A 72,089-nucleotide genomic window follows, 5' to 3' on the forward strand; every position below is an offset into this window, starting at 1 on the left:
CTGAATTTCTTAGTCTCTATTTGGATATCCATAAATGGCTTCTTCTCTATTGTTTCCTTTTCACTTTCTATCATTTTTTGCTTCTTTGCAACAGCCAGAGCTGCAACCTCATCCTCCTCTTGTTGCCGTTTTACCTCTTCCTGCACATCATGTACAATTTTTATCATGCAAAATGTTAGTATTAGAGAAATGAGGGGTCGTATTTCCTGTAAAAAAATGTCTGCCCATTATGAGAACTGAACTGAATGTAAGTACTGTGTTGTTATTTAAAACATCTTTCACTTGTCATTCAATCAAGTGGTCCCTCCACATTTTTTGTGCTTTAAGAGCAGTTTGAATTTTGTTGCATAATCTTGTACCGAAATGGTACAGATAAAATAATAAACGTGTGTTTTATCTGGGCCAAATAGTGTTTCATATCAGATAATTAAAGCATAATAGCATGCTGGTCTCCAATTTGCAAACTAGAGTAAGTTATGTATGCTTGTTGTTTGACTAACAAAACTTGACTGGTTTGATGCAGAGATATTAACAGGCACGAAAAAATCACCATCTACAATTTGACTCTATCAATACAACATGCGATTAGATTTTCAAGCCATGGTTTATTGTAGCTTGCAAACCCTTTAAACTTTATGTTAGCCTTAATTATAAACCACTATTTTTGCATTGTTTTTCATAAGATCGACAGCTTGTTTAAAACCAATAAGACAAGTGTTCATGTTGTAAAAATTCTAGACACACTCCTGGACAAAGTTGCAAAAATCACTACTCATAGAGTACTCGGTCGGGACTTTTTAGTTAATATTTAGCAACTCGGGGAATACTAGGGGGAGTACTCGGATGTTGACCAAGTTTGACTTTGAACGATTTTCTGAATAATCACGATATTTGGCTGAGTTTGACAGAGCTGGACCAAGTACTCGCCGAGTAGCAAAAACCGAGTATTCGCCGAGTAATTCCGAGTTCTGCAACACTAATCATGGGCTCATGGCAATTGTAAAAAAAAAGAAGAGGGCACCAACCTGAAGATCAGAAATGAGACCGTCTAGGGACTTGATCTTTCTATGTGGCCAACGGGGAATGCCAAATTCTCGGCACTTTTTCTTGAGAACTGTGAGTCCAACCTTTAAGTTTTTTGAGGCTTCGGCGATAGGTACGTCGAAGTACTTGGCAAGATCTTCTAAGGCGAGGCTAGCTATGTCTTTAGTTGCTGCCCTTCTTCTTTTCTTCCCTGAAACATCTGCAGCAGTTGTACGCTGTGTTAGATTATTTATAAACAGAGTGAACTGTGGTTAGTGAGGTAACCTAAACATATACAGTTTAGATCGCAAAAGCCATGTGATTGGTTTAAAATTGGTTTATATTTGCTATTCAAATCAAAGATTCAGACCAGAGAAGAACTGAAGAAGAGAGCAGAAATTGGAGCAAGAAAGGCAACATTCTAAAGGTGATCACATCTTGTCGCATCATAAGACAATGTTCATAACCACGACAGCCCTGCGACGAAGTCTGACATGTCGCCACATGTGTGCTGACATGTCACAGCCTACGACATGTATGTTGCACCTGGTGACATACACCAATCCTGGACGCTATAAAACTCGGAAAAAATGAGGTTTTAAGTATCTTTTGCAATTCAACTTAAATCTGGAGCCAAGGGGAACTATAAGACAATATCATAGTAGCTTATGAGTTGTTGGTTGTAGAAAATACTTTGTATGACGTGACTCAACTATTAAGTTTTAGTATTAATCATAAGTGAAATACACGTCGAGAGAGAAACTAAATGGATATTTGGATAAACGATATGCACGTAAAAACGAGGTGGTTAGAGAAAGTAGACGATGCTTTCCCCTTAATGATCTGTTATGTACAACTTTTAACTCGGTAAGTAAAATTATTGTTTATTTGTCACTTAATCTGAAAATTGGTTTGATTCTAGGAGACATAGAATTAGACACCCCTCCCCAAACAGAGGCAAACAAAAACATGACTTGATACGGAAAAAAAGTAAACAACATGCAATGACGAAGTGACAAACTGAATAATTTCAAAGAAATCATTGGACCCTTCTCTGTTACTCACTCAACTACTCTTCTGCCATTCAAAATAAATTCAGTTAAATGAATACTCTTAGCCCATCTTACAAACTATATTCCCAAAAACATATATCGAGAAGAATTGTAGAATAATGAACACAAATTATATCCTAAGGTACATGCATAAAAATAAGTTGGTCGGTGAAAAATCATACCTGTCAAACTTTGATCACTTTCTTCATTTTCTGAATACTCAAAATGAAGAGAATTAAGATCCACAGCACACATGTGATGATTCTTATACCGATTGTCTTTGTCTTCTCTCCCTTTACTTGCTTCCTCAGATTCACTGCTACAATGTTCAGACTTAACAAGTTGACAACTCAACTGAGTAATAGTTTGAAGGTCCTTGGCCAATGTCGGGATTGTCTCCAGCTTGTGATTCCTAATAATCACAAATAAACACATAATGTGATCTAAACTTGACAATAATATTAAAGGAAATATTAAATACATAAATAAGTTTGATAAAAAAAAGTAACCCTCAAAGTCATCACAAAGAATAAATTAACTGAAAAGCTAGTATTATGTTTCAATCATGACTTCTCTCAACAGGCTATAAAATATAGGCAAGAAATAAGAGTAATGCGCCGCTTGATAAAAAAATTAAATAAAAATTATAAACTATTGTTATTGCACTTTGATAAGTTTGCAACTGATGGGCAATTTCCATAGCTTCACAGTAACGAAGCGTGTCATTAGAATACAAGTTTTCAACATAACCATGTTTGAAGTTGTTAAACCTATAACATAAGGAAGATAAACACTGGCATATAACATTCATAAGTCATTTGAATGGAAGATCTTGAGAGTAAGATTGTATATATATATAAGCTTTTATATCTCATATCTCCATAAAAATTACATTCAAACGATCTGGAATATACATTCAAAATTGTGTCTGGGCACAAAGACATTTGCCTATAACACCTTAATATAACATGCTCACAAGATCATCTATGATCTACAGGAAAATCACGTATAACTGTTTGTAATAATGTTGTTACACACTTAAAGTCCCAAGCTTTTTGGTGACTAACAGTCTAACACCACTTACAACAGTACTTCTATCTATATTACTCCATACTAACACATTAACATTTTGAAATCTAAGATTCAACATATCTTTTTCTCCAGTGATATCAAACCTATTCGAAATTCACAAATGTAAATACACATACACACGTGGTCCAGCATAGATTGAAAATCTCCTCTGAAACGGTGAAAGTGTTCTTTTAAGTTTTAAGTAGAAAAAGAACAGAACCAAACGAAAGAAACCAGAAAGATTCTCAACCTGCTGACTAAATTCACTACATGTATTCATTGTAATTCAGTAATTGCTACTCCCTTTTAACATAACCAATATCAATCTATTTAATGTAAAAAGTTGAACTTTTTACGTTTTGGTAAATTATAAGAAGCAAAAAATACCAAAACCCATCTAAGTATACATTTTTTACTAACATATACTATGTGATACTTCAAGTCTTACCTTAAAAAGTACCAAACTTACAAAATTTACCATTTTGAAGTATTTAACCTTTTTCAGAATTAACAATTTTATATAACCAACTTACAACATGTTTTACTATCTAAAGTAACCAAATTACATTAAGAAGTCATTTAGCAAGTACGATACATACAACATGGAGTAGTTCGCCATAATATGAGCAACGATTATACAACGGACCAATTGATAATAATACACCAATATATAAATAACGGTACAGAATGATATAATTTTAAATAAATACCTAGACAAAGTTAGAAGAGTAGGAAGTCTATTGATATGAGGAGGAGACCAAGAAGCAGCATGATAAACAAAAATGCAAAGCCATACACCATCAACAACCAGCCCTTCAAACTGTGCATTAATTTGAAATTTGTTCAATGTAAACAATTTACTACAACCATTAATTTCCTCATAATCAGTTTCCTTATCTTTATGAAACACATATTCTCTTTCCACTTCCTGCAATTCCAATTCCGTACCGTACACACACACCGTCCTAATTAACACTGTAATTAACAAAATTAAAACACAAATTACACAACTAATTGAAACCTAAATTGAAACTGCAGATAGCATCGGTTGACGATACTGTCATCTAAGTAATGTAATTACGAACATATACAAGAAATGTGAAATGTGATTGAACAGGGAGAATGTGGTTGATTTCCTGGACAGGTGAGATTGCGGAAGGCAACGAGAGATTTGAGTGAGGCATGTGAGGTGGATGCCATTGAAGAGATGAGCAGAAGAAGAAGGCATAATAAGAGAAGATGGTGGGAGGTTAAATGAGGGTTTTATTATGAATAAAAATTGGGGTTTTGGTTTTGCATGAGGACGGTTTTGTGTCACTTCCAAGACAAAATACAGAAGAGAAAGAGAGAGATTCACACTGTTTCAAGTGAGTGATTTAATTGTTGTTGTATAAATCTAGATACTAGTAACATTTATTTTAGACAAAATTTCATTCATCGTCCCTAAATTTTACATAAACTTTGACTCCCTGTCCTTTTTCTTTTTTTTGTGTGCATCCCTCGTCCCTAATGTATCGGAAATCTACATCCCTCGTCCTCCCGTCTATTCCGTTACCCTCCTATCACGTGCAGAGCATGTGGGGTAAAAAGGTCATTAAATTACAGGGACGAGTAGCGTAATTATGTCTTGTTCTTCGATATTCAATTTAATACAAAAATCATAAATCATAAACCCTAATAAAATCAAATTCATTCTTCTTCTTCTTCCATAAATTAAGCAAGTATCAAAATGAATATGTACACTAAACATAATGGATTCAATTGCACAACAAAAAATTCAAAGATTAGAAGAAAAATAAATTAAATAAATAATAGTACGGAGTAATAATAAGATAATAAGTACTGATATTATCCAGCATCCATTGCCATCCCATATTCAGATCAGAGGGTTATTGATTGATAAAAGTTAGGGACTAAAGAACAAAATGGGGAAAATGATTTCAGTAGCATGAAATTAAAGCATCCATTGCCATCAACTGTTTTTGCAATGAAGAACACCAAAAGTAAAAGTTCGATTCAGTTGATTTCAGGATGTGATTCCTTCACGAAATATGTCGCAAATCCTTCCAATAACACTCATGAATCATCAACTGCAGCTGAAACAACATCTACATCATCAATTCGAAGAGCTTTGACTTTTATGAAAAGTCAACCGATTGAAATTCTTGATTAAATGTTGAAATTGATTCAAATTGAATGCTTACGAAGCTTGTATAGGTATTTAGAAACTTGTATCAATGATTAATTTGTCATGAAAACAGTTAAATCGATCCAGAGAGCTCAAAACTTGATGTTTTAGGTCGAACGATGAACATGAAGATAAAATGATATCGATCTGAGATGAATTTGTGATGTTGTTAATGTTATGAGATGATGAAGGTTATACTCGATGATAATGAACAGATGATGATAAGAGATGTTGAAGATGAAGATTGAGAATCGATGAAGATGAAGATCAAATTGTACAATACAAGTTTAGGAGAGAGAAAAGATGGATTCGGTAATGTAGAAGTCAGAAGTCAGATGGATAAAGAAATGAATTATTTGTTTTTAACAAAGACAAAAATACCCTCACATGATCTGCACCTGATATGTGTTAACGGAAAAATAGACAGAAAATAGACGGGAGGACGAGGGATGTAGATTTTTGATACATTAGGGACGATGAATGCACAAGAAAAAGAAAAAGGACAGGGAGTCAAAATTGATGTAAAGTTCAGAGACGAAGAATGAAATTTTGTCTTTATTTTACTTTTAAGGAATTAAGCTTCCTCTACTTTCTATAAATCCATGTTGTTACACTTATTTAGTTTAAAATTTAACTTCCCTCTACTTCTTCTATAAATACATGTTCAATATATTCACGTTGTGTGTAAGTCTAGGGAATTTCTTCTTTTCGACGAAATTCTCCCTCTTTATCTAACTTAATTCTTATTTTTCGAAAGAAAAAAATAATATAGTTTGTTACACTTATCTATTCTATGTTATAAAAAGGAGTTTATGCTAAGGTCATCTCCTACTTCCACAATTTGTAACATGTGCTTTTAAAGTTGTAACATTCCATGTATAATAACTTGAATGATGTCATATTAATTGTATCAATATTAATTTAATATTAATATTAATATTAATAAATTAATTAGTTAAATTACATAGAGCTGCATCCAATTTTTTCTTTTTTGGTAAAAAACTGGAATTAAAATATATGAAACAAAATTTCACAAATAAGTGAAAGATTGTGAATTGCAAAGAGGGGAGCAAACTGGACTATAAAGAACTTTGTCTAAATGCTTAAGCCCAAAACATACCATACATATTGTACATAGGAGAAAAATACTCAAAACAAGCATTAGCAAAAACTATTGATCATCTTGACTTTACAGGAGCAAAAAAGGATTTGAACTCCCTATGTGGAATTGGAAATTCTTGCAAATCTATGAAGAAACAAGCCATTGTGAAACTTTAAATTTGACGCGTGAAATCACACCAACCTAAGACGAATATACCCCATTAAATAAATCCTCGCTCCTAGTCGTCCAAATCTCCCAAATGATAGCCGGACCAATTAAGCTTCAAAACTTCAACGCTTTAATGCCCAAACCGTTGCATCAAACAAAAGAGAATTCCAAAAACGACGAAGGCATGACCCAAGGAAAATTCCACCCATTAAACAAAGCCGCCCAAATCTTATAGGACCACGAACAAAGTAAAAGAATATGATTTATTGGATCCACATGATCCGACCACCATCGCCATTGAACATCCGCCCCATCCCTCAAACAAAATCTATACCATAAAACCTCTTTAGCCTTCACCCTCCATGAATTGTTAATCAATGGAACATAGAAGTAACATGTTTATTCAACACCACTTTGACTGAGGAATTATCAGTATCCACTTGTGCTATAAAGTTTTCAAAAAGATGGCTTCATCACCCATATTAGAAAAGTCCTTCATTATTGTTTCTAGTTCATCTAAAACAAAATATAACATATAGCCACCCAATCATTGAAGTACCTGTATAGCAACTTGGAATCCCTTTTAGAAGCCACAAGTATAGCAGTAGCACAAACCTATATTCCTAAGAAAATCTACTACACTCCTATAAAACATAATGATCCAACGATGGAACAATACCACATAGTTTCTTGCATATCGATGAATTGAATTTAAAATTTGTTAATAAAATTACCGACACTTCTTCCTTTATCCTTATTCCTTAGTCCCCTAGAGCTGCATCCAAATAAAAGAGCTTACACGAGAAGCTTTATGTGATATTGTATGTCTTTACTTCTCTCTTTTTAACCAAGAATTCAAAATTTAAATTATTTATGATACATATACATAAGAATAATAACTAGCATTTGATTACATTTTCGTTCATCCAGAAATTCCCCTCCGTAACATCATATCTTCTTCACTCATCACCATCAAGCTTATATTATTCTATTCTTAGTGGTACAACTCCTACCCCTCTGGTCCACATCCTTGAAATAATAGACGAGGGTTTGAATCCTGAGATGGTGTTTTCTCAAGGATTCTGTTGGGGTGATACGGCGCATGTGATGACCCGGAAATTTCTGACCAAATTTAAACTTTATCTTTAAATGATTTAATGTTTTCGACACGATAAGCAAAGTCTGTAATGTTGAGTCTCAAAGTTTTGGAACTATATTCATGGAATCAATTATTCTTTGACTGTTCTCGAAAATTCACGAACAATATATATATATATATATATATATATATATATATATATATATATATATATATATATATATATATATATATATATATATATATGATTTCAAGTTATTTAGTAAACGATATTAACATTTGATTATTGATTCGATTAATATTTAGATAAGTTAACTAAAACGTTTAAGATGAACCAGTAAAACACTAATTTGCTACAGTATTTTCGAATTGCTACAGTACCCGAAAAGCTACAGTGTTTTCAAAAATCACTATTTGCTACAGTAATTAAAAACTTTGCTACAATAACTTTGCTACAGTAAAACACTATTTCAAAATGAAAATGTATATATTATTTATATATATATATATATATATATATATATATATATATATATATATATATATATATATATATATTAACAAATAGCGAGACGATGATTTATAGAAGTAAATGACCAAAATACTCGAAAGTTTAAGATATACTTTGAGTGGTATAGTTTATGGATAACTTAAGGCTATATTTTGACAAAGGTACGTGACACGAAACGTAAAATGCAAGTTTTCTAAATGTACGAAAGAACGTTCGAAAAACCGGAACCGGGACATAAGTCGAGTGATGACGTACGACTTATCGGAACGAAAATTACATGACACCTATACACGAGAATATAATATAATATATAATTAATTAATTTAAATTATATATATTATATTAATAATTAAATACGTCGACAAGCAAAACAACAAACAAGATGTGAGCTGGAAAATGATGCCATGCGATCGCATGGCAAAATGCCCATAAGCCCATGCGATCGCATGGGCAGGTGGGACAGGTCTGGTCCTATAAATATCGAACGTTTCTGTTTTTCTGTATCCATCTATCTCGCATCTATCTCTCAATATATATTATATTTATATTTATTATTATTATTATTATTATTATTATTATTATTATTATTATTATTATTATTATTATTATTATTAAGATTAATATTATTATTAATCTTAATATTATTAGTAGTATTATTATTAATTAGTATTATACATAAAATACTACGACGAGGTCATGAGCGTGTCACTTTCAAAATATGTTTTCGAGCGGGATAGAGCTAAGGAAATTATGGGTTATTGCTACGGAGGTTATGGGTAATGTTCGGGGGTATATTTGTGAATCAAATCTAGTGTTTATCATCTCCGTTACGTCTACGTACTTTCCTACAATATTGAATCTCAATATTTATACGTAAGCACTCATATTTTATCTTTTATATATTAATTGTGTATCCATGTCTAGTGCTCGAGTATATATATATTTATATATGCTTGTATGCTAAATTTCGTCGTTAAACAGTTATAATGAATCACAAATTAAATACATATATTACTGGTAAAAGGTATATGATATACATGTGATAATGCTAAAAACGAACATATATTTCATAGCATTATTCCTCAAGAAAGACAAGCTTTTAGTTGCAATTGTTCTATTTAAAAGTAATATTCGTTTAAATAATAAAAGGTGAAGACAAAAGACAGATTCGACGAATTGAAGACGCAAACGACCAAAAAGCTCAAAAGTAAAAAATACAATCAAAGAGGTTCCAATTATTGATAAGAAACGTCTCGAAATTACAAGAGTACAAGATTCAAAACGCAAAGTACAAGATATTAAATTGTACGCAAGGACGTTCGAAAATCCGGAACCGGGACCAGAGTCAACTCTCAACGCTCGACGCAACGGACTAAAAATTACAAGTCAACTATGCACATAAATATAATATAATATTTAAATAATTCTTATAATTATTTATATATTATAATAAATAATAAAAATCCGTCGGCAAGAAAGACTCCAAAGTGTGTGAGCTGTAATTTCAAACTCCGCGACTCGCGAAGTTTGAAGGCAAAAAATGCCGCGAGTCGCGGAGCCCCAATTTCTGAAACTCCCTATAAAAGCAAACGAATTCTGATCGCAAAATTATCAATATATATCCATCTCTCTATCTATATCGTAATATTTATATTTATAATTTATATTTTAATTTTAATTTTAATTTTAAATCCTAATAATAAGGGTATGTTAGCAAATGTTGTAAGGGTGTAAGTCGAAATTCTGTCCGTGTAACGCTACGCTATTTTTAATCATTGTAAGTTATGTTCAACCTTTTTAATTTAATGTCTCGTAGCTAAGTTATTATTATGCTTATTTAAAACGAAGTAATCATGATGTTGGGCTAATTACTAAAATTGGGTAATTGGGCTTTGTACCATAATTGGAGTTTGGACAAAAGAACGACACTTGTGGAAATTAGACTATGGGCTATTAATGGGCTTTATATTTGTTTAACTAAATGATAGTTTGTTAATGTTAATATAAAGATTTACAATTGGGCGTCCCTATAAATTACCATATACACTCGATCGGACACGATGGGCGGGGTATTTATATGTACGAATAATCGTTCATTTAACCGGACACGGGAATGGATTAATAGCCACTAGAATAATTAAAACAGGGGTGAAATTATGTACAAGGACACTTGGTATAATTGATAACAAAATATTAAAACCTTGGGTTACACTCAGTCGACATCCTGGTGTAATTATTAAACAAAGTATTAAAATCTTGTTACAGTTTAAGTCCCCAATTAGTTGGAATATTTAACTTCGGGTATAAGGATAATTTGACGAGGACACTCGCACTTTATATTTATGACTGATGGACTGTTATGGACAAAAACCAGACGGACATATTAAATAATCCAGGACAAAGGACAATTAACCCATGGGCATAAAACTAAAATCAACACGTCAAACATCATGATTACGAAAGTTTAAATAAGCATAATTCTTTTATTTCATATTTAATTTCCTTTATTTTATATTTAATTGCACTTCTAATTATCGCATTTTTATTGTTATTATATTTAATTGCACTTTTAATTATCGTACTTTTTAATTATCGCAAGTTTATTTTATCGCACTTTTATTATTCACAATTTCATTATCGTTATTTACTTTACACTTTAAATTAAGTCTTGTATTTATTTATTATTTTACATTTGGTTTTAACTGCGACTAAAGTTTTAAAATCGACAAACCGGTCATTAAACGGTAAAAACCCCCCTTTATAATAATAATATTACTTATATATATATTTGTATTTTTATAAAAGTAAACTAATATAGCGTTAAGCTTTGTTTAAAGATTTCTCTGTGGAACGAACCGGACTTACTAAAAACTACACTACTGTACGATTAGGTACACTGCCTATAAGTGTTGTAGCAAGGTTTAAGTATATCCATTCTCTAAATAAATAAATATCTTGTGTAAAATTGTATCGTATTTAATAGTATTTTTCTGCTAAAATTAATAGCTATTTTATATACACCTCGCATAACTATCAAGTATTTTTGGCGCCGCTGCCGGGGACAATCTAGCTTAAAAGCCGGAAGCGCAACGCTAATATAAAAAAAAAGATTTTTAGTTTACTTTTATTAAAATTCGTTTTTATAAAAATACATTTTAAATATTCGAAAATATAAAAAGAAAAACAAAAATATAAGTATTTTTAAGATTTTGTTAAATATTTAAGTTTTAAAAAAAAAGTTTCTTTATTTTTACATAAGTTTTATTTAAGTATTTTGTTTTTATTTAAAACATATAAAAAAAACCGAAAAAAAAATTTAATATATATAAATCTATTTTTAAGATATTTTTAAATTTATAAAGTGGTTCTATTTTTATTTAAGTTTTTAAATATAAGTTTTTATTATATAAATATTTTGATAAAAACAGAAAAAAAAAACGCGTCAATTAAAAAACTGTACCAAAGTTGAATTTTGGAACCCCGCGACTCGCGGGGTTTGCTGCTTGGAATACCGCAACTCGCGGAGCTGCTCTGACGCGCTGACAGAACCCTAATTCAGCATTAATTACGGATAATTATTAATTATTATTATTATTAACCCTAATTATTATTATTATTATAATTAGTTTTATTTTAAGTTACTTTTTATTTAATTTATATTTTAGTTAAATTAGTTTAATTAAATTGTAAAATTAATAGTTTTAATAAATAAAATAAAAATAATATTTTTATAAAAATTGTACTTTTTACAACTTTTTGTATATTTTTATATTTTGTCCCTTTTTAATTGTTTTAGCGTAATATTTGTATTTTTAGCTCATATTTAGTTTTAAACTTAGTTTTTGCCATAGTTATTTTTACTTCTAGATTTTTAGGCTTTGCCGTAGAATTCCTTAAGTGCTTTTTCTTTAGACTAAGATTTAGGTACTTTAGAATTTTGCGACGCCTTTTTAAGTTTTAGTTTCTTTTTAAGTTATTTCCATTTGGGATATAGTTTTTCCTGTAAGCTTTAATATTTTTAGACGACTTTTACCTATGTATCAATTATCATTCCAATTAGTAATCTCAATTTGCGATTATAATTTTAAGTTAGTTGTAGTAATAAGGTTAGGTTAGTCAAGTGTTTTTAAGTTTTATAAGTTTTTTTTTATTTTTCCGTCACCTTTTATTTTTCAACCATTTTTCTTTTTCGACCTTTTTCGACGAACTATTTTTCTTTCTTATTTCTCGATATTCTAGTTTTAGGACATAGATTTTTATTCTACTTCTTATCTAAATTTCTTAAAATTACGAAAATTTATTTTAAGTGGTTAAATTGATAGACATCAAAATTTTCTGGTTCGTAGTAATAGTTGGATTTGTACGTGGACCGGGTTATTGGAGCCAAACAGTCCTCAATTATATTGAGACCAAACGAATCCTGCCCCTCTGCTGCATCTTTTGGCTATTCGAAACGTGGGCAAAATCAGAAAAGTCTATTGATTGGATAACTTATTATAATTTTTCTTTCCTTTTAAAAACTAATAGGATATTCAGTGAATGCACCGAGCAAGACGTTCACCACCTTTTGTACGTTCACCACCTGTAACTAGATCAAGACATTTAGCAAATATTACTGCCGTTTATTTTTCTTTAGAATCGTCATCCAGTCGACCAAGTACTTCAGTTCAAATTTCCGATAATCCATTTTTTGAACCCGACCTCACAATTGAGAATCCGGAGAATATTCAGGAACGATTCGTAGATCCTGAACCACTAAACTTTCCTCCGGAACCACCAATCATTCAAACAGAGATTGTTGAGGAACGAACCATTAAATCAGAATCCTCTAGTGATTCCGATTCAACAAATTCAATTATGGAGAATCTGGAACCTTTAAGTATGGAAGACCGAATGAGAGCTAAACGTACTGGCCAAGGTCACGCAATTACTCATCCAGACATTAATGCGCCAGATTATGAAATCAAAGGACAAATTCTACACATGGTGACTAATCAATGCCAATTTAGTGGTGCGCCGAAGGAAGATCCAAATGAACATCTACGTACCTTTAATAGGATCTGCACACTATTTAAAATCCGAGAAGTGGAGGATGAACAGATACATCTCATGTTATTTCCCTGGACTTTAAAGGGAGAAGCCAAAGATTGGTTGGAATCGTTACCTGAAGGGGCGATCGATACATGGGACGTTTTAGTTGAAAAATTTCTTAAACAATTCTTTCCTGCATCTAAAGCCGTAAGACTTCAAGGAGAAATTGTTACGTTCACACAGAAACCAAATGAAACTCTATATGAGGCGTGGACTAGATTTGAAAAGTTATTAAGAGGATGTCCGAAACATGGTTTAGACACCTGTCAAATAGTACAAATATTCTACCAAGGATGCGACATCACTACAAGGAAAGACATAGATATAGCAGCTGGTGGTTCTATTATGAAGAAAACTGAAACTGATGCTTACAAAATTATTGATAACACTGCTTCCCACTCACACGAGTGGCACCAAGAAAAAGATATCGTTAGATCATCTAAAGCAGCTAGAGCCGATTCTAGCCATGACTTAGATTCTATTTCCGCAAAGATAGATGCTGTCGAGAGACGAATGGAAAAGATGACTAAAGATATTCACTCAATACGAATTAGTTGTGAGCAGTGTGGAGGACCACATTTGACAAAAGATTGTCTCAGTATTGAATTAACAATGGAACAAAGAGAGAATATTTCATACATAAACCAAAGGCCTGGAAATAATTATCAGAATAATTATCAACCGCCAAGACCGATTTACAATCAAAACCAGAATTATAACCGAAATATTCCATACAACAACCAACAAGGTCCTAGCAATCAACAAGTATCCAATAATACTTACAATCAGCAAAGACCTAATTTTCAAAACAAACCACCACAACAAATCGATGATAAAAAGCCGAATTTAGAAGATATGATGACGAAGCTAGTTGAAACTCAAACGCAGTTTTTCACATCTCAGAAACAAACTAATGAACAAAATGCTCAAGCATTTAGAAATCAACAAGCTTCTATTCAAAATCTGGAACAAGAAGTAAGTAACCTAGCAAGGTTAATAGGTGAAAGAAAACCGGGAAGTCTACCTAGTGATACAAATGCTAACCTCCGGAATGAAACAGCTAAAGCCATTACCACAAGAAGTGGTACAACACTTAAACCACCTGAAATACCTGTAACTTCTGATGAAGCTATTCCTACTCCACAAGAACCACAACCTAATCAAGATAAGGAAAAAGAACCGGTAGTTGAAAAGGTTAATGAAGATAACACAGTTAAGGCTAAAACTTATGTTAAACCATACCAACCACCACTTCCTTACCCGAGTAAAATGAAGAAAGAGAAACTTGAAGCCGAGCAATCCAAATTCTTGGATATGTTTAAACAGATAAATGTAAATCTTCCTTTCATTGATGTGATTTCAGGAATGCCTAGATATGCTAAATTCTTGAAAGATCTAATCTCAAATAGAAAAAAAATGGAAGAACTCTCGGCTGTTACCATGAATGCTAATTGTTCAGCAGTGCTGTTGAATAAGATACCAGAAAAATTATCTGATCCAGGAAGTTTCACAATTCCATATTTTCTGGGTAGTCTTAGTTCAATAGAAGCATTGGCAGACTTAGGTGCTAGTATAAATCTAATGCCATATTCACTATACGCTAAACTAGACCTTGGAGAATTGAAACCAACAAGAATAAGCATACAACTAGCCGATAGATCAATAAAATATCCTAGAGGGATAATGGAGAACATGCTAGTTAAAGTTGGTACTTTAGTATTTCCAGTAGATTTTGTTGTTTTGGACATGGAAGAAGATTCTCAAGTTCCTCTCGTATTAGGAAGACCATTCTTAAACACGGCTAAAGCAATGATAGACGTGTTCGGTAAGAAATTGACCCTAAGTATAGAGGATGAGAGTGTTAACTTTTCAGTTGATAGAGCAATGCAACAACCACAATCTGCAGATGATACATGTTATTATATTCAAACTATAGATGCACATGCAGAATTATTAGAAGAATTTCCAGAATTACAAGGAACAGGAGAATGTTCTTTAGGAGAAGGTAATGAACCTATTGATGAAGCTGAAATGTTAGCTACACTTATAGCTAATGGATATGAACCAACAACAGAAGAAATTCAAATGCTAAAAGAAGAAGATAGATATCGATATAAATCATCGATAGAAGAACCTCCGAAATTAGAATTAAAGCCACTTCCAAACCATTTGGAATACGCTTATTTACATGGTAAATCTGAATTACCTGTAATAATATCGTCTTCTCTTACTGAAAATGAGAAATCACAACTCATTTCTGTGTTGAAAGCTCATAAACCAGCCATTGCATGGAAGATTCATGATATTAAAGGAATAAGTCCTTCGTATTGCACACATAAAATCCTTATGGAAGAAGGTCATAAAACGTATGTGCAACGCCAACGAAGACTAAATCCTAATATGCAAGATGTAGTTAAGAAAGAGATTATTAAACTGCTAGATGCAGGTTTAATTTATCCAATTTCTGATAGTCCATGGGTAAGCCCAGTTCAATGCGTGCCTAAGAAGGGTGGCATGACTGTCATTACAAATGAGAAAAATGAGCTTATTCCTACTAAGACCGTAATAGGATGGCGTGTATGTATTGATTATAGAAAATTAAATGACGCCACCAGAAAAGATCACTTTCCCTTACCTTTCATAGATCAAATGTTGGAAAGATTAGCCGGAAATAGTTACTATTGTTTTCTAGATGGATTTTCCGGATATTTTCAAATTCCAATAGCACCCGAGGACCAAGAGAAAACCACGTTCACGTGCCCTTATGGTACTTTTGCTTACAAACGCATGCCATTTGGACTTTGCAACGCCCCTGCAACCTTTCAAAGGTGTATGATGGCGATTTTTCATGACATGATAGAAGAATGCATGGAAGTTTTCATGGATGACTTTTCAGTCTTCGGTGATACATTTGAATCATGTCTAGCTAATCTGGAACGAATGCTTATTAGATGCGAACAATCAAATCTAGTACTTAATTGGGAGAAATGCCATTTTATGGTTAAAGAAGGCATCGTTCTTGGTCATAAAATTTCAAAAGATGGAATTGAAGTGGATAGAGCTAAAGTAGATGTAATTGCTAAACTTCCACATCCCACAAATGTTAGAGGAGTTAGGAGTTTTCTAGGGCATGCCGGTTTTTACCGACGTTTCATAAAAGATTTTTCTAAAATTGCCACTCCTATGAATAAACTCCTAGAAAAGGATGCTCCATTCATCTTTTCCGATGAGTGTATCAAATCTTTTAATATTCTTAAAGAGAAACTCACTAATGCGCCGATCATGATAACACCAAATTGGAATCTACCATTTGAACTAATGTGCGATGCAAGTGATTTTGCAATGGGAGCCGTTTTAGGACAAAGGATTGAAAAACGATTTCAACCTATATATTATGCTAGTAAGACGTTACAAGGAGCACAAACGAACTATACAACTACTGAAAAAGAACTCCTTGCTATTGTCTTTGCTTTTGACAAATTTCGATCATATCTCGTTCTAGCAAAAACGGTGGTCTATACCGACCATTCTGCTCTTAGATACCTATTTTCAAAACAAGATGCTAAACCAAGATTAATCCGTTGGATCTTACTCTTACAAGAGTTTGATATTGAAATCCGAGATAAAAGAGGAGCAGAAAATCTCGCCGATGATCATCTTTCTCGTCTTGAAAATCCCGAATTAGAAGTTCTAAATGAATCAGCCATACAAGACAACTTTCCTGATGAATATCTATTGAAGATAGATTATAAAGAAATTCCATGGTTTGCAGACTATGCAAACTATTTAGTATGTGGATTCCTTGAAAAAGGATTATCGTACCAAAGAAGAAAGAAATTCTTCAGTGATATAAAACACTATTTTTGGGAAGATCCACATTTGTTTAAAAGTTGTCCCGATGGAATAATACGCCGATGTGTATTCGGAGATGAAGCCAGTAAAATATTAAACCATTGTCACACAGGACCAACAGGAGGGCATTATGGGCCTCAACTAACAGCAAGAAAAGTTTATGATGCTGGATTCTATTGGCCTACAATTTACAAAGACGCACACCTTCTTTGCAAATCCTGTGATGCATGTCAAAGGGCCGGAAAAATAAGTCAACGTGATGAAATGCCACAAAATGTCATCCAAGTATGTGAAGTATTTGACATTTGGGGTATTGACTTTATGGGTCCATTTCCAAAATCTCATAACAATCTCTATATTCTCGTAGCCATTGATTATGTATCTAAATGGGCGGAAGCACAAGCTCTCCCAACTAACGATGCACGAGTTGTAGTCAACTTTTTAAAACGTCTTTTTGCAAGGTTTGGAACACCGAAAGCTTTAATAAGTGATCGGGGTACTCATTTCTGTAATAATCAACTTGAGAAAGTTCTTAAAAGATATGGAGTAGCTCATAAAATCTCCACCGCATATCATCCACAAACAAGTGGACAAGTTGAAAATACCAACCGAGCTTTAAAACGTATTCTAGAGAAAACTGTAGGATCAAATCCGAAGGAATGGTCCATTAAATTGGAGGATGCACTCTGGGCTTTTAGAACAGCCTACAAAACTCTAATTGGAACCACACCTTTTAGACTTGTTTATGGAAAAGTATGTCATCTTCCAGTAGAAATTAAACACAAAGCATTTTGGGCTTTGAAGACATGTAATCTTGATTTACATGAAGCCGGACGTCTACGATTAAGTCAACTAAACGAATTAGAAGAATTAAGACATGAAGCATACGAAAATTCGTTAATCTATAAAGAAAGAATGAAGAAATGGCATGATAAAAGAATCAGAAGTTCAAAAGAATTTAAAGAAGGAGACAGAGTTCTTCTTTTCAATTCACGATTCAAGCTATTTCCTGGAAAATTGAAATCAAGATGGCCTGGACCATTCATAGTCAAAAGAGTTTTCCCATACGGAACGATAGAATTAATAAATTCAAATGAGATTGAATTTAAAGTTAATGGTCACAGAGTTAAACATTACATACATGGTCCGATGGAAGTCGACAACGAAGTTAATCACAATTTCGACACCACAGCTAACTAAGTGTGGGGAGAATCAAGTCTTTAAAGGATAATATGCATTTTTGTTAGTGTTAGATTGTCTGTTTTCGTGTAGTTCTTGAAAATGGAACCCGAATGGTCTTTTCCTAGCAGACCCTAAAGAACTAGTCTTCTCCCCCCATTCTGAATTTTTATTTTTTTTAGGAAATGAAGACTGCCTGTGAACTAAACCATGGTCTAATGCTACACGCTTTGATCACTAAACGTAATAATGACACACTACCGAGTGAAATAGTATCAGTAATCAGAGAAAGAATGGACGGAGTTAGAAAAGAATCCAGATGCGAAGATAATAAGTTACAATTTGGTAAAGGAAAATCAAAATCCGCAGCGAAAAGAAGAGCACGACACCTAGAAAGATGTCACAAATGCGGAAAATGGTCACATGGAGGTAAATGTTCAAATAATCAAACCTATTCAAACACCGAATTTGTTACTTTATGCAGAGACGGACCGTTCATATGTTTAGAAGAAAAGACACTGAATGCTCGAGGTTACGCCTATGTAGCCATGGAAAACCAATTAAACCTACTATCTTATGAATGGGATAGATCATATAACTAAGAAATTTATTTCACAGGTATGTTTGTACAGTTTTTATTTTTATTTTATTTTATTTTTTTTAACCTTTTGATAATAAACGCTAATTTGTTCGCTATAAAGTATTAAATTGGTATTGAATAAAATTAGGTTTGGCGACCGAAATTATTGATATCATTCAAAAATTTATTACATCACTGCGAAATTTAACGTTTATTCTTAAGGTATAAATATCTTTAATCAATCAACCCAAAATATTTCAAAAATTCGTCATGAGTTAAATTAGGTCTTGAACCGAAATTACTTTACCGAAAAGAGGGGCGAATATTTTTGATAATATTTGATTGATTAAAGTGGGATAAAAAGCCAAAAAGATTTTTAATTTTATTTTTACCATATTTTTAAAATTAATTTATAAATCTTAAATTAATATTGTAAACTTTGTAAAAACAATATTTTTAAAATTGTAAATATTTGAAAAATTTTTAAATTAAGTTTGGTGTGAATTTATAATATGAATTTTTAAATTAAGTTTGGTGTGAATTTTTAATTTTTAAAATATGAATTTTTAATTTTATGCATTTCAAATTTTAAGTTTGGTGTGAATTTTTAATATTAATTTTGAATTTTATATTTAAATTGTGTCAATTTAAAAACAAAAATTTACTTTATCTCATTAAGTTAAAAATATGATTTTTAAAATTCGTCGTAAGTTGAAGACTAGGTCTTTGAACCGAAATTGCTTTACCCGAGGGAGGGACGAGAACTTTTATTATCATTATTTTTAATCTTATTGAATTAAAGTATGCCAAAAACATTAAAAAACCCAAAAATCTTAGCTTTTAAAACAATCGCTACAAAAAGACAAATTTTAAAATTTTGTCGAAGGACGGACTAGGACAACGATCCGAAACGACCTCGTCCTAAATAACAAGGGAAACAAAATTTTAAAATTAATTACTTAATTGTTTTAATTAGTATAAGTTATAAAAAAAAATAAAAAAAAATACCAAACTCCGCGACTCGCGGAGTTTGAAGAGTAAAAACCCCGCGACTCGCGGAGGGACCAAAAATCAGAAAAAAAAAATAAAACGCAGAACTGATCAGTTGAAAAATGCACACACCAAATACTGCGAAGAACACAACAAAAATACTCCGAAAATACACGAAAAAACCCCCAAAATCACAATTTTTAACCGTTAATCATCAAATCTTTTACTAAAATCATGTTGAGAAGGATGCTATCAAGGAATTACTCAAGAAAAACGGTAAATTTCTACACATAAACACCATTTAATCCGAAAATTAGTGTTCTTGAGCAATTTTTTCCCCAATTTGATTTTGATGCTTTTTAGTGTAATTATTCTTAAATTGTTTATGTATTATGCTTGTATAACCTAGATTGATGCTATTTAACATGATTAGAAGCCTTAAACTTCAAATTTAGAGTAATCTAGGGTTTGTGTTCTTGAGCAAATTTGGGGCTTTTTGATATAAACAGGTTATGGCCGATTTTTGTCATGAATTGTTGTTAAATTAAGTAGTGTAACATGTTTAGGTAGTTAAATGATCCAAACTTTGAGCCTAAACATGATTTTGAGAATTAAAGTGGACTTTTTCAAGTCTAAAATTCATGAACTTGATTTTTGAGAGATAATGCCATTTGAAACTTGTTTAATTGCTAGTAATGATTATTTTGACATGTTATTTGAGTTGAATGCTTATGAACTTGGCGAACATTTTCGTATATGCTTATTTGAAAAAGTGTAGATTTGATAAAAATGTGAAAATGAGCTTAAGTTTGATATAAATTGATCATGTCATTGTAATTATTTTGATTGATGATTTTGCTGACACTAATGCATATTTAGATGCACAAAAATTGTGTTTGATGTGTTTTGCAGACTGAAAGGGGTGAATCTTCATCCCAAGCTAGCAATGCTCCTGCTGAGAATGCGGAACAACAGGAGGTGGATAACTACTACAAGCAAGATATACCTCATCCAGTCATGACATTTTCTGATATGCACTTGGAAGAGTTGCACCCGAACCTGAGATTTGACAGACTTTGGATAGATTATCCAAAATACCAAAGGGGTTTGCATACTCTTCATTCTAAAGTTGTTGAGGTACCTAGGGTCATAGAATGGGGACCATTAGAAGCTGTAGAATTGGCCGGGCCAATTAGGGAATTACTTGCACAGAGGTATGGTAATTCTACTTTTAACGACTGGGTACGTTTATTCACCATGCGTAGACCTGTATATAAAGTATGGTGTGAAGAATTGTTGTGTAGTATAGAATTAAATGATCGGGTAGCTAGTTTAACCGATCGATCTTTTATTAGATTTTTGTTAGGAGGTTCGATGCGCCACATGTCTTTACTAGACATGGCTCAGGCTTTACGTATATATACGCCTGAGGAGTTAGCATCTGCCGATTATAGAGGGTTGATACTAAATGGTAGAAAGATAGATAAAAATTTTGATACACATGGTGTATGGAGTCAGATGACAAGCCATCACCGATTCAAAGGGGGAAATTACTCTTATTTGGATATAGATAGAGCTGAATTAAGAGTAATTCATAGGTTTTTAGCTAATTCGATTACACAAAGAGGTAAGAACAAGGAAAAGGTAAATGAACAGGATTTGTTTTACCATATGTGTATTCGAGACCCACAAAGCGCTGTAAGTATACCTTATTGTGTGGGTTATTATTTATCAGCTATGGTTAGGGGGATGAGACCGCATAGCATAATAGGAGGTGATATTTTTATTACTTTGATTGCTGAATATCTCGGTGTGGATATAAGTCGGGGGGGGATTATTAGTCGAAGAACCAGAACCCCGCGATACTATAGGTTTAAATGTATACCATGGTGCGAAAGTTTTGAAGAGGCGAAATAACGCCGCAGTACAATACCATGGTAGACATCCACAGGTTGAGAGAAACCAACAGCAAGGTAATGTAGGAGGGGGAAATGAAATGCAAGAAATGCAAAGGTTTATAGCTTCACAGGAGTACGAAAATGCTAGACAGAGAGCATTTGAAGATTGGCAAGTTCATCAAAACCAAATCATAGCTCATTGCCAACATATAGGTAGAAACTATATTCCTACTCCGAAACCCATATTCCCTCCCTGGTCTATAGAGATGCAACCACCGTATCCTACGTATAACCCTGCCGAAGCATTTTATAGCACCTATGGTTATGCTTGGAACCCCTATTGGTATCAGTATCATCCCTAGTCTACTTAGTTTTATTTATTTTGTAATTTGTAATGTTGATACGTTTAATACTTATGTTAATATTGTAATAGTTTTTATAATTTTATAACTTTTATTCTTAGATTTTAATAATTTTTGAATGTGGGGTAATATACCAAACTTCAAAAATATGTATATATGTTTGCAGTTTATCTTATGTACACAACAGGGTAAAACAACGCATTTTCAAAGACTGGCATTAAGTTCAGCAAAAGCAACTAATTTTGACGACAAGATGCAAAATATATGTGAAATAACAACAAGACGGAATGAACAAATGATGTGCACCATTTATCATTCAGCAAACAAACGCCAATATATTTGGAAACTTTGATAAAAATTTAATCATTTTCACACAAATCACCCTCAAAAATATTAAATTGTTACTGATTTCTTGCAAATGAGGGCATTGCAAGATCTTAAGTGTGGGAAGGGGTTAAATTCTTTCGGATTTTAAAATTTTTACTTTATACACTTGGTTACCATTAGAAATACTAGTAAAGTAGTAGTTGTATTAGAATCTAGTGCTCTCTGATAATAAAGAACAGCCCTAGTCTTATATACTGACTACCCAATTCTAGTAAAATTTTTCAAAATTTTCAATTAAATGAAATCAAAATCATGTTTATACATATTTATGAACGATAAAACTAGGTTTTAACACCGAAATTATTGTTACCTCAGAAAGGACATAAATTGAGAAACAAACCAAAATGTTAAAATTCGTTTAAATGGAATAGAGGACAATAAAAAGGAAAATAAAAGCCAAGTGTGGGAAAATTACCAAGTTATTCAAAACATATGTCACATATTTTTATACAAATAACTGAAAATACTTTTGCTTTGGACTAAACTAAACTGTTTTACCTGATTTACTGTAAGAAAGATGGATCTACACGATGAATCAATTCCATCATTAAAAGAAAGTAAAGTCTTCCGAAAAAGAAACGCGCTTCTTAATTTAGGTCAAGAAGTTGTCATCCAGACCAGCTGTAGGTTGACGAAAAATCTAGAAAAGTCATCACTAAAATCAGCAGGAAATCCACGGACCTCAGCATCAAACAGGGTCGCCAAGTGGTCAGATTTATCCTAACCATGAGAAGGATTTATCTCGTACAATGGGGGGCACCGTGCAAATTAGCTGGATAAGACTAATGAATCAGATCCCCAGAAAGGATAATCTCCTAAAAGATTAAAAATCAGCTTTTAAGCCTGATATTACTCAATCCTTGAGATTGACCTTAAAGATTGAGAATTACAAACTCATGGAATTCAATGATATCTAAACTCGAGCTTAAACGAGAAAATATTTTGATCAAAATTACAAACCGATTTGTTTTCTGAAAACCCTATTTTCAATGCGTTCATTACCATTGAACGTAAAATCCTAGGAATTCACCTGGAATTCATTAGGTCACCTGAACTAAATCGGGTGTCAACCGTAAGAACGGTGGTTGCATAGCATGGTCAAAGACAGGACCTTGTGCCAGACCGAAAAATCATAAGGGTGAGCTTTACTATTGCTCCTACCAAGGATAGTAATTGCGCCCGACACGTTATAGACCATAATTAAAAGCATGTCAGGGGACATTGCCTTAACAGTTGCTTGTTCAACGCTTTCCTTTACAACCGGACGGTAGTTTACCGAAAGGTAATATACGGGACAAGTAAACTGGACGTGTTGCTTTCCAAATACAAGGTTAGCAAGTGGGTGACACAAAACTGCAAGTTTTGAGCTAAAATTTTCAAATCTGAAACCCACCAAACCCACAAAAATATTTTGCAAACACCGGTAAAGGGTTATTCCGGAAAACTTATCTAGGGTAAAAACTAGATTTAATTTTCAAAAGATCAAATGTTTTCATAAAGATCCAATTTCCTTAATGGATCTAAATTTTTATAGTCATGTGGGACTGTAAACCATATCGTTACTACCATTGTTTATACCGCCGTATAGAAATCACTGATGTACAAAGTGTGAAGAATAAAGAAGTGATTCTAGTATTTCAAGACGATATTGCTTGAGGACAAGCAACACTTAAGTGTGGGAATATTTGATAATGCTAAAAACGAACATATATTTCATAGCATTATTCCTCAAGAAAGACAAGCTTTTAGTTGCAATTGTTCTATTTAAAAGTAATATTCGTTTAAATAATAAAAGGTGAAGACAAAAGACAGATTCGACGAATTGAAGACGCAAACGACCAAAAAGCTCAAAAGTAAAAAATACAATCAAAGAGGTTCCAATTATTGATAAGAAACGTCTCGAAATTACAAGAGTACAAGATTCAAAACGCAAAGTACAAGATATTAAATTGTACGCAAGGACGTTCGAAAATCCGGAACCGGGACCAGAGTCAACTCTCAACGCTCAACGCAACGGACTAAAAATTACAAGTCAACTATGCACATAAATATAATATAATATTTAAATAATTCTTATAATTATTTATATATTATAATAAATAATAAAAATCCGTCGGCAAGAAAGACTCCAAAGTGTGTGAGCTGTACTTTCAAACTCCGCGACTCGCGAAGTTTGAAGGCAAAAAATGCCGCGAGTCACGGAGCCCCAATTTCTGAAACTCCCTATAAAAGCAAACGAATTCTGATCGCAAAATTATCAATATATATCCATCTCTCTATCTATATCGTAATATTTATTTTTATAATTTATATTTTAATTTTAATTTTAATTTTAAATCCTAATAATAAGGGTATGTTAGCAAATGTTGTAAGGGTGTAAGTCGAAATTCTGTCCGTGTAACGCTACGCTATTTTTAATCATTGTAAGTTATGTTCAACCTTTTTAATTTAATGTCTCGTAGCTAAGTTATTATTATGCTTATTTAAAACGAAGTAATCATGATGTTGGGCTAATTACTAAAATTGGGTAATTGGGCTTTGTACCATAATTGGAGTTTGGACAAAAGAACGACACTTGTGGAAATTAGACTATGGGCTATTAATGGGCTTTATATTTGTTTAACTAAATGATAGTTTGTTAATGTTAATATAAAGATTTACAATTGGGCATCCCTATAAATTACCATATACACTCGATCGGACACGATGGGCGGGGTATTTATATGTACGAATAATCGTTCATTTAACCGGACATGGGAATGGATTAATAGCCACAAGAATAATTAAAACAGGGGTGAAATTATGTACAAGGACACTTGGTATAATTGATAACAAAATATTAAAACCTTGGGTTACACTCAGTCGACATCCTGGTGTAATTATTAAACAAAGTATTAAAATCTTGTTACAGTTTAAGTCCCCAATTAGTTGGAATATTTAACTTCGGGTATAAGGATAATTTGACGAGGACACTCGCACTTTATATTTATGACTGATGGACTGTTATGGACAAAAACCAGACGGACATATTAAATAATCCAGGACAAAGGACAATTAACCCATGGGCATAAAACTAAAATCAACACGTCAAACATCATGATTACGGAAGTTTAAATAAGCATAATTCTTTTATTTCATATTTAATTTCCTTTATTTTATATTTAATTGCACTTCTAATTATCGCATTTTTATTGTTATTATATTTAATTGCACTTTTAATTATCGTACTTTTTAATTATCACAAGTTTATTTTATCGCACTTTTATTATTCACAATTTCATTATCGTTATTTACTTTACACTTTAAATTAAGTCTTGTATTTATTTATTATTTTACATTTGGTTTTAACTGTAACTAAAGTTTTAAAATCGACAAACCGGTCATTAAACGGTAAAAACCCCCCTTTATAATAATAATATTACTTATATATATATTTGTATTTTTATAAAAGTAAACTAATATAGCGTTAAGCTTTGTTTAAAGATTTCCCTGTGGAACGAACCAGACTTACTAAAAACTACACTACCGTACGATTAGGTACACTGCCTATAAGTGTTGTAGCAAGGTTTAAGTATATCCATTCTCTAAATAAATAAATATCTTGTGTAAAATTGTATCATATTTAATAGTATTTTTATGCTTAAATTAATAGCTATTTTATATACACCTCGCATAACTATCAACATGTTTTTAGAAAGCTGACGAAAAATCAATAACTTTTCATTTAGATATCGAATAATTTCGATAAACGGATTAAAAGATATGATCAACTGAATTATGATTAACGTTAATTGAAATTGTTTTTGAATATGCAATTAAGATTTAAACAACTTGTTTACGAGATTGATAAATTGGATTTTTGAATATTACCAACCGAGTAAATGAATCCTTATATAAGGTACGTCTCGTTTTGTTAAGCTATTGTCAAAATTGACTTTTTGAAACGACTTTGGATAACTTTTGTATGTCGATCTCGAGCATTAGGATTATGATACACTATGACTTGACCTAGCTTGATAGACAATTATTGACCAACATATGTTCTCTAGGTTGAGATCTACGATTATTTGATATTCCGAGTTTCGGTCACGTTTTGGTGAACGACTCTATGTGCTGCGAATGTGAGTTTCATTTGCCCCCTTTTACTCTTTACATTTTTGGGTTGAGAATACATGCAAATGCTTTATTAACTGTTTTACAATATTTATATGCGTGAGTTTCATTTGCTCCCTTTTTAATTGCTTTTGCAATATATATTTTTGGGCTGAGAATACATGCAATTTATTTTAAACGCAATGGATACAAGTACATACTAAATTCTACACCGAGTTTGAACCGAAAATCCCTTAACTTTGGTAACTAGTAACTGCCGGTTATAAGAACTGGTGGGCGCGAGTAGTTATATATGGATCCATAGGGCTTGACATCCCCATCTGTTTCAGGTATAGAAACCCTAGCCTGAACTATAAAACAGACATATACTATTTGAGTTTAGTACACGTTGGATTGCGTGTATTGTACATGTTGGTTGCATGTATGTTAAAACATGGGTACTTATTATAACGTTAAAGTTTAGTTACCAGGGTGCTCAATCTTGTAGAATATTTTGATAAACGTTTCGAGATGAAACAACTGAAATCTTGTGATCCACCTTTTTGTACAGATTATGCAAAACATTAAAACTATGAACTCACCAACCTTTGTGTTGACACTTGTTAGCATGTTTATTCTCAGGTTCCCTAGAAGTCTTCCGGTGTTTGCTTATATGTTAGACAAGCTATGTGCATGGAGTCTTCATGGCATATTTTTCAAGGAAACGTTGCATTCACCAAATCATCACCATGTATCTTATTTTGACTGCATTGTCAATGGAAGTACTATTGTAAACTATTATTTACGGTGATTGTCTATATGTAAAAATCATCAGCTGTCGAAAACCTTTGATTTAAATATTCATTTATGGTGTGCCTTTTCAAAAGAATGCAATGTTTACAAAACGTATCATATAGAGGTCAAATACCTCGCAATGAAATCGATGAATGACATGTTCATCCATATGGATTTGGAGCGATCGTCACAGTTGGTATCAGAGCGTTGGTCTTAGTGAACCAGGTCTTGCATTAGTGTGTCTAACTGATAGTTGTTAGGATACATTCGTAAGTCTGGACTTCGACTGTGTCTGCATGTCAAAAGTTTTGCTTATCATTTCTTGTCAGAAATTACATGCTTATCATTCTTAAGTCTAGAAACGTTTTACTGCATTGATTGCATGAATAGTGTATAGACAAAATTCATATCTTAGCGTATCTGTTACTGTAAACTTTTCCTGACATCTTCCGAAAATTCCTCTGTGATTTATGGAATTTTGGTATTATATATACATATGTAAATTATGTATTGAAGAGTACCAATCTAAATTCTATAATCTATTTTATATCAAAAATCATCTCTCTAATTATACAAGATGGATCCCGTATCTAGTTCAAATTCCTTAAACTCTGACAGCTATTCCGATATGGATATTCACCTGAATTCCGAAGACAGTGTAACCGGAATGGATCAACCAATTAGCCATCATCTATTCTGGACGAATTGGGGATGGGTTCGTAGCCTACTTAATTATTGGAGACAAGAAGAAGGCGATCCCTTCCATCCATCACATTGCCCTCTTGGCGAAGAACCTGAAGCACTTACCGGCGAACCTGTTCGAGACACCATTTTTTCTCTCATTTCCAGAGTATCTCGTCACGATAATATACTATCTCAAATTCTGGATCTTATTCATCCGCTCGTCCGAACCGCCAATCATCCCGGTGTAGTAGAAGAAGTCAACGAGCTTCGCGCTCGGGTAGTGGCTTTGGAGAATATGGTGCAAAGGTTACAAGCACCAGCATCATCACCGGCATCAACAGTACCACCGACAACAACACCAATAGTACCATTACCACCACCAACAATATTCGCATCGCAAACCTCAACTTCACAATCTGTTCCACGAGCATCAACGTCATACGCACCGTAGTTACCAAGAAATACCAGCAACAATAACCGATGAAGTATTAACTCATTTCCCCTGGAAAATTTTTATGTATATTTAATATATATGAATTTTGAAATCAAAATAAATCTTTTCGTACTAAGCTATTACATGTGAGTCTTAACTGGTAGGTACTACTCGGTTAGTTCATATTACTAATATGCAATGATGTACATCCTTCCTTAACAACTTAACCATTGTTAACTACAATCTCTGTTTCAACCCAATGAATTCTATTTCATAATAAACCAAGTGTATTAATCAATTACATAATTGATTTTACATTTTCAATTTCGATATACTCGAAACTTTTCAGAAAACATCATCTGTACCTTGTAAGGTTCACAAAAATTCCACGAGCACCAACATCCTTCACCGAGGAATATCAATAAGAATAAATAATGAAGTATTGATTTCATTAGTGAAAAACTCCGCAAAGATTATGTAATCTTTAATGTTTTAGAGATTAATCATTTCTAATCCAGCCTAAAAAATTAAATGAGCTTAATATGATATTAACTCATTAAATCTGTGTTACATCTGAAGAAAATATACATACATATATTTTCATAAAGACGGTAATAAAAATTCTTTTGTACAAAATATTACTTGTGAAATCTTTAACGGGTAGGTAATTCCCGGAAAATATATAAGTTCACAATTAATATGTTATACTGTACATTCTTCAACTTTGATTCAAAAAAAATAAAAATTATTAACTATGTTCACAGCGATATACAATCGTTTCCATACAAATTCAATTACATATTATGATATTGACGGATCAGAATCCAAGTTAAGATTTAACGGGTGACATCATTTTTAGATCTCTACATCTTTCAAAGCTATACTTTGACTTCAAAAATGTGAAAGATCCTTTAGCATTGTTATTACTGAAAATAATATTGCAATTCAGTATCCAGTATTATCAACCGTTCAACCAGTCAACGACGACCTTTCAGACTTGTAACTTTGGTATATACATTTTTGTTACTGGAGAACCTTTCATGTTCCACCACATTAGCAGTAAATTTACCAACAACTTTATTAATCCTTGACCTTTCAAAAAATCCTTATACTCATTGAAACCCTATCATGTACTCATCCACATCTTGTAACAATAATTTCCATACCAACCATCGGGAATTAGAAATCAGTATTTTGAATCTCGCAGCATTTTCTACGACAACAGTTATATATAGATAACATCCAACTTCTAGACTTACATACTTCGAATGTGAATTTTCTGAAAAACATCCCAAACTATGAACTAGTTCTCTGAAATTGGAAAAATGCTGATGAAGCAGCAAAAACTGTAAATGACCTTAACAGTCAAAAGTTTGATGATAAAGAATAGTATGGTGGTAAAGCCGAGAAAAAGAGAAGGTTTGGAACTGAAAAACGAATTGAGTAAAGTATGAAAGAGGCTGTGGATAAATCACAAAGACTGAACCTGCCTTCAAAGAATCCAAATGATTCAGTGACTGCTGAAACCATTAGTAAGAACCTTACTTCTTATTCTAAACCTTCACAGACAGATTTTCCGCATCATCCTCTGATATTAGAAATTCTAAGATATCATCGTATCTTTCATTATAAATATCCTCAATATTTCTGGAGATATCTTCATACCTATTCTTATCGGAAATCATTCATCTCTTCGCACTACCTGTGTTACATCATAAGAGAAACTATTTTAGTTTCTAAAATCTGAAAAATTCAAAAAAATGGATGTTTTAAAGTAATGTTGGGAACTGAAGTATGAGTTAGTATAATATAATGACACTTGATCAACGTGATTATATTACAGTAAGTCATGCTGAGTTTCTTATGGAACGTGATAAAGGTTCACAGATCATACCCTCAACATGAACCATGTTACATAACTCTTTCATTCTATTTAACCTCTAAACATATCAAGAAAATATTTTTCTTGATGATTCGGTCTTTTTCGAGGTATTCTGGTAATTTGACAAGTCAGATTGTGCCATTACCGTTTCTTTCTTAGAACATTAATTATGTTCATTCTGAAATTAATACCTACGAATTCTGAACCATTATTCGCTTGACTTAAAGTCGGGAAGAGAAAACGAAAGCATGAAGCTCCGAAATATAATGGAAAATATAAAGCCCGAAAACAACCCCGAAATTACAAACCGTGTATATCAATGTGTATAGCAATATAAAGACACGGGAGAATGAAAAACAATATAACCCCAAGGTAATAATAGAAGAAAATAACCTCTTCTGGTGGTAGATGAAAAAGAAGAATGAATGCTATGATAGCCAAGAAAATATCAAGAATCAGAACTGGATGAAGCATTTTCACAAATCTTTTGTAAGTATAAAATAAGGAAGAAGATTATAGGAGTGGTGAAAATAAATGAAACGGAAGAGGTCAATTTATAGCAAAATATCAGACATAGCAATCGAGGCAGATTACGCATTTAATCAAAGGAAATCCTAATTTCCTTAAATTTCGAAGAATCAAATCTTATTTAGATTATGAAGATTTTCTATTCCTTAAAATCCGGAAATCAATCATTACTACGTCAAAAGTTAAGACGAATCTCTATTCTTTCATTTCACTCTTTTACGATAACTTCTCTCATACGTTTCGAGAAATCGGATTGTTTTATCCATATTATTCAACGGTGATAAAATTCTATTTATCAACTCATATTCATCATGAAAACATTTTTATTGTTAGCCATGACGACCTCACTTAAATTTCGGGACGAAATTTCTTTAACGGGTAGGTACTGTGATGACCCGGAAATTTCTGACCAAATTTAAACTTTATCTTTAAATGATTTAATGTTTTCGACACGATAAGCAAAGTCTGTAATGTTGAGTCTCAAAGTTTTGGAACTATATTCATGGAATCAATTATTCTTTGACTGTTCTCGAAGATTCACGAACAATATATATATATATATATATATATATATATATATATATATATATATATATATATATATATATGATTTCAAGTTATTTAGTAAATGATATTAACATTTGATTATTGATTCGATTAATATTTAAATAAGTTAACTAAAACGTTTAAGATGAACCAGTAAAACACTAATTTGCTACAATATTTTCGAATTGCTACAGTACCCGAAAAGCTACAGTGTTTTCGAAAATCACTATTTGCTACAGTAATTAAAAAACTTTGCTACAGCACCTTTGCTACAGTAAAACACTATTTCAAAATGAAAATGTATATTATATATATATATATCAACAAATAGCGAGACGATGATTTATAGAAGTAAATGACCAAAACACTCGAAAGTTTAAGATATACTTTGAGTGGTATAGTTTATGGATAACTTAAGGCTATATTTTGACAAAGGTACGTGACACGAAACGTAAAATGCAAGTTTTCTAAATGTACGAAAGAACGTTCGAAAAACCGGAACCGGGACATAAGTCGAATGATGACGTACGACTTATCGGAACGAAAATTACATGACACCTATACACGAGAATATAATATAATATATAATTAATTAATTTAAATTAGATATATTATATTAATAATTAAATACGTCGACAAGCAAAACAACAAACAAGATGTGAGCTGGAAAATGATGCCATGCGATCGCATGGCAAAATGCCCATAAGCCCATGCGATCGCATGGGCAGGTGGGACAGGTCTGGTCCTATAAATATCGAACGTTTCTGTTTTTCTGTATCCATCTATCTCGCATCTATCTCTCAATATATATTATATTTATATTTATTATTATTATTATTATTATTATTATTATTATTATTATTATTATTATTATTATTATTATTATTATTATTAATCTTAATATTATTAGTAGTATTATTATTAATTAGTATTATACATAAAATACTACGACGAGGTCATGAGCGTGTCACTTTCAAAATATGTTTTCGAGCGGGATAGAGCTAAGGAAATTATGGGTTATTGCTAAGGAGGTTATGAGTAATGTTCGGGGGTATATTTGTGAATCAAATCTAGTGTTTATCATCTCCGTTACGTCTACGTACTTTCCTACAATATTGAATCTCAATATTTATACGTAAGCACTCATATTTTATCTTTTATATATTAATTATGTATCCATGTCTAGTGCTCGAGTATATATATATTTATATATGCTTGTATGCTAAATTTCGTCGTTAAACAGTTATAATGAATCACGAATTAAATACATATATTACTGGTAAAACGTATATGATATACATGTTTTTGGAAAGCTGACGAAAAATCAATAACTTTTCATTTAGATATCGAATAATTTCGATGAACGGATTAAAAGATATGATCAACTGAATTATAATTAACGTTAATTGAATTGCTTTTAAATCTGCAATTAAGATTTAAACAACTTGTTTACGAGATTGATAAATTGGATTTTTGAATATTACCAACCGAGTAAATGAATCCTTATATAAGGTACGTCTCGTTTTGTTAAGCTATTGTCAAAATTGACTTTTTGAAACGACTTTGGATAACTTTTGTATGTCGATCTCGAGCATTAGGATTATGATACACTATGACTTGACCTAGCTTGATAGACAATTATTGACCAACATATGTTCTCTAGATTGAGATCTACGATTGTTTGATATTCCGAGTTTCGGTCACCTTTTCGTGAACGACTCTATGTGCTGCTAAGGTGAGTTTCATTTGCCCCCTTTTACTCTTTACGTTTTTGAGCTAAGAATACATGCAAATGCTTTATTAACTGTTTTACAATATTTATATGCGTGAGTTTCATTTGCTCCCTTTTTAATTGCTTTTGCAATATATATTTTTGGGCTGAGAATACATGCAATTTATTTTAAACGCAATGGATACAAGTACATACTAAATTCTACACCGAGTTTGAACCGAAAACCCCTTAGCTTTGGTAACTAGTAACTGCCGGTTATAAGAACTGGTGGGCGCGAGTAGTTATATATGGATCCATAGGGCTTGACATCCCCGTCTGTTCCAGGTATAGAAACCCTAGCCTGAACTATAAAACAGACGTATACTATTTGAGTTTAGTACACGTTGGATTGCGTGTATTGTACATGTTGGTTGCATGTATGTTAAAACAGGGGTACTTATTATAACGTTAAAGTTTAGTTACCAGGGTGCTCAATCTTGTAGAATATTTTGATAAACGTTTCTGGATGAAACAACTGAAATCTTGTGATCCACCTTTATGTACAGATTATGCAAAACATTAAACTATGAACTCACCAACCTTTGTGTTGACACTTGTTAGCATGTTTATTCTCAGGTTCTCTAGAAGTCTTCCGCTGTTTGCTTATATGTTAGACAAGCTATGTGCATGGAGTCTTACATGGCATATTTTTCAAGGAAACGTTGCATTCACCAAATCATCACCATGTATCTTATTTTGACTGCATTGTCAACGGAAGTACTATTGTAAACTATTATTTACGGTGATTGTCTATATGTAGAAATCATTAGCTGTCGAAAACCTTTGATTTAAATATTCATTTATGGTGTGCTTTTTCAAAAGAATGCAATGTTTACAAAACGTATCATATAGAGGTCAAATACCTCGCAATGAAATCGATGAATGACGTGTTCGTCCATATGGATTTGGAGCGATCGTCACCGCGCATGTCTTAAGTCTCTCGGTTTAATCCAAAGCACACCGGGTACTCAATGCGTCGATGGCGTATGGAAAGTTTCCTTCTAACGCGTGTGTGAGTGACAAATGTGAGTATTCGATATCGACATCGCCTCTAAAAATATTACGAGGAGATTTCCACAAATTTCTGAATTTTCTAGCAAATTGTTATTGTTATTGTTATATTTTATTAAAATAGCCTTGTAAATACGTGATTCGTAAGAGCTTGAGGTGTGGAAGAGGTCAGTTCGGCGTCGGTTAACCCGCCGAAGGTCGGACCACACCGTTTCGGCGTCGGTGTGGTCGAAGTCTGGGTCTCGACGCTGTTTTGGTTGGGTCTTGTTTGAAAAATTCGACCGTTGCTTTTTTTTTCCCTTTTATATTACCTATATATATACACACACAAATCACAATCTATACACTCACACAAACCTCACTTCTCTCATTTCTTATACAATCAAAAAAATAGTTTATAAAATACAATGACTTATTTATCTTCCGACGATGAGTATACGATGCTTGCATTCGAAATGTTAGAGGCCGATTAAAGTGATGAGGGGGATAGTTCCAATGTTCGTTTAACGCGACGCTATATCAGACGTGATCACTATGAAGAACATGATTGCCTCATAAGAGACTATTTTGCTGAAGGCTATTCAAAGAATTATGTATGCGTGTATCATAATGCATAACATGATAGTTGAAGATAATGGGTTCAACATTTATGAGAATAATTGGGTGGTATGAACCGGTTCAGAACATGCAAACTACTTGGTACGAGAGATGTGAAGAGTATAAAGTCATGGCGAAGGAATTACACGACCGAGAGGTGCATGAACGTTTACGAGACGACTTAGTCGAACATGTTTAGGCTATTCGAGCTCAGGAGGAGGAGGAGGAGGAGGATGAGGGGAAAGAGTGACATTAGTCGAACATCTTTGGGCTATTCGGTTTAGTCGAACATCTTTATTATGCATTGTATTTTTATTTTGTAATTTAATTTTTAATTATGTAACTTTTTTTATTACTAATGAAGTTTATTTTATTTATTTTGTGTTAATATTGTTTTTTAAAATAATTTAATTAATTTTAAAAATAATTAAATAATAAAAACATAAATATTTTCTCTTTCCAAGACGACCATCTTTTCAATTCCCCTGTTTTTTCAGCGATGTCAGTTTACACACAGTTCAATCATCATCCAATTATCAGCAAGATACCGAAGTAACACCTGACTGACCGTCACGAAACCATATGATCTGACCCAAATAATTTAGTACTCCTCCGTAATAATCTAATCTAATAATTCTTTCTCAAAGTTATTCATCTCTTAACCGGTAGCAAGCCAAACGTCCACTAAAAAAGACTGCGACTAGATTTTGACCAAATGAAAAATAACAAAAACTGATTCACGAAACAATTGTTAATGGCGGAACAAGATTCCTACCCTCCGATCGAACCAACACACTTCGACCTCATCGTCATCGGCACCAGCTTGCCGGAATCCATCATCGCCGCCGCAGCTTCCACCACCGGAAAAACCGTCCTCCATCTCGACCCTAACCCCTTCTACGGTTCTCACTACTCTTCCCTCACTCTCCATGACCTCACTTCCTTCCTTCATTCTCCAAACCCTAACCCTAACCTCCAATCCAATACCGCCACGACAGATACCACCACTGCTGTCCAACTCTCCACCCGCTCAATCTACTCCGATATCGAAATCACATGTTTCGATGAATCTATCAACCAACATTCTAGAAAATTTAATTTGGATTTATCAGGACCTAGGGTTTTGTTTTGTGCTGATCTTACTGTTGACTTACTACTGAAGTCAACTGCTAATCAGTATGTTGAGTTTAAGAATATTGATGCTAGTTATGTAAGCGATGAAAATGGTAATTTAATGAATGTGCCGGATTCGAAGAGCGCGGTTTTTAAAGATAAAACGTTGAAGTTTGTTGAAAAAAATAAGTTGAATAGCTTTTATAAGCTGGTACAGGGACATCTTGAAGCTGTTAAGTCTATTGATGGTGTTGTTGATGATGGGAAGATTATTTCGGATGACGATTTGGATAGTCCGTTTGTCGTCTTCTTGGATAAGATGAAGTTGCCTGCAAAAATTAAATCGTAATGTTTCGTGGCCCCTACTTGAAGATTTTATTGGCATTTCGTTATTATATATGTGCTGTTTTAGTTTGTTGATGGTTAGGAAGTAGGAGTAGAGTCGTTAGTACGTAGATACCACATCGCTTAACATGGTTTAATTGTGAAATATTGAATTTTGGATTATTAACTTCAGATATAGTTTTGGGATTAAGTTTTTGATTGCATAAGACATTTAGGAATGACAAGCAACAAATTTGTGATCTTAAGAATAGTGAGTGTGGGAACCAATGAATATCGATATGCAAACTGTACCTTATGGATATATTATGGAGATTATGAATGTGACTAGTGATTGCTAGTTTCATTCTACATTATAGACATTGTTGACAAGAAAGTAGTAATTTACTTTTGTCAATGTCTTAGATTTGTATATTAAAAAGTGTGTGCTATAATTATATCACTTTATTCATTATATATGTTGTAGGATCATTTTGTATGCCATAGCCATGGTTGATTATGATCAAGATGTTGGAGAATCCTGTAAAGATATTCTCAAGACAAGAGAGGGGATACAACGTTTAGCACTTTACCACTCATCAGTTGGAAGGTAATTTTTACTTTTTACTCTGCTTATTTAGTAATTTCATTCTAACCTAACCTAGTTACCTCACTTGTCTCATCTAATGCTTATCATTCTTGAATAAGGATCTCATGACCTGCATTATTATTATTGTGATCAACGGGTATAATGGTGACTAGTGAGGTATGATTTATTAGAGGAAACAAAAATAGAAAACAGAATGTATTGTGAATGTGTTCTATCTATACCCGTCCTGTTGTGGATTTGTATGCATGACCCTAGTTGAGTTAGTTCTAATGCATTTCTATGGTGATTGTATGGTAATTTGCATGAACATGTGATGTATGATATGTGTATGTAGGTTTCCTAATGCACTTGGTGCTTTAATTTACCCCATTTATGGCCAAGGAGAACTGCCACAAGCTTTTTGCCGCCGTGCTGCCGTCAAAGGGTGTCTTTATGTAAGTTTTGTAATTATGTCTATAATTTATTATTGAACTTGCCTTGTTAATCAACATAAATACATTTTATAAAAGCCTTGATTGATACACTTGTGTATGAGTAATTATAATACTCTGTTTTAAATTCATTGAATAATCATTAGACGTCTGATAACTAAGTATCATTTTATTTATGTAACTTTATTCACTTTGAAGTCATGTAAGCTGGTTGACTAACGCATCATATAAAACTAACTTTTATGCTGATAAAACTAATTGATTGTTTATTTTACAGGTTTTGAGGATGCCAGTGTTATCTTTACTTCTGAACAAGGTTTTTTTTTTTTTTTCCCTTCTATTATCTTGCAAAAAGTGGTTGCTGATTTACACTTTAACTTCTCTACAACATACCAGTTGATGAAATTTGTAGGAAAGTGGGAACATTGAAGGCGTGAAATTGGTTTCTGGGCAGGAACTAACGAGTCTTAAGGTTGTAGTGGATCCATCATTTACCATAACATCTTCACTCGTTAATCCTCCATTAGAATCTCTTCAAGACGTTTCTAATCTCGTTAATGTCAGAGATGTTAGTCACAAGGTGGCGCGGGGAATATGCATCACAAACAGTTCGTTGAAGCCCGATATATCTAATTGTTTGGTCATATTTCCTCCCAAATGTAAGATCATTGTTTAAACTTAGTTCCGTTACTTGTTAAATTTGAAGATGCTACTTAACTATGGTTTCCGTTAGCTCTGTACCATGATCAGACTACCTCAATTCGAGTTCTTCAGCTTGGGAGTAATTTAGCTGTTTCTCCTTCTGGCATGTAAGTTTTGTATTTCCGTACATTTTCTTGTGAAATGTCACCAGATCTTATTGCTATAATGTACTGTATTTTGGAAGACTGATAATCTAATCTGGTTAATTTGGGACATTTGACCCGTTTACTTTTAATCGTCCAATTAGGGTTATATTTTACCTCTAGATGGGTTAGAAGGAGCTTCAAAGGAAAGCTATCAAATATGCTAAATGGGTCAATCAGCTTTGAAGTCACCCCAAGTCCATTCTTAGTACATCAAGTTACTGAGTCACTTCTTTAAAAGATTTTGGATCAACTTTTGGCATATTATAATGTTCATAATCATAGTTTTTTTTATTAAAGTTAAGACAACAGTGTTTTCCCGACCCACTTCAGTTCATACAAAATTGACTCATTTTAAGGCTTGTTACCCAACTTGCCCATTTATGACTGATGGTTTTATGGATAGAATATATAATATGCTTAGTTGCCTCTGCTAACGTACCTTCGTTTCCAGGTTCGTTTTATACATTTCAGTCGTATGTGATGATGCCCTTGAAGGAAAAAAATCTCTGCGTGCAGTAATCAACAGTCTTTTCATGGTAAACGCGTCCGATCCAACTGATAGCATTTCAACCGATCCAACTGATAGTCCAGATGAAAAACCTACTTTGCTTTGGAGTGCCTTGTATACACAGAATGTGATTGAGGTACCTCTTTTTTTTTTTTTTTTTTTTTTAAATCTCGCAAGTAGTGGCAATATAAGAATAGCAGTAATACACTTCCTTCTTTCATTCTTGAATAATGAAAAAGAAGTTGTATAGTTACCTTATGCTTATTTCATAATATAAACCCTACACTTAAGTAGTGCTTAGTACTACTTAAGTCTGTTGGTTGATCTTTTGATGGTTGCCCCGTTTGATTTCAGGGTTCGATGGGACCTGTTGTTACTACCCCTACCCCAGATGGGAATTTGAACTACAATGATCTTCTGGATGCAACTTCAAAGGTATTTTCTTTTTTCCGGAATACTTAACCTTATTATGACCACATCTTAGGGTAGCTTCAAACAGATTGGTTAGTGATGATCTTGAAATCTGAATCATAGTATTGTTTTTTATAATAAAACACGATTGTTGCATTGGAAATAACTTTTCTTTGACATGTTATGCTAAATGCAACTCTAACGTTTATATATTGAAATATTGTCTCTGATAATTATGTCCTCACTGACATTATGTACTCGATGCGTATGACAGCTTTTTAAGAAGCTGTATCCTGATGATGAATTCTTCCCAGATATAAGCAACACAGACTCATCTGATAAGCTTGAAGATGATGGTGAAGTTGACCCAGAGTTGTAGTGATAATCTCAACACTTTTAACCCATGATAAGATGGCAAAGATATAGATGTGTTTCAAGTAGCAAAAGGCACTATTTGTTTATTATTTTTTTCTAAAGCAATCGTTTCTTTTTTAACCCGCTTTGTATTGTATTGAAGTTAACAACTTCAGTTGTTGATAATGTGGTCTGAATGGTTGCGTTAATTTACAGGTAGAATAATGCTTTTCTACTCTTGGACTTAAACAGATTGGCATGTTTGATATGTTGGGGTATATCCCCTTTACAGGGATACACAAAGTTTATGATCGATCTTGTTATAGTGCTAACCTGTAATCTTGTAGAACACAATGTTACGTTGCTGGCACTAATATTGTTGTTTCACTCGTCACATTATTCAAACATCATGTTGCTGGCACTCAAGGTTTTATCCAGTTTGAATATGTTCTATTTTGGTTTTATCCAAATCCGGGAATAACTGATTTTAATAAAAATTGTGATGTTAGTTCTGAAACACAACTAAAAATAGTTATAAACTTATCATCCTATTATTTCAACTTACTAATCATCTTACTTAATAGAGTAGTGAAGATGAATAAGAAGATGAAATTGCCAATTTTGATATATGAAGAAGCATGAATCTGGATTATTGATTGTAGTGTCATTGAAACAAGATTTAAAACAACTTTTAAGAGAAGCATGCTTGATAATATTATACATGATCACATGAGAACTAACAAAATTAATTTTAACCAAGGTGCTTCAGGCATAGCTGTATCAAGGAAATTTAATTAGCCTTGAGGTTATGAGTTCGAGTTCTTGTCGCGGACAAAAAAAATTATCACTTGTGCGCCTTGCTCAGTGGTACCTTGAGGTTGCATAATGTCTTGAAAGATGATGGTAAGACTAATCCAATCAGCAGAAACCATATCCAAAGGCATGTCTGCAATGCATTCGGCCCTTCAGAAAAACGAAGTTATTTAAGTTCTTTTTCTCAAAGAAGTCAAACCTCATGGGGATTTCCAGTTGGCCGTGTTTACCCTCTCCGTGCAGGTCCATTGGTTTCCTCTCGACACTTGACAGATATATCATCGGTGCGTGGCTCCACTTTTGTGGGCCCCGTCAGTGACTCCCTAACATTTGTTAAAAAAAATTAATTTTAAATCGTATAGAAAATATTCTCTGACATGCTGATATATCTAGGGTATGTTTGGATAAATTAGTGTAAGGATTAATTAGGACCCAAACAATGCTGATGATCTTAGCAAGATCACCCACCCACAACAACAAACGTAAGTAGAACGCAAAAATAAAATCGAACACAATATATAACGTCGCTATAAGTAATCAATGTGACTACCATACTCCACTGGCCAACTAGAAAGTATTTTATTGTAAAACCCGTGCATACATCTATGGGTTACAATATTATCTATTTATAGTGCATAAACGAATCAAAACGAGGAGTCCTAATTGTAGTACAGTTCTGGCCGCCCAGTGCATGTCTTGCGATCGCGAGCTTACAGACCAAATACTCCTGGCGTTCGCGAATGTAACATCAAGAAATTTTTCGCGACGCGAGCTTGAATCTCCAGTTCATGAAGTTGCTACATCGCGGTCGCGATGAATCTTTCCTGGTCGTGAGATGTGTGCAGCTCCACCCTTTGATCTTTGTTTGTTTCTTCTTTACCATCCAACAATCTCCCACTTGAAGGACAATCCAAACTTACCCAATCTTCGTAAACCCAACAATTCAACAATCTTACCAAGAACGTTAAACCACCATTTATTGTGACGACCCGGGAATTTCCGACCAAATTTAAACTTAGTCTTTATATTTAATCTCGACACGATAAGCAAAGTCTATAATGTTGAGGTTTCAAAAACTTTGAACTGTGTTCATGTAATCAATTACCCTTCGACTATGCCCGACGATTCACAAACCATTATGTGTAAATAAATATATAAATAAATATATATATATTAATTATTATAAATTAAAATATTATATGGGTTAATATTATGTAAGTAAAATAATATATGATATTATATATATATATATATATATATATATATATATATATATATATATATATATATATATATATATAAGGAATATTGAATGTATAATTATATGGTTTCCAATTTACCTATAAAACGATAGTAACACTCAATTACCATTGTATTGATATTAATCTAGTTTGACACAAACTTTTGTAGAGTAATTTTTACATTTATATTACTATATGATACTCTAACTTTATTTAAACTTTATATATAATCATCACAAGGTATGTATTACTTTGGATGGAGACTAGTTAAAAGTATTGATATTTTGTCTTCACACGTTTCAACTATTATTGTACGTAAATATTTTTATGGATAATTTCTGTTAATTTTGAGAATAGAATGACGACCGAGTATGACAACATATTGAAAGTTCACTGTGCGAATGAGAAGAGATAAACTCAACATAAGAATGGTCTTATGTCTCCATGTGAGAGTAAATTATAATTCAGTTTACCATTGAACAAAAACACACGTAAATCTCTATCTCTATAATATTGTACTTGGGTATTATTATTATTATTATTATTTTTTATTTAATACCATTATCATAAAAAAAAATCAAAAATCATTATTTATATTATAGTTATCATCATTATCATTATTATAAAAATAATACAATTTATTACCACTAATAATATTAATTATTATCATTTTTTTTATAATTATTATTATCATAATAATAATTATTATTATAATTATTAATATTAACATATCTAATAATTTCTAATAATAAAAGTAATATATACAGAATTATAAGGAAACAAGCTGGTACGCATATATATATCTGTCTTCTTTCTCTTTTTTTTTTTCTGTTATACCTGTGACACAATCGACCTCTTTCTATTTGTCACACTTGATCATTCGATTACAGTATCAGTTTCATCAATATATTATTATTCTGAATTGTAACTCGAATTAATATAGCAACGAGAGGAAACTGAGTCTTCACCTTGTTCTTAAATTTTTTTTTTTTACCAAAACACAAATTCAAAAGAATCTTCAAAATCTAGAAATGTAGAGTTGTTAGGAATCCTCTGTATAAACCTTCTGCAAAACATCAAACCCCAATTCATTATATCGATCACGAATTTTTGAGTCAAAGTTTTTATTTAAAAAGTCAAACTTATTGTTCTTCAATCAAATTCGTGATATTCATTTCAATTCAAATTAAATTAATGATTTATAATATTTCCACGAACATTTTCTAACATATTTCATGTTATAAGTTTCGCCTATAACAGCCTCCAAATACAAAATCGATTTCATTTTTTTTATATATAACGACGGCAGTAAGCAGCAGATTTTAATCTTTTATTTTTTTTAAATACATATGAACAACTGATATTGGTTAAGTTATGGTCATCGTGATGTAAATAAACATCTGTCTAAACATTTTGATCTCTGGTCGATCTGGGTTCTGTAAGGAAGAAGAGGGAAGAGCCAGGAAATAAGACGGGTTAAATAAAAATGGGTATAGATATTAAACAGAAAAGAGCATCAGCTCAGATGGTTTGGTCGTGTGGAGGGTGAGCGGGAGGTCATGGTTCGAGTCCCGGCTTGGGCGGTTTACCATTTTTTTTAAGCCTTTAAAGGTAGTTCACTTAATATTAGTTTTATTATTCTTATTATTATTGTTATTGTTATTGTTATTGTTGTTATTATGATTGTTATTATGATTGTTATGTATTATTAGTTATTGTTATTAATTCAAGTATTAATAATAATAATAATAATAATAATAATAATAATAATAATAATAATAATAATAATAATAATATTATTATTATTATTATTATTATTATTATTATTATTATTATTATTATTATTATTATTATTATTATTATTATTATTATTATTATTACTACTTGTATCATTACTATTATCTTAATTATTATCAATATCAAAATAAGTATTAGAACAAGTATTATTATTATTATGATCAAGGTTATTGATATTAGGAATATTATTAACAATCTAAAATTTGTAAGATCATTGTTATTATAAAAAGTAATATAAATGTTATTATTATTATCAATAGTAAATCATTAATATAAAAACTATCATTTTTAACAAATAAATATTTTGTACATAAAAACACAATTATTACATATACTAAAACTATATTGATATTCCATATAATTACATATAAAACATATTAACATTTCTTATATAAATATTTACATATAACAAAATTAGGTATTTTGAATATATACACGAATTAAATATATAATATATAAATTAAGATATAATAAATAAATTTGTTCAAGTTCTATTATGTGTATTAATAAATATACATATGATATAGGTTCGTGAATCCGAGGCCAACCCTGCATTGTTCAATATAGTCATATGTATTTTTACTACAAAATACATTAGGTGAGTTTCATTTGCTCCCTTTTTAATTGCTTTTGCAATATATGTTTTTGGGCTGAGAATACATGCGCTGCTTTTATAAATGCTTTACGAAATAGAGACAAGTGATTAAAAATGATATTCTGCGGATTGATGTGCTAGGTAATTTAGTTACATGTTATAAGGGCATGTAAGCGCGAACCCTAAAGATAGATCTATCGGGCTTAACACCCCCATCCTGTAGGCTACACTAGACATAAGAACTAGTGGGCGGATGTTTAGTACTTCGAGGATTATTTATACACTTGCGAGCGTACATATCCATCTTTGCGAAGATGACTTATTATATTATTGTTAAGGTTGGTTACTGAGGCCTCAACTTAAGCAGAACGGTTTTATACACTTGCGAGTGTACATATATTTATAAACGAAAATCTTGTGGTCTATTAATATATTGAAATGATTATTATGATAAACCTATGAACTTACCAACCTTTTGGTTGACACTTTTAAGCATGTTTATTCTCAGGTATGAAAGAAATCTTCCGCTGTGCATTTACTCATTTTAAAGATATTACTTGGAGTCGTACATGGCATATTTAGGTCACTACCTCGCAATGGGACCAGATGTTGATGACTTCGTCCAGGTGGATAAGGACGGGTCGTCACATTTATACTTCCAAACTCCATTTGGGACACACATACTCCTATCAAATTCGTCAGATAGATAAGCAGACTTTAGATACAAGGACATCAACACTACTTGTTAGAATCGAACTATCAACCTTTAACTCTCTAGTCAGTTGTCTTCTCTCATCAATTAATGAGAAGATCGGTTAAGGCAATACAAAACCTCAACTTCTCTAACTTACCACCTTAGTAAACATATCTGCAGGATTCTTCATACCAAGGACTTTAGCCAATACTAAAGTACCATCATCTATGAATTAGCGAATAAAATGATACCTTAAGTTGATGTGTTTCGTACGACTATGAAACACCGAATTCTTCCCCAGATGAACCACAGTGTGATTGTCATAATATAAGACGCTATAGTCTTGATTTTTCCCCAATTCACCAAAGAAGTTCTACAACCACATTAACTCTTTCGCGGCTTCCGCTGCAACTACATATTTGGATTCGATTGTAGATAAAACAACACTTTGTTGTAGTCGTGATAATCATCTAACCGCTGCCTTACCAACTGTGAACACATAACCCATAATGCTTCGACCCAAATCATCACATCCATCCAAATTAGCATCCACATAACCCCGAAGTACGACCTTGCTTTTAGAGAAGCACAATCTTATACTAGAAGTACCTTTCAAATACCGAAGCAACCATTTGAACGCTTCCCAATGCTCTTTCCTCGGATTAGATATTATAACGACTCACAACTCCCATCGAATGGGAAATAACTGATCTTGTACAAACCACGACATACAAACCACAACATACATAACACTACCCACGGTCGATGCATACGGAACCTATTCCATCTTCTCCTTTTCTTCTTTCGATTTATGTGATTGATATTCGATAACTTTACCATGCTACCCAAAGGCATACAACGAGCCTTTGTTTTATCCATGTTAAAGTTCTCCACTACTTTCTCAATATTTCTGGATTGAGACAAGTGTAGACTACCTTTCACACGATCACGCACAATATTCATACCAAGTATTTTCCTAGCACAACCAAGATCTTTCATTTCGAACTCATGGGAAAGCAATCCCTTCAACTTATTGATTTCGGACATGTCGGATCCTTCAAGTAACATGTCAGCAACATATAACAATAAGATTATATAAGAGGACTTGAATTTCTTCAAGTAGCAACTATGATCCATCTCACAATGCATGAACCCGCTCTTATTCATAAACTCATCAAACTTCAAGTACCATTGCCGAGGTACTTGCGTCATTCCATACAAACTTTTACGTAACTTACAAACCCACTTCTCTTTACCCTTTACCTTCAAAGCCCTCGTGTTGCTTCATATAGATCTCCTCGTCAAGATGACCATGTAAGAATGCGTCTTCACATGTAATTGTTCTAGATATAAGTCCTCTGATGCAACTATAAAGTACCAATCGAATAGTTGTCATTTTAACAACCAGTGAAGATATCTATTGTAGTAACCCAAACTTTTCCATGTTTATATATATTAATTGAGATTGATATTTACATGATTAAATGTTTCCAACATGTTAAGCAATCAAACTTGTTAAGACTTGATTAATTGAAATATATTTCATATAGACAATTGACCACCCAAGTTGACCGGTGATTCACGAACGTTAAAACTTGTAAAACTATCTGATGACATATATATGGATATATATATAGTTAACATGATACTATGATAAGTAAACATATCATTAAGTATATTAACAATGAACTACATATGTAAAAACAAGACTACTAACTTAATGATTTTTAAACGAGACATATATGTAACGATTATCGTTGTAAAGACATTTAATGTATATATATCATATTAAGAGATATTCATACATGATAATATCATGATAATATAATAATTTAAAATCTCATTTGATATTATAAACATTGGGTTAACAACATTTAACAAGATCGTTAACCTAAAGGTTTCAAAACAACACTTACATGTAACGACTAACGATGACTTAACGACTCAGTTAAAATGTATATACATGTAGTGTTTTAATATGTATTTATACACTTTTGAAAGACTTCAATACACTTATCAAAATACTTCTACTTAACAAAAATGCTTACAATTACATCCTCGTTCAGTTTCATCAACAATTCTACTCGTATGCACCCGTATTCGTACTCGTACAATACACAGCTTTTAGATATATGTACTATTGGTATATACACTCCAATGATCAGTTATTAGCAGCCCATGTGAGTCACCTAACACATGTGGGAACCATCATTTGGCAACTAGCATGAAATATCTCATAAAATTACAAAAATATGAGTAATCATTCATGACTTATTTACACGAAAACAAAATTACATATCCTTTATATCTAATCCATACACCAACGACCAAAAACACCTACAAACACTTTCATTCTTCAATTTTATTCATCTAATTGATCTCTCTCAAGTTCTATCTTCAAGTTCTAAGTGTTCTTCATATATTCTACAAGTTTTAGTTACATAAAATCAAGAATACTTTCAAGTTTGCTAGCTAACTTCCAATCTTGTAAGGTGATCATCCATCCTCAAGAAATCTTTGTTTCTTACAGTAGGTTATCATTCTAATACAAGGTAATAATCATATTCAAACTTTGGTTCAATTTCTATAACTATAACAATCTTATTTCAAGTGATGATCTTACTTGAACTTGTTTTCGTGTCATGATTCTGCTTCAAGAACTTCGAGCCATCCAAGGATCCGTTGAAGCTAGATCCATTTTTCTCTTTTATAGTAGGTTTATTCAAGGAACTTAAGGTAGTAATGATGTTCATAACATCATTCAATTCATACATATAATGCTATCTTATTCGAAGGTTTAAACTTGTAATCACTAGAACATAGTTTAGTTAATTCTAAACTTGTTCGCAAACAAAAGTTAATCCTTCTAACTTGACTTTTAAAATCAACTAAACAAATGTTCTATATCTATATGATATGCTAACTTAATGATTTAAAACCTGGAGACACGAAAAACACCGTAAAACTGGATTTACGCCGTCGTAGTAACACCGCGGGCTGTTTTGGGTTAGTTAATTAAAAACTATGATAAACTTTGATTTAAAAGTTGTTATTCTGAGAAAATGATTTTTATTATGAACATGAAACTATATCCAAAAATTATGGTTAAACTCAAAGTGGAAGTATGTTTTCTAAAATGGTCATCTAGACGTCGTTCTTTCGACTAAAATGAGTACCTTTATAAAAACGACTTGTAACTTATTTTTATGACTATAAACTTATACTTTTTTTGTTTAGATTCATAAAATAGAGTTCAATATGAAACCATAGCAATTTGATTCACTCAAAACGGATTTAAAATGAAGAAGTTATGGGAAAAACAAGATTGGATAATTTTTCTCATTTTAGCTACGTGAAAATTGGTAACAAATCTATTCCAACCATAACTTAATCAACTTGTATTGTATATTATGTAATCTTGAGATACCATAGACACGTATACAATGTTTCGACCTATCATGTCGACACATCTATATATATTTCGGAACAACCATAGACACTCTATATGTGAATGTTGGAGTTAGCTATACAGGGTTGAGGTTGATTCCAAAATATATATAGTTTGAGTTGTGATCAATACTGAGATACGTATACACTGGGTCGTGGATTGATTCAAGATAATATTTATCAATTTATTTCTGTACATCTAACTGTGGACAACTAGTTGTAGGTTACTAACGAGGACAGCTGACTTAATAAACTTAAAACATCAAAATATATTAAAAGTGTTGTAAATATATTTTGAACATACTTTGATATATATGTATATATTGTTATAGGTTCGTGAATCAACCAGTGGCCAAGTCTTACTTCCCGACGAAGTAAAAATCTGTGAAAGTGAGTTATAGTCCCACTTTTAAAATCTAACATTTTTGGGATGAGAATACATGCAGGTTTTATAAATGATTTACAAAATAGACACAAGTACGTGAAACTACATTCTATGGTTGAATTATCAAAATCGAATATGCCCCTTTTTATAAAGTCTGGTAATCTAAGAATTAGGGAACATACATCCTAATTGACGCGAATCCTAAAGATAGATCTATTGGGCCTAACAAACCCCATCCAAAGTACCGGATGCTTTAGTACTTCGAAATTATATCATATCCGAAGGGTGTCCCGGAATGATGGGGATATTCTTATATATGCATCTTGTTAATGTCGGTTACCAGGTGTTCACCATATGAATGATTTTTATCTCTATGTATGGGATGTGTATTGAAATATGAAATCTTGTGGTCTATTTTTATGATTTGATATATATAGGTTAAACCTATAACTCACCAACATTTTTGTTGACGTTTTAAGCATGTTTATTCTCAGGTGATTATTAAGAGCTTCCGCTGTCGCATACTTAAATAAGGACGAGATTTGGAGTCCATGCTTGTATGATATTGTGTAAAAACTGCATTCAAGAAACTTATTTTGTTGTAACATATTTGTATTGTAAACCATTATGTAATGGTCGTGTGTAAACAGGATATTTTAGATTATCATTATTTGATAATCTACGTAAAGATTTTTAAACCTTTATTGATGAAATAAAGGTTATGGTTTGTTTTAAAATGAATGCAGTCTTTGAAAAACGTCTCATATAGAGGTCAAAACCTCGCAACGAAATCAATTAATATGGAACGTTTTTAATCAATAAGAACGGGACATTTCAGTTGGTATCCGAGCGTTGGTCTTAGAGAACCAGAATTTTACATTAGTGTGTCTTATCGAGTTTGTTAGGATGCATTAGTGAGTCTGGACTTCGACCGTGTTTACTTGAAAAATGATTGCTTAACAAATTTTGTTGGAAACTATATATTTTTAACATGTGAATATTATGTGATATATTAATCTCTTAACGCGTTTGATATTATGTGATAGATGTCTACCTCTAGAACAAGTCCCATTGACTCACCTAATAATAATGAAGAGTCAAATGTAAATTGGTATGATTCGTGGACTGATTCACAAGTTCCCGAAGAGGAACCGGAAGAAGAGTCGGAACCGGAAGAAGAATCGGAACCGGAAGAAGAATCGGAACCGGATGAAGAAATAGAACCGGTGGGGGAAATAATAAAACGGTTAAGTAAAAGAAAATCCTCAACCAACTGACCAAGGTTAATTATGGTCAATGGTGTTTCCGCCAAGGAAGCAAAATATTGGGAGGATTACCAATTCTCCGATGAATCGGATTCCGACGAGAATTCCGATGATGTTATAGAAATTACTCCAACTGAATTTAAAAAGGCAAAAGAAAATAATAAGGGAAAGGGCATAAAAATAGAGAAATCTAATTCCAACCCCGATGAACTTTATATGTATCGTCAACCCCCGAAGTCCTTAAGTTGTAACAATGACCCAGGAACCTCTAAACCACCAGGTTTTTCTAAACCAATGTGGAAAACGACGGCTCGTATTAGGGGAACATCATATATCCCTAGAAACTTGGCAAAACGAACCAAAACCGAAGAAGAAGAAACAAGCGAGTCGGAATAAGATAGTTATATTCGTGTGGTGTAATATATGTAATATAGTGTGCTTATGCTTTATGATATATGTAAAAATTGCTTGTATTAATAAGTATTTTTTTTAATCTAACTCTTGTCTATTTTACAGTATAAAAACACAAAATGGATAGACAACCCAATATTTTAAGAGACCTACCCGGAGACATGATTGATGTAATCTTGTCTAGAGTCGGTCAGAATTCTTCGGCACAACTATTTAAGGCGAGATCAGTTTGTAAGACATTCGAAGAACGTTCCAAGAATCCCTTGGTTTATAAAAGGCTTTCGTTCGAAATTTGGGGGATATCACATTGGGAAATCCATAAGTTACGATGTGTTTACTTTGACGCATATATTGCGGGGAACCCAAATGCTATTTTACGCAATGGGTTAAGAAATTATTTTGACTCAATATATCCGAATATTGGACTTCGTGATTTAGAAAAAGCGGCTAACATGCAACATAAAGAAGCATGTTATGCTTACGGATTAGTAATGTTCGCTTCTCACCAAAGTGAGAACAAGAACATCGGGCTACAACTATTAAACAAAACGTTTCCACAAGTGATGGAGTCGGTAATTGGGGTAAGAAATGAGGTTTTTAGATTGTTACGGGACTGTTGGACATTACGTAACCCTCGTCCCTTTGACGACGTTACAACATGATGTCTTATCAACGGCCATAACGGTTATGTTCCACAAGACCAAGGATGGGAAGTAATCCTAGTAAAACCAGAATGCATGACCTGTTTCTGGACGTATGAATTACGTGTCTTTATTGCCTTTGCTGAACGACTTGTGTACTAGCTAGAATTATCTTCACAACCATCTTGTATCAAATTTATTGTGTGCTATATTTCATGCTATATGTAAAATAAGCGGTATTGTAAGTTTGTAAAATATTGTGTAAAAGTTTGAACGCGAAATATTATTATAATCAGTTTTTCATATAGAATTGTAGTAGTTGAATTGTATATTAGCTACTAAGTATGAACTTAACGGGTAGGTACTACCTAAATTTAAACTTATAAAACGCTAATATGAAGAAAAAGCTTTTATAAAGGAGTTCATATTATGCTACGAAATACTATTAACTACTCTTAATATTCTGTATGATTAACTTGTTTCATTTGACTATTTTGAAGGAAATGGCACCGACTACTCGACACACCGTGAATATGAATGAAGAGGAATTCCGTACTTTTCTAGCTTCAAACATAGCCGCAGTACAGGCTGCGCTACATACCAACAATAACCTTGGATCTAGCATGTAACATCCCGCGTTTTTCCGTTAAATTTATTTTTAACACCGTCTTTTTCTTTTAAATAATACCTTTCGTTATTTAAATTCGTAGTTTCCGTTGACTAACGTTCATAATAATTCCGTCATTTAATTATAACATCTCTTGTTAACCTGCGTTTTAAAAATATTCGATCGGTTAAATCCCGCACCCGCTTTGAAACTCGAGGGACCGGAGTTGCCAAATGGGCAAACTAGTTGACTAGGTCAACTAGTCAACCCATTTCATCCATTTCCATCATCTCCCTCATCCCTTTTCTCTCCATCTCAAGAACACACACACAAACCCATTCCATTCATTCATCATCTAAATTCAATCTTGGAAGCTCACAACAAATCCGATTACATATTTGGAATCCTCTCTTCATCCTCTACAATTTGATACCAACTTCATCTCGTTTGGGTAACATTTCTAAAACTCTAGATTTCTCTAAATTCGTGTTTTTGATTTGAAATGGTGTTAGTTAGTGTCTATGGCTCGAGTCTAACATGAATATATGTTTGGTTTGCTCGATTTGTTGTTTTTGGAGTAACTAGCATGAACTTGAAATGGGTGTGCTTAATCCTTGATTTTGGATGAGTTAATGTTGTTAGATTGTTAAAGTGCATGTTTTAATTGTGTTACTAGTATCATTAGCTTCGTTTTGATGCGTAGGTTGATTAAGAAAACTTCAAAAACATGAATATTGATTTTGTGATGTTTGACTAGGGTTTGATAGTTCTTGACATGAATTTTTGGATGCTTGAATGCCATGGAATGTTAATTATTAGTGTTTAGTTGTAATGTATGTTTCATTACCTTCAAAACGGCATATTATATGTGTGAATTGGTTTCCCGAAACTCAAATTGCATTTGAAGAACTTGAAACCTTAAAAATGAACGTTTAATGATCACTTGATGAGTTTTCGGCTATTATAAATGATGTTTTTGTTTGGTGAAACATGTTTAGTTGTGTTCCTTGTCAAAAGAGCTTTCCAACGGTATAAGATACGTCTTCTAGTTGTTTACGGTTTGAGTTTTGCGTTTGTTTGAAAATTGACCAAGTCTTGAACAAGTGAAACAGGCCTGGGACCAGGCCACGGCCATTGTCGCGGCGCGACAGGCCTGGCCGCGGCGCGGCATAAGCCGTGCCCAGCTTCTGTCCCACTTGTCCATTTTACCAAAAATGTTTGGGATGTTCTAGACCTCCAATTCACTTGCAACTTGTTTTAACATGCTTATATATGAATAACTAGCATAGAAAATTTGTTCGAGACTCGACCCGAACATGTTGACTTTTTCGTTGACTTTGACCCGACCAAGTTTGACTTTTTGTCAAACTTAACCAAATACTTATGCAACCTTTCTAACATGATTATTTACTAGTATCTTGCATGAAACTTGACAATTTGATTCACATGCTAATATAATCGAGTCGTAACGAGCCATAGGACTAATTGAACATCTTTGACCGTTTGTGTTTACCGTTATTGATATAGCCTATATGTTTAGGTCAAGACTAGCTTTGTCTTTGCACGCGTCTACTTGTTGAAGTACTTTATTAACTCTTGCACTCAAGGTGAGATCATAGTCCCACTTTTACTCTTTTTGAACTTATATTGGGATGAGAAAACATAAACGATTCTTTTGAACTAAGTGAACACAAGAACGGGAAAACAAACATTCTACATACGAGTTTAGAACAAAATCCTCAATTCGATTATCATTAGTTACACTTGCCGGGTGTAAGTGAGAACTTATGTTATATGGCCATATGGGTTGACAACCCTCATCTTTGACGGTTCGCTACCGTCTACGGATGAAATATATTTTCGAGAATCAGTGTTTGTTCTAGCACTAAGTGATGGGGTATACAATGGAAGGAATGTTAAGCTTTGATAATTGGGTGCTCGTGAAACAAACTTTTGGAATGTATTACTATTATTTCATTGATGCAAATCTTGTGGTTCACTTGTACTTACTTACTTAAACCTATGATTTCACCAACGTTTTCGTTGACAGATTTCTATGTTTTTCTCAGGTCTTGCACGATATGTGAAACATGCTTCCGCTTACTAATTGATACTTGCATCCGATGTCGAGTATACATGCATTTCATGGAGCGTCTTTTGACTTTACTTTAAACCGTGTCGCCTAGATTTCAATCGTATCTATAACGTTGTAACTTAACTTTTGGTTGAACAATTCTTGTAAACTTAGAAATAATCTTTATTTTGAAATGAAGGCGACATATTTTGGTCAAACGTTATCTTAAAGACTTATAATCAGGTAATGGGACCCACGTAGCCGACGCCGTCACTTGACGATTTGTCGGGGTCGCTACAGGTGGTATCAGAGCCTTGGTTGTAGGGATTTAGAGTTCATTTGTGTTCACCCCGAGTCATAGGGTACATAGGTGAATCTAGACTACAACCGGCATATAGATTGAAGTAGGAATTACTTGACTATTTGTGCATTTATACTCGAACTCTTCTATCATATCTAACTCGTATTCGATCTTGATCTTACGTTGATAAATTTTGTTGACGCGCCATCTTGACTTTATAAAGTAATGTTAAATGCACATGTAAATCAGGGTAATATAATTTCCGGGATTATATTACGGTGATTCACATGGACGTTCCGACATTATGACATAAAGAATTTAAGGCGAGTCAAGGAAAAATTTCCTCTTTATCTTGATTTCCACATCACGATTAGTATTATTGATAATACTAAACAACGGTATTCTTGTGTCATGAAGGAACAATGGCTCACCAAGGTCAACACAATACCCCTCCCGAAACTCTCGAACAAGCTCTTCAACGAATGATAGCCACCGCTGTGGGAGAGGCAGTGGCCGGTCACTTCTCCAACAACAACAACAATCATGGGGTCGGTAATTCAAACGGGGGGTGCTCCTACAAAAACTTCATGAAGTACAATCCTCCCACTTTCAATGGAACCGAAGGACCGGTTGCTCTCACCCGATGGTTCGAACAAACAGAAGCCGTTTTTAGTATAAGCGGTTGTCGGGACCAAGATAAGGTCAAGTTTTCCACCCTCACTCTCACCGGTATTGCTCTCTCATGGTGGAACACGTATGTACAATCGGTGGGTATCGATGAAGCCCTTACACTCTCTTGGACCGAATTAAGAGAAAGAATGACCACCGAATACTTCCCGCGCGAAGAGACTCGAAGGCTCGAACAGGGGCCAAGAAATTTAAAAATAGCCCGAGATGACCTCGAAGCTTATAATCAACGGTTTGCCGAACTAACCTCCATTTGTCCAAACCTCCGGGCTCCCGGGCCCCAAGGAGTTGAGTTTTACATGGATGGCCTCCCTAAGAGCATTCCACACGGGGTAATGCCATTAAGACCCGCCGACCTACAAGAGGCTGTGATGATAGCCCGCCGATTTATAAAAACGGTGGATGAAATTGAAGCGCTGGCACCAACGGCCGAGGCCCAACCAGTTAACAACAAAAGAAAACAGGAAGCCTCTCCATCAAGCAACCACAACCACAACGACTCCACCAAGAAGCCTTTCACCCCCGGCGGCAGGAAAAATTATGCTGGAACACGACCTTTTTGCAACACGTGCCACAAACATCATTATGGAAAATGTGGCGGACCATTTTGCATCAAGTGTCAAAGAAGTGGCCATGTGGCCCATAGTTGTAAGGGTGCCGCCCCCGTCGCTAAAAAGGTGCCCAGTGCACGCAGAAGGGGTGCTTGTTTTGAATGTGGACAACTGGGTCATTTTAAGAATGCATGTCCCAAGAAGAACGCCCACCCTAATGTACGCGAATGAGCTTTCAACCTTAACACATAGGATTCCCGGAACGACAATTAGTTACGGGTACGTTCCTTCTCAACGACTCTTATGTTTCATGTTTATCCGATTCGGGTATCGATAAATGTTTTGTATCCAAGGCTTTGGAGCCTACTCTTTGCACTCCACCCCTCCCCCTAGATATTACTTACGCCATTCAAGTGACCAACGGAAAACCATTGCGTATCGATAAATTTTATCGGAGGGAGTACGTTAGACTTATTGGGTAGGTAATTTGAACTTTGATTTGACATCTATAGAACTAGGGAGCCCAAAACCTATACGTTAGGAAGGGAATGTTTTCCCCACATATATGTGATTTTAGTGAACTAAATGATTTCCGTTTAAGAACCGATATCCTCTTCCCCGTATCAACAACCTCTTGAACTGTTACACGGATCTCGCGTATATTCTAAAATCGACCTTCATTCTGGTTATCATCAATTGAGGGTTAAGGGAGAAGATGTCTCCTAAACCGCTTTCCGAACTCGCTACGATAGTTATAAATTTCTTTTAGTGCCGTTCAGTTTAACTAAGGCTCCGCCCGTATTCATAGACCTCCGGAACCGCGTATGCAAACTTATCTAGACAAATCCGTTACCGTACTTATAATTGATGTTTTAAGCTATTCAAGCGGAAAGGAAAAACGGACAACGTCTCCGTCTTACGCTCGAACTCTTGAGAAAAGAGCAACTCTATGCCGAATTCTCCAAGTGAGAATTTTGGTTAAACAAAGTCCAAATTCTAAACCATGTTATTAGTGGTCAAGGTAAAAAAAAAAAAAAAAAAACATAAAAATAAAAATTAATTAATTAATTAATTTTGGAGAAACCCTCACGACTCCGACTTGTATTCGTAAAATTTTGGATCTCGCGATTATTACCAAAGATTAATTTCCAATTTTTCCCGTATCGCTCGTCCTTTAACCTCGTTAACGTACTAAGGGAAAGAATTAAACATTTTTCGTGTCCGGACTTTGAACGTGATTTATTTTTTTTTTTCACACCAACCTTACTAGATAAATTCGTGTGGCACAAAATGGAACTCAAATATAGAAATACTTCTACGTGAACGCCTGAAAGGCAACCCCTCTCGACTCGAAATCAAGGAAGCTGAAATTCGTTATTTTACACGGAGAATTTGAATACTTATTTATGGATCCGATCAATCTTCTCGTTATCGCGTACCACGATACATAGCTCTGCTATTTCACCGTTACCGTCTGATATTACTGGAAATTAAGATAACACACAATCCAACGATACTTCACTCTTCTTTGACTTAACGCCCTTGTGTTTCTGATAATCGGTCAACTATTATTCAACCCCGAACTATACAACTACGTGTATACCTCGTTTCTCTTTCAGACTTCAACTTTTGACAACTAGAGGCACGTTATAGCAACCTCGAGATGTAAACTCATCCTATTCTAAGTCCTCATTTCACTACTATCTTTACCGTTCGCATTTCCGTTTAAAGAAACTCCTTGTAACATTTCTCCATGGATAGAGAAACTCCTCATATTACATAAGTATTCGCCACGAGGGTGAATAGTCCTAACGAACATTTTTCGAACCCTAACTAACTTGTTCAAACGTATCTTAAGAGATTCTATTCCAACACGGTGTATCTTTGTCAATTATTCTGTATCGAAATACTCGTTTCACTTCTAGTTTTACAAGAAACCTTGGGAACCCGCTTAGACATGAGTACCGCGTACCACCCACAAACTGACGAACCGAGCAAACGAACGATTTACGTCTTGGAAAGACATCTCACAAACTCGTATTGTCACCTTTAGTAGATCACTCTTACAACAGTAGTTACCACTCGTGTGTTCACGCGCACTTTTCGAAACCTTATATGACCGCTAATGTCATACCCCTGTTCATTTAACCAAAGCATCAACCACCGAAATTTGAACTCCATCAAGAAACAACAATTGAGATCGTTCAAGTCCGAGAAGGGCTCGAGACAACCCATTGTCGCCAGAAGAGTTAAACCAAACTTAGAGGAGAACCTCACAAATCCCAGTGTGTAACCGCGTAGTATTGAGAACCCGCACCTTGGAAGGGTGTAATCCGTTTCGGGAATCAGGGAAAGTTAAACCCGCGACATGTTAACCCTTTTGAAACCTTGGGGCGTATTGGAACCGCTCCCTACCGTTTAGAACTTCCGACTCAATTAAGTTTCCGTTTACCCTACATTTCGTGTAACAAACTTAGAAACGTGTCCTGCGGAACAGGAACGTGCAATCCTGCTGGATACATCAACTATCGATGACAAACTTCTCTTCATAGGAAAACCAGTTGAAACTGGGGATCGTAAAAACCGAACCTTAATGCAACGTAAAACCCTGACTATCCAAATTCATGAGAACCCTCAAGAACGTACTTTCACTTATTCATAGCATTGACAACGTAAAGTCTCGAGTAAGAGATATCGACTACTACTTCCAACTAAATTTCGGGACGAAATTTCTTTTGAGTTGTGGATAATGTAACATCCCGCGTTTTTCCGTTAAATTTATTTTTAACACCGTCTTTTTCTTTTAAATAATACCTTTCGTTATTTAAATTCGTAGTTTCCGTTGACTAACGTTCATAATAATTCCGTCATTTAATTATAACATCTCTTGTTAACTTGCGTTTTAAAAATATTCGATCGGTTAAATCCCGCACCCGCTTTGAAACTCGAGGGACCGGAGTTGCCAAATGGGCAAACTAGTTGACTAGGTCAACTAGTCAACCCATTTCATCCATTTCCATCATCTCCCTCATCCCTTTTCTCTCCATCTCAAGAACACACACACAAACCCATTCCATTCATTCATCATCTAAATTCAATCTTGGAAGCTCACAACAAATCCGATTACATATTTGGAATCCTCTCTTCATCCTCTACAATTTGATACCAACTTCATCTCGTTTGGGTAACATTTCTAAAACTCTAGATTTCTCTAAATTCGTGTTTTTGATTTGAAATGGTGTTAGTTAGTGTCTATGGCTCGAGTCTAACATGAATATATGTTTGGTTTGCTCGATTTGTTGTTTTTGGAGTAACTAGCATGAACTTGAAATGGGTGTGCTTAATCCTTGATTTTGGATGAGTTAATGTTGTTAGATTGTTAAAGTGCATGTTTTAATTGTGTTACTAGTATCACTAGCTTCGTTTTGATGCGTAGGTTGATTAAGAAAACTTCAAAAACATGAATATTGATTTTGTGATGTTTGACTAGGGTTTGATAGTTCTTGACATGAATTTTTGGATGCTTGAATGCCATGGAATGTTAATTATTAGTGTTTAGTTGTAATGTATGTTTCATTACCTTAAAAACGGCATATTATATGTGTGAATTGGTTTCCCGAAACTCAAATTGCATTTGAAGAACTTGAAACCTTAAAAATGAACGTTTAATGATCACTTGATGAGTTTTCGGCTATTATAAATGATGTTTTTGTTTGGTGAAACATGTTTAGTTGTGTTCCTTGTCAAAAGAGCTTTCCAACGGTATAAGATACGTCTTCTAGTTGTTTACGGTTTGAGTTTTGCGTTTGTTTGAAAATTGACCAAGTCTTGAACAAGTGAAACAGGCCTGGGACCAGGCCACGGCCATTGTCGCGGCGCGACAGGCCTGGCCGCGGCGCGGCATAAGCCGTGCCCAGCTTCTGTCCCACTTGTCCATTTTACCAAAAATGTTTGGGATGTTCTAGACCTCCAATTCACTTGCAACTTGTTTTAACATGCTTATATATGAATAACTAGCATAGAAAATTTGTTCGAGACTCGACCCGAACATGTTGACTTTTTCGTTGACTTTGACCCGACCAAGTTTGACTTTTTGTCAAACTTAACCAAATACTTATGCAACCTTTCTAACATGATTATTTACTAGTATCTTGCATGAAACTTGACAATTTGATTCACATGCTAATATAATCGAGTCGTAACGAGCCATAGGACTAATTGAACATCTTTGACCGTTTGTGTTTACCGTTATTGATATAGCCTATATGTTTAGGTCAAGACTAGCTTTGTCTTTGCACGCGTCTACTTGTTGAAGTACTTTATTAACTCTTGCACTCAAGGTGAGATCATAGTCCCACTTTTACTCTTTTTGAACTTATATTGGGATGAGAAAACATAAACGATTCTTTTGAACTAAGTGAACACAAGAACGGGAAAACAAACATTCTACATACGAGTTTAGAACAAAATCCTCAATTCGATTATCATTAGTTACACTTGCCGGGTGTAAGCGAGAACTTATGTTATATGGCCATATGGGTTGACAACCCTCATCTTTGACGGTTCGCTACCGTCTACGGATGAAATATATTTTCGAGAATCAGTGTTTGTTCTAGCACTAAGTGATGGGGTATACAATGGAAGGAATGTTAAGCTTTGATAATTGGGTGCTCGTGAAACAAACTTTTGGAATGTATTACTATTATTTCATTGATGCAAATCTTGTGGTTCACTTGTACTTACTTACTTAAACCTATGATTTCACCAACGTTTTCGTTGACAGATTTCTATGTTTTTCTCAGGTCTTGCACGATATGTGAAACATGCTTCCGCTTACTAATTGATACTTGCATCCGATGTCGAGTATACATGCATTTCATGGAGCGTCTTTTGACTTTACTTTAAACCGTGTCGCCTAGATTTCAATCGTATCTATAACGTTGTAACTTAACTTTTGGTTGAACAATTCTTGTAAACTTAGAAATAATCTTTATTTTGAAATGAAGGCGACATATTTTGGTCAAACGTTATCTTAAAGACTTATAATCAGGTAATGGGACCCACGTAGCCGACGCCGTCACTTGACGATTTGTCGGGGTCGCTACATAGCAGTACAGGAAATCGTGTAGGATGTACCTACAAAGAATTCACTGCCTGTAAACCTTTGGAATTTGATGGAACCGAAGGACCGATCGGATTGAAACGGTGGACCGAGAAGGTCGAATCAGTGTTTGCCATAAGTAAGTGTACTGAAGAGGACAAAGTGAAGTACGCTACGCATACCTTCACAGGTTCTGCGTTAACATGGTGGAATACCTATCTAGAGCAAGTGGGACAAGACGATGCGTACGCACTACCGTGGTCAGCATTCAAGCACTTGATGAACGAGAAATACCGTCCCAGAACTGAGGTCAATAAGCTCAAGACAGAACTTAGAGGGTTACGAACCCAAGGATTTGATATTACCACGTAGGAAAGACGATTCATAGAATTGTGCCTATTGTGTCCTGGAGCATTCGAAGATGAGGAAGAGAAGATCGACGCGTTTGTGAAAGGATTACCGGAAAGAATCCAAGAAGATATAAGTTCACATGAGCCCGCCTCCATACAACAGGCATGTAGAATGGCTCACAAACTAGTGAACCAGATTGAAGAAAGAATTAAGGAACAGACTGCTGAAGAGGCCAATGTGAAGCAAGTTAAAAGAAAGTGAGAGGAAAACGGTGATAAGAATCACCAATACAACAACAACAACAGCAATTACAACAATAATCGCAACAATTATCCCAACAATCGCAACATCAATCGCAACTACAACAAACGGCCCAACAACAACAACAACAACAACAACAACAACTACAACAATCATCCCAACAACAATAATAACCGCAACAACAACAACAATCAGAAGCAGCTATGCCAAAGGTGTGAAAAGTATCACTCGGGGTTCTGCACCAAATTTTGCAACAAGTGTAAAAGAAGTGGTCATAGCGCAGCGAAGTGTGAGGTCTACGGACCAGGGGTTAATAGAACGAAAGGAACAAATGGTGTCGGAACGAGTAATGGCGGAGCAAGTAGTGTCGGAGCAAGTTATGCCAATGTAGTTTGTTATAAATGTGGAAAACCGGGCCACATTATTAGAAATTGCCCGAACCAGGAGAACACGAATGGACAAGGCCGCGGAAGAGTTTTCAATATTAATGCGGCAGAGGCACAGGAAGACCCGGAGCTTGTTACGGGTACATTTCTTATTGACAATAAATCTGCTTACGTTTTATTTGATTCGGGTACGGATAGAAGCTATATGAGTAGAGATTTTTGTGCTAAATTAAGTTGTTCATTGACGCCTTTGGATAGTAAATTTTTACTCGAATTAGCAAATGGTAAATTAATTTCAGCAGATAATATATGTCGGAATCGAGAAATTAAACTGGTTAGCGAAACATTTAAGATTGATTTGATACCAGTAGAGTTAGGGAGTTTTGATGTGATAATCGGTATGGACTGGTTGAAAGAAGTGAAAGCAGAGATCGTTTGTTACAAAAATGCAATTCACATTATACGAGAAAAAGGAAAACCCTTAATGGTGTACGGAGAAAAGGGCAACACGAAGCTACATCTTATTAGTAATTTGAAGGCACAAAAACTAATAAGAAAAGGTTGCTATGCTGTTCTAGCACACGTCGAGAAAGTACGAACTGAAGAAAAGAGCATCAATGATGTTCCCATTGCAAAAGAATTTCCCGATGTATTTCCGAAAGAATTACCGGAATTACCCCCACATAGACCCGTTGAATTTCAAATAGATCTTGTACCAGGAGCTGCACCAATAGCTCGTGCTCCTTACAGACTCGCACCCAGCGAGATGAAAGAACTGCAAAGCCAATTACAAGAACTTTTAGAGCGTGGTTTCATTCGACCAAGCACATCACCGTGGGGAGCTCCTGTTTTGTTTGTCAAGAAGAAAGATGGTACATTCAGGTTGTGTATCCACTACCGAGAGTTGAACAAACTTACCATCAAGAACCGCTACCCACTACCGAGAATCGACGACTTATTTGATCAACTACAAGGCTCGTCTGTTTATTCAAAGATTGACTTACGTTCCGGGTATCATCAAATGCGGGTGAAAGAAGATGATATTCCAAAGACTGCTTTCAGAACACGTTACGGTCATTACGAGTTTATGGTCATGCCGTTTGGTTTAACTAATGCACCAGCTGTGTTCATGGACCTTATGAACCGAGTGTGTGGACCATACCTTGACAAGTTTGTCATTGTTTTCATTGATGACATACTTATTTACTCAAAGAATGACCAAGAACACGGTGAACATTTGAGAAAGGTGTTAGAAGTATTGAGGAAGGAAGAATTGTACGCTAAATTTTCAAAGTGTGCATTTTGGTTGGAAGAAGTTCAATTCCTCGGTCACATAGTGAACAAAGAAGGTATTAAGGTGGATCCGGCAAAGATAGAAACTGTTGAAAATGGGAAACCCCGAAAACTCTGAAACACATACGCCAGTTTTTAGGACTAGCTGGTTACTACAGAAGGTTCATCCAAGACTTTTCCAGAATAGCAAAACCCTTGACTGCATTAACGCATAAAGGGAAGAAATTAGAATGGAATGATGAACAAGAGAAAGCGTTTCAGTTATTGAAGAAAAAGCTAACTACGGAACCTATATTGTCATTGCCTGAAGGGAATGATGATTTTGTGATTTATTGTGACGCATCAAAGCAAGGTCACGGTTGTGTATTAATGCAACAAACGAAGGTGATTGCTTATGCGTCTAGACAATTGAAGATTCACGAACAAAATTATACGACGCATGATTTGGAATTAGGCGCGGTTGTTTTTGCATTAAAGACTTGGAGGCACTACTTATATGGGGTCAAAAGTATTATATATACCGACCACAAAAGTCTTCAACACATATTTAATCAGAAACAACTGAATATGAGGCAGCGTAGGTGGATTGAATTGTTGAATGATTACGACTTTGAGATTCGTTACCACTCGGGGAAGGTAAATGTGGTAGCCGATGCCTTGAGCAGGAAGGACAGAGAACCCATTCGAGTAAAATCTATGAATATAATGATTCATAATAACCTTACTACTCAAATAAAGGAGGCGCAACAAGGAGTTTTAAAAGAGGGAAATTTAAAGGATGAAATATCCAAAGGATCGGAGAAGCATCTTATTATTCGGGAAGACGGAACCCGGTATAGGGCTGAAAGGATTTGGGTACCAAAATTTGGAGATATGAGAGAAATGGTACTTAGAGAAGCTCATAAAACCAGATACTCAATACATCCTGGAACGGGGAAGATGTACAAGGATCTCAAGAAACATTTTTGGTGGCCGGGTATGAAAGCCGATGTTGCTAAATACGTAGGAGAATGTTTGACGTGTTCTAAGGTCAAAGCTGAGCATCAGAAACCATCAGGTCTACTTCAACAACCCGAAATCCCGGAATGGAAATGGGAAAACATTACCATGGATTTCATCACTAAATTGCCAAGGACTGCAAGTGGTTTTGATACTATTTGGGTAATAGTTGATCGTCTCACCAAATCAGCACACTTCCTGCTAATAAGAGAAGACGACAAGATGGAGAAGTTAGCACGACTGTATTTGAAGGAAGTCGTCTCCAGACATGGAATACCAATCTCTATTATCTCTGATAGGGATGGCAGATTTATTTCAAGATTATGGCAGACATTACAGTAAGCATTAGGAACTCGTCTAGACATGAGTACTGCCTATCATCCACAAACTGATGGGCAGAGCGAAAGGACGATACAAACGCTTGAAGACATGCTACGAGCACGTGTTATTGATTTCAGAAACAGTTGGGATCGACATCTACCGTTAGCAGAATTTTCCTACAACAATAGCTACCATTCAAGCATTGAGATGGCGCCGTTTGAAGCACTTTATGGTAGAAAGTGCAGGTCTCCGATTTTTTGGAGTGAAGTGGGGGATAGACAGATTACGGGTCCGGAGATTATACAAGAAACTACCGAGAAGATCATCCAAATTCAACAACGGTTGAAAACCGCCCAAAGTCGACAAAAGAGCTACGCTGACATTAAAAGAAAAGATATAGAATTTGAAATTAGAGAGATGGTCATGCTTAAAGTTGCACCTTGGAAAGGCGTTGTTCGATTTGGTAAACGAGGGAAATTAAATCCAAGGTATATCGGACCAGTAGCTTACCGACTTGAGTTACCTCAACAACTCGCGGCTGTACATAACACTTTCCACGTCTCGAATTTGAAGAAATGTTTTGCTAAAGAAGATCTCACTATTCCGTTAGATGAAATCCAAATCAACGAAAAACTTCAATTCATCGAAGAACCCGTCAAAATAATGGATCGTGAGGTTAAAAGACTTAAGAAAAACAAGATACCAATTGTTAAGGTTCGATGGAATGCTCGTAGAGGACCCGAGTTCACCTGGGAGCGTGAAGATCAGATGAAGAAGAAATACCCACATCTATTTCCAGAAGATTCGTCAACACCTTCAACAGCTTAAAATTTCGGGACGAAATTTATTTAACGGGTAGGTACTGTAGTGACCCGAACTTTTCCATGTTTATATATATTAATTGAGATTGATATTTACATGATTAAATGTTTCCAACATGTTAAGCAATCAAACTTGTTAAGACTTGATTAATTGAAATATGTTTCATATAGACAATTGACCACCCAAGTTGACCGGTGATTCACGAACGTTAAAACTTGTAAAAACTATATGATGACATATATATGGATATATATATATAGTTAACATGATACTATGCTAAGTAAACATATCATTAAGTATATTAACAATGAACTACCTATGTAAAAACAAGACTACTAACTTAATGATTTTTAAACGAGACATATATGTAACGATTATCGTTGTAAAGACATTTAATGTATATATATCATATTAAGAGATATTCATACATGATAATATCATGATAATATAATAATTTAAAATCTCATTTGATATTATAAACATTGGGTTAACAACATTTAACAAGATCGTTAACCTAAAGGTTTCAAAACAACACTTACATGTAACGACTAACGATGACTTAACGACTCAGTTAAAATGTATATACATGTAGTGTTTTAATATGTATTTATACACTTTTGAAAGACTTCAATACACTTATCAAAATACTTCTACTTAACAAAAATGCTTACAATTACATCCTCGTTCAGTTTCATCAACAATTCTACTCGTATGCACCCGTATTCGTACTCGTACAATACACAGCTTTTAGATATATGTACTATTGGTATATACACTCCAATGATTAGTTATTAGCAGCCCATGTGAGTCACCTAACACATGTGGGAACCATCATTTGACAACTAGCATGAAATATCTCATAAAATTACAAAAATATGAGTAATCATTCATGACTTATTTACACGAAAACAAAATTACATATCCTTTATATCTAATCCATACACCAACGACCAAAAACACCTACAAACACTTTCATTCTTCAATTTTCTTCATCTAATTGATCTCTCTCAAGTTCTATCTTCAAGTTCTAAGTGTTCTTCATATATTCTACAAGTTTTAGTTACATAAAATCAAGAATACTTTCAAGTTTGCTAGCTAACATCCAATCTTGTAAGGTGATCATCCAACCTCAAGAAATCTTTGTTTCTTACAGTAGGTTATCATTCTAATACAAGGTAATAATCATATTCAAACTTTGGTTCAATTTCTATAACTATAACAATCTTATTTCAAGTGATGATCTTACTTGAACTTGTTTTCGTGTCATGATTCTGCTTCAAGAACTTCGAGCCATCCAAGGATCCATTGAAGCTAGATCCATTTTTCTCTTTTCTAGTAGGTTTATCCAAGGAACTTAAGGTAGTAATGATGTTCATAACATCATTCAATTCATACATATAATGCTATCTTATTCGAAGGTTTAAACTTGTAATCACTAGAACATAGTTTAGTTAATTCTAAACTTGTTCGCAAACAAAAGTTAATCCTTCTAACTTGACTTTTAAAATCAACTAAACAAATGTTCTATATCTATATTATATGCTAACTTAATGATTTAAAACCTGGAGACAAGAAAAACACCGTAAAACCGGATTTACGCCGTCGTAGTAACACCGCGGGCTGTTTTGGGTTAGTTAATTAAAAACTATGATAAACTTTGATTTAAAAGTTGTTATTCTGAGAAAATGATTTTTATTATGAACATGAAACTATATCCAAAAATTATGGTTAAACTCAAAGTGGAAGTATGTTTTCTAAAATGGTCATCTAGACGTCGTTCTTTCGACTGAAATGACTACCTTTCCAAAAATGACTTGTAACTTATTTTTCCGACTATAAACCTATAATTTTTCTGTTTAGATTCATAAAATAGAGTTCAATATGAAACCATAGCAATTTGATTCACTCAAAACGGATTTAAAATGAAGAAGTTATGGGTAAAACAAGATTGGATAATTTTTCTCATTTTAGCTACGTGAAAATTGGTAACAAATCTATTCCAACCATAACTTAATCAACTTGTATTGTATATATGTAATCTTGAGATACCATAGACACGTATACAATGTTTCGACCTATCATGTCGACACATCTATATATATTTCGGAACAACCATAGACACTCTATATGTGAATGTTGGAGTTAGCTATACAGGGTTGAGGTTGATTCCAAAATATATATAGTTTGAGTTGTGATCAATACTGAGATACGTATACACTGGGTCGTGGATTGATTCAAGATAATATTTATCGATTTATTTCTTTACATCTAACTGTGGACAACTAGTTGTAGGTTACTAACGAGGACAGCTGACTTAATAAACTTAAAACATCAAAATATATTAAAAGTGTTGTAAATATATTTTGAACATACTTTGATATATATGTATATATTGTTATAGGTTCGTGAATCAACCAGTGGCCAAGTCTTACTTCCCGACGAAGTAAAAATCTGTGAAAGTGAGTTATAGTCCCACTTTTAAAATCTAACATTTTTTGGATGAGAATACATGCAGGTTTTATAAATGATTTACAAAATAGACACAAGTACGTGAAACTACATTCTATGGTTGAATTATCGAAATCGAATATGCCCCTTTTTATTAAGTCTGGTAATCTAAGAATTAGGGAACAGACACCCTAATTGACGCGAATCCTAAAGATAGATCTATTGGGCCTAACAAACCCCATCCAAAGTACCGGATGCTTTAGTACTTCGAAATTATATCATATCCGAAGGGTGTCCCGGAATGATGGGGATATTCTTATATATGCATCTTGTTAATGTCGGTTACCAGGTGTTCACCATATGAATGATTTTTATCTCTATGTATGGGATGTGTATTGAAATATGAAATCTTGTGGTCTATTATTGAAATGTCCCGTTCTTATTGATTAAAAACGTTCCATATTAATTGATTTCGTTGCGAGGTTTTGACCTCTATATGAGACGTTTTTCAAAGACTGCATTCATTTTTAAAACAAACCATAACCTTTATTTCATAAATAAAGGTTTAAAAAGCTTTACGTAGATTATCAAATAATGATAATCTAAAATATCCTGTTTACACACGACCATTACATAATGGTTTACAATACAAATATGTTACATCGAAATCAGTTTCTTGAATGCAGTTTTTACACAATATCATACAAACATGGACTCCAAATCTTGTCCTTATTTTAGTATGCAACAGCGGAAACTCTTAATATTCACCTGAGAATAAACATGCTTTAAACGTCAACAAAAATGTTGGTGAGTTATAGGTTTAACCTATATATATCAAATCGTAACAATAGACCACAAGATTTCATATTTCAATACACATCCCATACATAGAGATAAAAATCATTCATATGGTGAACACCTGGTAACCGACATTAACAAGATGCATATATAAGAATATCCCCATCATTCCGGGACACCCTTCGGATATGATATAAATTTCGAAGTACTAAAGCATCCGGTACTTTGGATGGGGTTTGTTAGGCCCAATAGATCTATCTTTAGGATTCGCGTCAATTAGGGTGTCTGTTCCCTAATTCTTAGATTACCAGACTTAATAAAGAGGGGCATATTCGATTTCGATAATTCAACCATAGAATGTAGTTTCACGTACTTGTGTCTATTTTGTAAATCATTTATAAAACCTGCATGTATTCTCATCCCAAAAATATTAGATTTTAAAAGTGGGACTATAACTCACTTTCACAGATTTTTACTTCGTCGGGAAGTAAGACTTGGCCACTGGTTGATTCACGAACCTATAACAATATATACATATATATCAAAGTATGTTCAAAATATATTTACAACACTTTTAATATATTTTGATGTTTTAAGTTTATTAAGTCAGCTGTCCTCGTTAGTAACCTACAACTAGTTGTCCACAGTTAGATGTACAGAAATAAATCGATAAATATTATCTTGAATCAATCCACGACCCAGTGTATACGTATCTCAGTATTGATCACAACTCAAACTATATATATTTTGGAATCAACCTCAACCCTGTATAGCTAACTCCAACATTCACATATAGAGTGTCTATGGTTGTTCCGAAATATATATAGATGTGTCGACATGATAGGTCGAAACATTGTATACGTGTCTATGGTATCTCAAGATTACATAATATACAATACAAGTTGATTAAGTTATGGTTGGAATAGATTTGTTACCAATTTTCACGTAGCTAAAATGAGAAAAATTATCCAATCTTGTTTTACCCATAACTTCTTCATTTTAAATCCGTTTTGAGTGAATCAAATTGCTATGGTTTCATATTGAACTCTATTTTATGAATCTAAACAGAAAAGTATAGGTTTATAGTCGGAAAAATAAGTTACATGTCGTTTTTGTAAAGGTAGTCATTTCAGTCGAAAGAACGACGTCTAGATGACCATTTTAGAAAACATACTTCCACTTTGAGTTTAATCATAATTTTTGGATATAGTTTCATGTTCATAATAAAAATCATTTTCTCAGAATAACAACTTTAAAATCAAAGTTTATCATAGTTTTTAATTAACTAACCCAAAACAGCCCGCGGTGTTACTACGACGGCGTAAATCCGGTTTTACGGTGTTTTTCGTGTTTCCAGGTTTTAAATCATTAAGTTAGCATATCATATAGATATAGAACATGTGTTTAGTTGATTTTAAAAGTCAAGTTAGAAGGATTAACTTTTGTTTGCGAACAAGTTTAGAATTAACTAAACTATGTTCTAGTGATTACAAGTTTAAACCTTCGAATAAGATAGCTTTATATGTATGAATCGAATGATGTTATGAATATCATTACTACCTTAAGTTCCTTGGATAAACCTACTGGAAAAGAGAAAAATGGATCTAGCTTCAATGGATCCTTGGATGGCTCGAAGTTCTTGAAGCAGAATCATGACACGAAAACAAGTTCAAGTAAGATCATCACTTGAAATAAGATTGTTATAGTTATAGAAATTGAACCAAAGTTTGAATATGATTATTACCTTGTATTAGAATGATAACCTACTGTAAGAAACAAAGATTTCTTGAGGTTGGATGATCACCTTACAAGATTGGAAGTGAGCTAGCAAACTTGAAAGTATTCTTGATTTTATGAAACTAGAACTTTTGGAATTTATGAAGAACACTTAGAACTTGAAGATAGAACTTAAGAGAGATCAATTAGATGAAGAAAATTGAAGAATGAAAGTGTTTGTAGGTGTTTTTGGTCGTTGGTGTATGGATTAGATATAAAGGATATGTAATTTTGTTTTCATGTAAATAAGTCATGAATGATTACTCATATTTTTGTAATTTTATGAGATATTTCATGCTAGTTGCCAAATGATGGTTCCCACATGTGTTAGGTGACTCACATGGGCTGCTAAGAGCTGATCATTGGAGTGTATATACCAATAGTACATACATCTAAAAGCTGTGTATTGTACGAGTACGAATACGGGTGCATACGAGTAGAATTGTTGATGAAACTGAACGAGGATGTAATTGTAAGCATTTTTGTTAAGTAGAAGTATTTTGATAAGTGTATTGAAGTCTTTCAAAAGTGTATAAATACATATTAAAACACTACATGTATATACATTTTAACTGAGTCGTTAAGTCATCGTTAGTCGTTACATGTAAGTGTTGTTTTGAAACCTTTAGGTTAACGATCTTGTTAAATGTTGTTAACCCAATGTTTATAATATCAAATGAGATTTTAAATTATTATATTATCATGATATTATCATGTATGAATATCTCTTAATATGATATATATACATTAAATGTCTTTACAACGATAATCGTTACATATATGTCTCGTTTAAAAATCATTAAGTTAGTAGTCTTGTTTTTACATATGTAGTTCATTGTTAATATACTTAATGATATGTTTACTTATCATAGTATCATGTTAACTATATATATATATATATATATATCCATATATATGTCATCATATAGTTTTTACAAGTTTTAACGTTCGTGAATCACCGGTCAACTTGGGTGGTCAATTGTCTATATGAAACATATTTCAATTAATCAAGTCTTAACAAGTTTGATTGCTTAACATGTTGGAAACATTTAGTCATGTAAATATCAATCTTAATTAATTTATATAAACTTGGAAAAGTTTGGGTCACTACAGTACCTACCCGTTAAATAAATTTCGTCCCGAAATTTTAAGCTGTTGAAGGTGTTGACAAATCTTCTGGAAATAGATGCGGGTATTTCTTCTTCATCTGATCTTCACGCTCCCAGGTGAACTCGGGTCCTCTACGAGCATTCCATCGAACCTTAACAATTGGTATCTTGTTTTGCTTAAGTCTTTTAACCTCACGATCCATTATTTCGACGGGTTCTTCGATGAATTGAAGTTTTTCGTTGATTTGGATTTCATCTAACGGAATAGTGAGATCTTCTTTAGCAAAACATTTCTTTAAATTCGAGACGTGCAAAGTGTTATGTACAGCCGCGAGTTGTTGAGGTAACTCTAGTCGGTAAGCTACTGGTCCGATACGATCAATAATCTTGAATGGTCCAATATACCTTGGATTTAATTTCCCTCGTTTACCAAATCGAACAACGCCTTTCCAAGGTGCAACTTTAAGCATGACCATCTCTCCAATTTCAAATTCTATATCTTTTCTTTTAATGTCAGCGTAGCTCTTTTGTCGACTTTGGGCGGTTTTCAACCGTTGTTGAATTTGGATGATCTTCTCGGTAGTTTCTTGTATAATCTCCGGACCCGTAATCTGTCTATCCCCCACTTCACTCCAACAAATCGGAGACCTGCACTTTCTACCATAAAGTGCTTCAAACGGCGCCATCTCAATGCTTGAATGGTAGCTGTTGTTGTAGGAAAATTCTGCTAACGGTAGATGTCGATCCCAACTGTTTCCGAAATCAATAACACATGCTCGTAGCATGTCTTCAAGCGTTTGTATCGTCCTTTCGCTCTGCCCATCAGTTTGTGGATGATAGGCAGTACTCATGTCTAGACGAGTTCCTAATGCTTGCTGTAATGTCTGCCAGAATCTTGAAATAAATCTGCCATCCCTATCAGAGATAATAGAGATTGGTATTCCATGTCTGGAGACGACTTCCTTCAAATACAGTCGTGCTAACTTCTCCATCTTGTCATCTTCTCTTATTGGTAGGAAGTGTGCTGATTTGGTGAGACGATCAACTATTACCCAAATAGTATCAAAACCACTTGCAGTCCTTGGCAATTTAGTGATGAAATCCATTGTAATGTTTTCCCATTTCCATTCCGGGATTTCGGGTTGTTGAAGTAGACCTGATGGTTTCTGATGCTCAGCTTTGACCTTAGAACACGTCAAACATTCTCCTACGTATTTAGCAACATCGGCTTTCATACCCGGCCACCAAAAATGTTTCTTGAGATCCTTGTACATCTTCCCCGTTCCAGGATGTATTGAGTATCTGGTTTTATGAGCTTCTCTAAGTACCATTTCTCTCATATCTCCAAATTTTGGTACCCAAATCCTTTCAGCCCTATACCGGGTTCCGTCTTCCCGAATATTAAGATGCTTCTCCGATCCTTTGGG

General features: G+C 33.8%; 2 protein-coding genes across 2 annotated transcripts in view; one reads left to right on the top strand and one right to left on the bottom strand.

The window, feature by feature from the left end:
- LOC139863880 (protein RKD5-like) overlaps positions 1-4,330 on the bottom strand; it is a 4,403-nt gene extending 73 nt beyond the window's left edge. Inside the window, exons 1-5 of the mRNA XM_071852482.1 lie at positions 4,228-4,330; positions 3,857-4,121; positions 2,258-2,487; positions 1,026-1,243; positions 1-140 (exon numbers count right to left, since the gene is read on the bottom strand). The exon at positions 1-140 is cut by the window's left edge and continues 73 nt beyond it. Of these exons, the coding sequence (XP_071708583.1) occupies positions 1-140; positions 1,026-1,243; positions 2,258-2,487; positions 3,857-4,121; positions 4,228-4,330 (956 nt within the window). The remainder of the gene's footprint in view (positions 141-1,025; positions 1,244-2,257; positions 2,488-3,856; positions 4,122-4,227) is intronic.
- Positions 4,331-35,549: 31,219 nt separating this feature from the next.
- Positions 35,550-39,674, top strand: LOC139862023 (rab escort protein 1). The gene is made up of 9 exons (XM_071850566.1): positions 35,550-36,350; positions 36,814-36,936; positions 37,271-37,370; positions 37,645-37,683; positions 37,780-38,026; positions 38,101-38,176; positions 38,667-38,859; positions 39,078-39,158; positions 39,409-39,674. Exons 1-9 carry the CDS (start codon positions 35,647-35,649, stop codon positions 39,511-39,513), a joined length of 1,668 nt encoding a protein of 555 aa, XP_071706667.1. The 5' UTR covers positions 35,550-35,646; the 3' UTR covers positions 39,514-39,674.
- The last annotated feature ends 32,415 nt before the right edge of the window (positions 39,675-72,089 follow it).

Source organism: Rutidosis leptorrhynchoides, chromosome 8, assembly GCF_046630445.1.
Source record: "Rutidosis leptorrhynchoides isolate AG116_Rl617_1_P2 chromosome 8, CSIRO_AGI_Rlap_v1, whole genome shotgun sequence".
NCBI classification, from domain to species: domain Eukaryota; kingdom Viridiplantae; phylum Streptophyta; class Magnoliopsida; order Asterales; family Asteraceae; genus Rutidosis; species Rutidosis leptorrhynchoides.

Coding starts and splice junctions, on each gene's coding strand:
- LOC139862023 (XM_071850566.1), top strand. CDS start 35,647: ATGGCGGAACAAGATTCCTACCCTCCGATCGAACCAACACACTTCGAC. Junction 36,937..37,270: donor TACCACTCATCAGTTGGAAG/GTAATTTTTACT, acceptor ATGTGTATGTAG/GTTTCCTAATGCACTTGGTG. Junction 37,371..37,644: donor CCGTCAAAGGGTGTCTTTAT/GTAAGTTTTGTA, acceptor TTTATTTTACAG/GTTTTGAGGATGCCAGTGTT.